Below are 72,089 nucleotides of genomic sequence, written 5' to 3' on the forward strand. Positions count from 1 at the left end.
CAAAGTCGTCTAAAGATGTTTTTTGGTTTAGTAACGTTGACTGCCAAAGACGTCTAAAGATGTTAATTGTGTTTTTTGGCTGGGGTTGCTAGGAGACAGTGTTACGAAGCTCTCGTGTGAATATATAACTTGTACCATGATGTAGTGACCGACTGGATGAGAGATCACCAGTGATGAGCAGAGCTCAGAGGGAGAGGAAAGGAGTTTGCAAGACAGAAAGTAATGCTACGAGAGTTGATGCTGAAGTTCCCAGCAGCACACACTCAACCAGAGCATGTGTGGAACTAAGTGGACTATTGAGAGTGTCGGGATGGTGATGGAAAATGATCAAAAAATGGGGCAAGCGGTGAGACTCGGCATGTCCGGGATGAGGAGGAAGTTACGTGTGTGGAGACTGACGGCGTAGAGACTTGGAAGACGGTCAAAATACAGTAAGAAATCCATTCAATTATGACCCAGATAGCAAAATAATAATGATGTTGCATTCAAAAGCCCGGTCTCAGTGTTGTTTTTGTAGTTTTATAGAAGGAGACCAATGTTGAAAAAGATTTAGCATCTTAGAAGTTTCTACAGCTGTGGTAAAAATTATAACTATGTGTACTCACACAATGAGGAAGAAATTAACTGTTTTTAAAATCTTCAATTATTTTGGGAAACTTTAAATGAATTGTCTTCAGAAAGGGAAATGACTATCTTAGTGTTAACCCTCAATACATTCAGGGTAATGATTCAGAATTTTGGTTTAAACAGAACCCAAATGTTAAGCTTTGATTGCTCAATGTATGGGCTTATTATCTCCTTCTCCAAGGACAGACAATAAAGTCTATGTATTCTATATTTTCAACGGTATCAATTTATTTGTTAACTCCACCAGGTTGCTAACTCAATTATTTGTCAGTGAACAGTCTAACATTTAACTAAAGGACATATTTTTATGACATTTTCGGGAAACATCTGAAATGGGATAAGGAACAAGTGATATTGGCGGTGATCCGGATCAATACTGTATTGCAAATTTGAGTCACTTTAGAAAAATGAAAAATCTCTATGTTTAGCTAGTTTTCCAATACATGTTTTGGTGACTTTACTGCTTATGCTGTAGTCATAAATTCAATTTCACTTCCTGTTTTGAGAATACAACAGCACAGCCATATACTAGAAATTTCTTTCAAGTCTTTAAAGTGTGAATGATCATGGTACCATGGTCAGGATCACTGGTCCAGATAACTACCAATATCTCACAAAGAGGATATTTGGCACTTGGCAGAGGTTTGCACTGAGTGCTCTTGTGTTCTGCTTTTCTTTCACTTCTACTAAGTGTTTATTTAACTTGACATTTCCTGTCCAAATTTGATTCTGTTGTTCTGATTGTTGTGTTGGGCGTGGGTAATGCAACAAGCCTCACTCTGTCACCTCTGATTCAACACATTCAAACAAAAACTGAAACAAAAACTGATAACTTTTGTACATTTGTAGCTAAAAGTCTGAATATTGTTCAGATATAACAAGAACCTAAATTGTTTTTTTTTAATCTGGGTTCAACTGTGCTGAAGATTTTAAAAATAAAACTTACTGAGATGGAGTAGACGAGGGCAGCGATTCCCAGTGGCAGACAGCAACAGAGCATAGTGAAGATGGAGTAGCCCAAGTAGTCATTGACAGGGTTAGCCAGCGGGCCTTGAGTCACGTACACAGTTGGCTGGACAGTGACTGCTGCACCGTAGGGCTGAGGTCCCCCAGGGTAAGGCTGAACTCCCCCAGGGTGAGGCTGCTGTAGGTACGCTCCTGCTCCATACTGCTGTGGGTATCCATAGCCCTGCACAGGGACATGGGACACCGTCAAGTCAAACCGTGTGGTGGTGCAACCTCGGCACAGGAGGTTGTTGAAGCAGCAAGAAGTCAAAAGGTTTCTCCATAGTTTTCTCTTAAAAACAAAAAAAAATCTGGCCTCCTATTATGTTATCCACCCCCCCAAAAAAGAGATTTTGATAAGTGAGCTTTTGATAAAACAGGAAAAGAGATACAGAATCTGAATCACATACACTTTATTTATTTATTTTTTTTTTTTTAAAGATGCTCCAGAATATTGAATGAAAAGAACAAACACTAAAACATAGAACAGAGAGGAAAAAAGGAAGAAAAGAATACATCAATAATTAAATAAACTACTGTTAATTAAATAGAGATTAAGTGCACACCTCCAAGAAAAAATTTTAAATAATAATGATACAAATATACAAATATAATACAGCTAATACAGTATCTGAATTAACTAATAATACACTTTAATTTGGACATCTCTAATTTTTTTTTCTTTTTAATGGTAAAGGAAAGATTTACGAATTAGAGCAACTCGTAATGCTTTGTGTGTTGTCAGTCCCTATGCAGCATTTTCACGCACGCACACACACAAAAAAGAAAAAAAATTCAGGTGCAGAAAACATCTCTGTTTTAGTATATATATATATTTTTTTTATTATTATTATTTATTTATTTTCCATATCGGTAAACCATGTGGGTTGGAATTATTATTATTATTATTATTATTATTATTATTATTATTATTATTATTATTATCACTATGTAGGCCAATGTCCATCCATACTACAAACACTTGCTGATGAAACGGTAAAACACAACTCTGACCTGCGGAGGGTACCCGGGCCCGGGCTGAGGTTGTCCTGGGTAAGGGTTGTCCTGATAGGGCGGAGGGGCCGACTGCCCCCCAGGGTTCTTCTCGTTGCTCCATGTTTCTGGTCCTGGTGGGGCGGTAGCTACAGACTTAGTGGGGTCCATGTTCTATGGTAAGGTCCTGTTATGATCCTCTTCAGTGTTCTCTGGTCGACTGACTCAGCTGTGGGACTGTTAGAGACACGTTTTATAACCACAGACCAGACTGCATTTCATCAGACACAATGACGTCAGCATCACGCCTCTTCTATCAGCTCAGCTCTGAGCTTTCACTACTGTTTAAAAAATATGTAAAAAAATATGTTTAAATTTAAAGTATGTACACACTTGTTAACTGTATGTGATTTTCATTTCGTTAAAATATTTTGAAAAATACATACAATGTAAATTTTCTTCTTCTTCAAAATAAAAATAAAATAAAACAGGTAATATCGTTCATTCATATCTAAAACAAAAAACAAAAAAAAAAATCACATCAAAAGTGAAACAATAGTAAGCAAACATTAACCAAGATGCCATTCATTCAGAACAACAAAAACATAAATAAAAAATAAAATAAAATAAATAACAACAATAATAAGTTGAGGTGTGTGTGTGTGTGTGTGTGTATGGGGGTGGGGGGATGGAATCCACACATCTAGTCCTACACATCTGAACTCCTTTTTTTCCATTGTACATTTTCACACGCTCTGAGTGTCTCTCCACTAAAGCCACTCAACTGAATACATTTTCAGAAAAACAAGTTATCTTTGGTCTCATATGAATAATTTGCATCATTACTTTCTTGATAATGATATCATTACACTCACTGCCTTTCACAATTCATTTACATAATATTTGAAATCCTTTAAAATGCTATAAAATATAATAAAGCAAAAAAGAAAAAGAAAGAAAAAAAAGTTAAACATGATTGAAGAATTTACATTGATGGAAAAACCAAAGCTCCTTTTAAATCTGTTTTCGACTCTACCATTGCATTATTTCCTGTTAAAAGCCTTTACGTATGTATTATTTTTCTATTTTATCATTGTTTGTTCTGCGTGTGTCTTTATTTTGTTCATCTGTACAGATTGAACTTGTGGTATGGATTTTAAAAAGCCATCCTATATATTTATCGTTGTATATGACATTTAAGTGCAGTTATCTGTGTAAACTGTGCACCTTTGTTCAATTAAAAAAATTAAATAAAATAAAAAAGGTTTCATTAGAGGACTGGGTTTCTGGTCAATTGAGTTTGGTTGGATAAAGTTTGGATTAGAAATAAAAAAAAAATACAAATAAAGGTTTTTTGTACAATCTAATTTTAATTTTTGCATGTCAATTATAATTGATAAATTCATAATAAAAAACGGAGCATTGTTTTTGCACATTTTTGAATTTTTTCTAAATAATGCTTGTTAATTTTGGACTTGCTGTTAGGATTTTCCAAATTATTTGCAATTTATCTTTTGAGTGACCTCTGATTTTAAACATTAATTTTAATTTGTAATTTTTTTAATTTGTATTTTTGGCTAAGTTCTTGATTGTCAGTTTTATTTTGTTAATGTGGTTATTTGTTATTGATTCTTTGTCCTTTTTTTACACTGGCACTTATGAAACAAAGTAATTTGATTTCCTAAACGAAGAATAGAATCATTCCACTACTAAAATGTATTCAGAAACAGCTATTCCATAATGTCCCGCTAGATGGCAGCATTAGCTTTCTAAAGATGTAAACAAAGAGGCTCTTTCACTGCAAATGTGCTCAAACTTTCTCCTTCCTCCCATGAGGAAAGTAGATATCCTGTATTTTAATGGGGTTTTTAAGTTGCATAAACATCAGTGCCATCTTATTTCTACATCTGTATAATGCAAATAAAAATGATAATTATTTTGGAATGTAGCTTTAGCAGTGGTTCTCAAACTTTTTTTTGGCTCAAATACCCCTTTTTCTTATTTCTGAATCCAAGTACCCCCTATGTTCGACTACAAAATTTTTGCTTGGAAAACTATATAAAAAAAAAAATCATAGAGCACAATGATGGAATGAACGAGTGATAACACACATTTTAAAAGAATCTCATTTTGTAAATAAGTGGAAAGAAACAGTCTTTAGTGCAGTGGTTCCCAACCTTTTCTGGATCGTGACCCCATTTTAATATCAAGAATTTAATGTTTATGCTCAGATATTTATTTTTTTAAATTTTTTTTAACTGCATTTATATTTCACAATGTGAAAGTATAAAAATACAGTTTTTTTTTTTGAAGATTGTGTGTTGTTTTAATTGAAAAAAAAAAAAAAAAAAGAATAAAAATTAAAAACTTTCAAATACCTATTTTGATTTTTCAGAAATTTCAGGCAACCCCAAGGTTGAAAAACACTGATTTAGTGGCTCCTGAATAGATTTATTGCTATAGTTTTTTTTTTTTTCATCTCATGACCGGGGTGGGACCAACACTTGGTTAATGTTTCACTCTCTCACTCTCAAGTACCCCCTGTAGTGCAATCACTGAATTTGAGAAACACTGGGCTATAGGATCAAAGGTTGCCAGCAGTCCCTTAAAAACTGAATCGTCCCTTATTTGATCACAAAACTGAAAATGTTTGCCATATTGAATACAAATTCTAATAGTTACTAAAAGCTAAGATGCTGCGCCTTGCAGCAAATATTACGTCATTACATTCATTTTACTCAAATGTGTGGGGGAAGCCTTAAAGCAAAGAATGGAGAGAAAATAAACAACAACAGAATTTGTTACTTACTTACTTACCTACTCTGTTGTACATTACTATTACAACAGAGGTTCTCAACATCTGGATCTGGGCCCAAAATTGGGTCACTGTCCTGTAGGAAGACATGTCCTCCCTTCTCTCTCTTACTACCCTGAACAATTGGCCTGCAGGGCCTTTAAAAAACCATATACCTTATTCCCCCCTTTATCTAAGGAGGCTACAGGAATTTATGACTGTTTGCTTTTCCCCTGCTTCTTGAAGCACACGGCAGAATCTTTTCCCTTTGTTTTCTGCTTAATTAACAAAAACAATGACTAAAATTACCTCAAAATTGTTTACAGTTTTTCTCAATTGCTAAAACACTAAACCCTATTGTCTGAACCAAATGCTCAGTTGCCTGAACCCACTGATTGAAACAATCACTCTTTTGGCAAAACCATAAACACTTTTCACCTGTATAGACACAACTTGCCAACACATTTTCATTGTGATGCACCCGTGCTGCATAATGGTGAGCACAGGTGACAAAAGTCAAACACAATTGAAGCACAGGTGTCACCACTTGAACACAACAACTCAAAACTGATCACACTTGTGGCTAATGATGTAAGGGAAGAGCACTGGTTTGTGAGGCCCTACAATGGATAGAAATCTGAGAGGAAGAGTTCGTGTGAGAGGAGGGCGAGGTGGTCGGCGCAGACAAAGAACAGTAATATCTGATGAAATCAGAGCTACTGTGATTGACCATGTTCTTGTCCATGGTATGAGCATGAGGGAGGCTGGACAAAGGGTACAACCAAACATCAGTAGATTCACTGTGTCCACCATAATCCGAAGATTTAGAGACGAGAACAGGTAATTACCTTTTTTTTTGACATTATAGTACAGTATGTAAATGTTGACAGCAATTACTGTATGACATACTATAGAGCTGGTAAGTCCCGCCCATCCGTAAAACCCCACTGGACCTCTAGATTGAAAAACGTCAATCTGGCAAGCCTGGATACGGCATGCCAGGGGTTTTTTCCCCCGTTGCCTGGCCAGACAAAATGTGGCCTGTGATGTGGATGAAGTCCTGTGGCCTGACCCAGTACGGAGACATGATGCTGTGGCTGAGTAATGCACTGTATTTGTATATTTTTGTACTTTTTTACATGGGCTTACTGTACACAAGTGGCAAACGCATAAGATCCGTGTAAATGCATAAGATTTCTGTTTTCTCTTTTTGTACAAGTGCTATGCACAGGTTCTTTGTTTTGCAACATGCATTTAGCCTACAGTGAATAAACATTTATTTCTCCAGTTTCATGTCCTGAGCATTGTGTTTTCTATTTTTCTACGTAGTGTTTATTGACTGTTCAGTAGTGTTTTTAATTCTGATTGACTTGGGGCATGATTTGACAACACAGTTCAGTTTTGAGCACAGATTGAACTGTTTTGAGGTGAAAGTTTGGTTTTGCAAGAAGAGTCTGACGTTTTGTGAATGTAGCTTGGAAATTGTGTTTTGTGTTCACAGTTTAGAGAAAAGGAGAGCAGGTTTCAAGAAATGTGTCTTAGCAATTGAGAAAAACTGTAATGCAATATCGAAATGCAATTTTTAGCATTAACTTTTAACATTTGTCATTAACTCTCTTTATTCACAGGAACTCAAGGAAGACCATTGTCGATCAATCTCCTCCTTGCCGCGATCTCCTCAATGCCTGATCGCTAGCAGTGTGACTCTGAAGTGCTGTATGTTTGCAAGTTTTTTCCCCGACAGGGGCTGGTTTGACAAATTTCAGAAACACTTGGGACTTAAAAGCGTTTCTCTGCACGGAGAGGCCGCCTCTGCGGATACCGCTGGAGCAGAGGCATATGTGAACAACAAATTTAAAGCGATCATCAAGGAAGGGGGAATATAAGCCTGAACAAGTTATGAGATGAGACTATGGATGAGACTGGAAACAAATGCCCTCTCGCACCTTTATAGTGCAGGACGAAGCAAAGGATTTCAGGCCCAAAAAGACTCGTGTGACTCTGGCTATGAGTGGAAATGCTGCAGGCTTTATGATAAAACCAGGGCTTATTTATAGGTCAAAAAATCCTACAGCCCTAAAAAACAATAATAAGAATGCATTGCCTGTTTACTGGATTCACAACGCAAAGGCCTGGATGACAAAAATGCTCAATGTGGATTGGTTCAAACAGTGTTTCATCCCGAAGGTCAAGCACAACACCCTGCAACATCTTGTTGAGGCTATAGACTCAGATCAAGATTTCTCACTGAAGGCCTACTGGCATGAATACACCATTGCATCATGTCTTCAAAATATTCAGAGGGCAGTGTTTTTAAAGAATATATCTCATTTAACTTCACATAAAGCATATCTTGTCTTGTATCAAACTGTTCAGGAAATTATGATCTCGTTTTGAAGGTTATAATCTAACTGTGTTCTGAATTATATGCATATTTCTCTTTCCATTCAAACTCATAAGAACACACCCACCGACAAACCACAACCCATGAACCACCCAAACAATCTAATTGGTCCCTGAAAAAACGTCGATCAATAGAAACGCTTAAACTCCGATAAAACCGAAGCGCAAAATTCAAATTATTTGATCATTTGATTTCGAAGTGTATGTATGTCTCCTTGTATGTTTTTATTTTCTTTGTAACCTCAAAGTGTTTTTGTCATTAGACTTTAAATAAGTTTGCACATCCAGAGAAGAAAAACCTCCTGTTCCAACTCAACCAAGGACCAGACTTCAAGAACCAAGCCTGAAGGAACTGAACACTGAACCACAAGAACAAAGCCTGCACACGCTGAACAAAGAACAGGCCAGTCAGTTCTAACACAAGTCTGAACCAGTGGAAACCTGCTGACGGAACCAGGTCCAAAAACGAACCCTTTCCGACACACTCCAGCGGTCCTGAACCACGCTTTGCTGCTTCAGACTCCTCGGCAGTCCGCTCTGCCCCAAGAGAAGGACTACAGACATCAGAACCAAGGTACTCTGGATCTCAAATTCTAATCAGGCCTAATGTAACTACAGCCACATGGTTTTGATCTCCACACTGATCTTATCATAGCTGTCTCTCACACACGCACGCGCACGTGCACACACACACGCACGCACGCACACACACACACACACAATAAACAGCTCTCTCAGGCCATGGATGGGGAGTCCATCTTTCATACACAAGGCATTTCAATGTGCTTTACATGATCAAAAAATGCCACAGAAAACATTCAACAGCTTAAAATCAATAAGAACATTAAAGTCTGCAACAAAAAAAAAAAACAAATTGAAATTATAAGTAAAAACAAAAGTCATCAACAAACACATATAATCAACAACAACATGACCAAAAATCTCCCTCTCAACCATACGCAGTAGTGAAAAAGAGTGCATTTAACTTTGATTTAAAAATGTTCACATTGGATGCTGACTTCAGCTCTGCTGGCAGTTTGTTCCACTTCTTTGCAGCATAACAACTAAAAGCAGCATCACCATGTTTACTGTGAGCTCTGGGCTCCACTATCTGATCTGTGTCCATAGATCTGAGAGACCTGCTGGGTTCATACATGACTAACATCTCACTGATGTATTCTGGACCAAATCCATTCACAGAACTTTAAAGTCTATTCTGAGGCTGACTGGGAGCCAGTGTAAAGATTTTAAAACTGGAGTAATGTGTTCTGACCTCTTTGTTCTGGTTAAGACCTGAGCTGCAGCGTTCTGAACCAGTTGAAGCTGTTTGATGCTCTTTTGGGGGATTCCTGTCAGAAGACCATTACAATAGTCCAGTCTGTTGGAGATAAAAGCATGGACCAGTTTCTCCTGATCTTTCTGAGTCATTAAACCTTTCACTCTGGGGATGTTTTTCAGGTGGTAGAAGGCTGTTTTTGTGATAGATTTGATCTGACTGCTGAATGTCAGATCTGAGTCTGAATCAGAACACCAAGGTTTTTGACTTGGTCTTTAGATTTTAAAGATCGAGACCCAAGATACTTGTTAATAGCAGTCCTCTTTTCTTTGTTATCTAAGACAATCACCTCCATCTTGTCATGATTTAGTTGAAGGATGTTTTCACTCAATCTGCAGTCCTCCTAGTCCATATTCAGAGTGTCTCTCTGAATTCTTTGAGTTTCTCACTGATCTGGTGCTGAGCACTGATAAAGCTATCATAGTAGGTGACTTGAACATTTACGTTGATAATGGGGCGCACGGTGGCTTAGTGGTTAGCACGTCTGCCCCACAGCAAGAAGGTCCTGGGTTCAAGCCCTGGGGTGGACTTGGGTCCTTTCTGTGTGGAGTTTGCATGTTCTCCCTGTGCTGCGTGGGTTTCCTCCGGGTACTCCGGCTTCCTCCCACAATCCAAAAAACATGACTGTAAGGTTGATAGGAGTCTCTAAATTGCCCATAGGAGTGAATGAGAGTGAATGGTTGTCTGTGTCTGTGTCGCCCTGTGATGGACTGGCGCCCTGTCCAGGGTGTACCCCCGCCCAGCGCCCTGTGAGACCCCCGCGACCCTGTTAAACGGGAATAAGCGGGTATGAAAATGGATGGAATGGATGTTGATAATGAAAACAACAGCTTAAATAAATTATTTACCTCACTATTAGATTCAATAGGCTTTACACAAAATGTAAACAAACCAACTCATTATCTTAATTATGCCCTGGACCTTGTTAACATATGGTTTAGATATTGATCACCACTTAAAAAGAAAACGATATTTCATAAAAAGGTCACTCCCTGGTATAAATCTCAATTGCGTCTCCTACAACAGGCATCGTGGAAATTAGAAAGGAATTGGCTCTCCTCAAACATGGTAGAAGTTCATACTGCCTAGAGAGGAAGTTTGTCAGCTTATAAAAAAGCTCTACGCAAAGCTAAAACTTCTTATTATTCAACAAGAACAATCCTCGGTTCCTATTCAACACTGTAGCCAGCTTCACCAAAAGCCACACCTCTGTTGAACCCTCTTCATCAACTTCTTTACTGATAAAATTCTAAAAATTAGAAACAAAGCTAATGCCCCCCTCCCCCCCCCACCCACCCCCTGCATGCATGCTCAATAATTTCTTAAACAAAGCAGTCCCTGAAATATCCCCAACAAGTAGCTTTTATTTGCAAAGTTTCTCTCCAATTAGAATATCTGAACTGACCTCAAAAGTTAGTGGTTCTAAACGAACAACCTGTCTTTTAGATCCAATCCCAACTCCACAATTTAAAGATGTTATTCCACTAATTAGCACTAATAAGGTGAACTGGATTAACACATCTCTAGTAACAGGTTATGTACCACAGGGCTTTAAAACCGCTGTAATCAAACCTCTCCTTAAAAAAACAACCTTTGATCCAAGTGACTTATCCAATTATAGGCTAATATCCAATCTCCCTTTTGTTTCCAAAATTCCTGAAAAAGTAATTGCAGGTCAACGATGTCATCACCTTCATAGGAACAATTTATACGAGAGCCTACAGTCTGGCTTTAGAGCCCATCACAGCACAGAGACTGCCTTGGTAAAAGTGAGCAAATAGTGTCTCTGGATAGCATTACTCTGTCACCCAGCACCACAGTAAAAAAGTTAGGCATTATCTTTGATACTGACTTATCTTTTAACTCTCATAGTAAACAAATCAGAAGGACAGCCTTCTTCTGTTATATCTCTAAAATTAGGAATATCTTGGCCCAGAGTGATGCTGAAAAAGTAATCCATGCATTTGTTCCATCGAGACTAGTTTATTGTAACTCCCTACTTTCAGGATGTCATAGTAACTCACTAAAAAGTCTCCAGTTAAATCAGAATGCTGCAGCTAGAATACTGACAGGTACTAACAGGAGAGAGCATTTATCCAGTGTTGGCTTCCCTTCATTGGCTTCCTGTAAAATCAAGAATAGAGTTTAAAATCCTCCTGTTAACATACAAAGCTGTACATGATCAAACTCCTGTGTATGAATTGAAGGTTAAAAAAAAAGACACAGAAATGATCAGATAGAGGTAAGTGCATACAACTGACAGTAGTTCAGCAAAATCATCCATTAATTCTCCAGAATATTTTCGGGGTCTATAAACGACTAAAAACAGAACTCTTGAACCACACTTCAGTAAGAACGACATATGCTCAAAGGAGATAAAATCAACAACTGTTATTTCTTTGCACTGAAATATTTATTTAAAGATGGCAGCAACTCCACCACATTTCCTGCAAGTATGACACTTATTGAAATGAATAGTCTTGTGGTGCACTTTCATTGAGAATAGTATTATTGATACCATGTGTCAAAATAATACCATAAATTAACAGTGAACTGTTAATAAGAGATTTAACGTTAAGAAGAGCAAATTTTAAAGACTTTACTGTAGACACTGGTGAACTCATTGGATGACATGTTACAGTAGTCAATTTTTTTTTTTAATCTCTATGAAGTTTTTAGTTTTTCTTTAATTTAACAAATTATCAGGGCAGCACAAGCCGAAGACAAAAATGTATTCAGAGAGTAAATCCTTGAGAATTTCAGATCTCCTTTGCGGACTGGAGGTATCGGGCCACTGATGAACACTTTAGGCTGCAAACAGCTCACAGTTTTTAGCAGATGGGTGAAATCCTGCTTTAACACCTCAGACTCCTCCGCGCCTAAATCATTTAATCCAAAATGAATCACAACATTCTTCAAATATGGTTAGTCTGCAAAAATATGCAAGATTTTGTCAGCCAGGTCTGATACTGTGTCATTAGTTAAGCAGATCACTTTCACACATTGCACTTTCATATGGAATCACAGGAGCACCCAAAATTAAAAGGAAATACAAGTGGAAATATAAAGCGAATCAATAATACAAATTTGTAAATAAAAAGAGAATCAATAATAAAAATGTGGAAATATAAAGAGAATCAATAATGAAAAAATATACAAATGTAGTATTGCACCAATATCCCTCACCCTGAAGTGTGACTCTAATCAGAAATTACCCTCTCTATGGCGCTTTAATACTTCATTACTTAATGACAGTGAATTTGGAAAAATGATAAGAAAAGAATGAGAGGACTTTCTATTAACAAACGATTCTCTGGAAGTGTCACCGTCCTTACTCTGGGAAACCGGCAAGTCTGTCATCAGAGGAAAGATAACATCATACTCTTCTTACAAGAAAAAACAGGAACAGATAGCAGGAAAATACGATTGAAGAAAAAATTAAGAAACTTATGGAAGAATACACAGCTAACCCGTCTGAACTTTTATGGAAAAAACTCCAAAATTTGGTTGGCTTGTCTGGGGGCCTGGGGTAGTGGGGTTCATGGCTCTGAAACGGGGGGGTCCAAGGTGAGTGTGGCGCTGGGGGTGGCTACTCCCGGGGGCAGCGCTTGCATCCTGGATTGTTGGGTGGCGGGGTGTTGCTGTGGGTTGCTCCGCCGGCCGGTCTGGGTGCCTTGGCCTGGTTCCCTGGGGCGCGCCTTTGCTGAGGGTGCCGCTTGGCGGGGTGCCTGGGCTCTGCTGGCGGTGTTGGTGTGGGGTTGCGGTGCCTGGTGGGGGTGCTTGGGTTCGCCTGCCTATCGATCCGTGGCTGGCTTGGTGGCCCTGCTTGGGCAATTGGTGGAGTCCTCTCTCGTCGGGGGGGCCGGGGCCGCCTCCCCGTGGAGGGTGAATGCTGTGGTGTCGTGTGGGCCTGTGCTGGCCCTGGTGTGGGCGCTGGCCTCTCTCCTGCTTGGCCCCCACCTGCTTTGGCGGGAGGGGCTGCTCTGGACCGCTGGGGGATGTGGTTGGTGCCTGGCTGCACCTGGGGGGTCTCGCCGTGCTTTGTGTGGCCGGCATGGCTCGGGGGGTGCCGCGGGGTGGGTCTCCGGCTGTGCTGCTCGGCGCATCCCGGGGTCCCGTGATGCCCCGTACACATCTGCGCCATCTACCCTCTCCGGGGGGCTAGGGGTGGAGGGGGCCACCGCCTGTGCTACTAAGTAGTGGCGCGGGGGCGGCACTCCCACCTCTGGCTGCCCTACTAATCCCTCCAATTTTAATTGCACCTCAACACACCACCCCCCAGAGGATGGGACCACCACTTCCACCCTCTGGAGCTATTGCACCACATACACATTTTTTTAATAGCACTTCATCTAGGGCTTGTTGCGCGGGTGGCATAAAGGAAAGGCGATCTGGCATGCTCTGGGTGGTCGGTCGGTGCGCCTGGGGGCCGGCGGGGTGACTAGCAGCGTCCCCTTGGTGTCCTAGGCGGCTATGGGCGTGGTCGTCGTCCCTGGGGGGGCTGCGCTCAGTGCTGCTTCCGTTACGGGTCCTTCTGGCCTGGGGTCCGGTCCCTGCTGGCTCTGCGCCCGCCGGCTGCCCGTTCGGCGCGGCTCTGGCCGTCTGCTGGGTGTGGGCCTTGGCTCCTCTGCTGGGGTCTCACTGGATGGGGGGGCGGGATGCTGGCGGGGGGCCTTGGGGTTGGGGTCAGTGGTGGGATGCGCTGGGTGCTTGGCTGCTTGGGGCTTCCTCGGATGTGTGTGTGGGGGCGGAGGCTGCTTCTCGGCCTGGGATCTCGGGGGCGTCTGCTCGGCCATGGGGGGTGGCCTGGGGCTCCTTGGCCCCCACTCTTTCTGATGGCCTGGCTGCATCTACGGGCCGGGGCAGTTCCTGGGTTTGCAGTAGCGGCTTTTGCACATATACTGGTATACGATGCACTGGCATGCCTTGGGATGAGGGATAAAACTCATACTCGACTTAACTTTAGACACGTTAATCTCAAATACCTGCTTTAGGTACTATCACTCACTCCTTCCCTCTGTCCACAGCCACCATCATTATAGCTAAGCTTCACACTTGTCACCATACTGGGTTGATTACAAAACATAATAAGCACAATATGTTCTACAACTTCACATCTCACTCTCACTGTAAAATTATCTATTCTTCCCCACCCTTTCTATTTCCTATATTGAGTCTCTTTTCATCCCAAACCTTAAAAGATCTCATACAATCATTTACTGAAAATTAAATAAATGAAGCCTTTCACCACTGTGTGAATGAGTGAGGCTGGGCAAATGAGGTGAATCAAAATGCAGGATACATTTTTCTAAGTGCCACGACAAACATTTTACAAATAAACCAGAGAGCAATAAAGGTTTTTCTTTTTGTAACATTTAATTCATAAAGTCATCTGGTATACAAAGCTCTTTATTCTTTAGCGTTGGATACCACACAGTAAGAATTATAAAGGTTTCTTTTTTAAAAGCAGTGCATTAGATTGCATAGTTTGTTGAACAATGTGAGTCATATAAATGTAAAGAACAAAAGGTGAAAACTATAAATAATTTGAAGACAAGCTGACTGATCTTCTCCAGGTGGGTATTTCACAAAACATAGATAATTAATTAAGCCAGGCTTATTCCAACCAGGCTAACAGAATGGCTAATCTTATCCTGCTGCTAAATCAGAAGTGTTTTCAAATCTTATATCAAAGAGACTCTTAACATTTTTATTGTTTTTATATGGGGCACCGATTGTAAAATATTGTATGCTAAAATAAACAGCAACTTTTTGCAACATTTAGCAACAAACCACGTTTAAAAAAATGTAAGTGAATTTTTTTGTTACTTTTGACCATATTTACAACAATATGTGTGAAATTTGTGATAATAATTTTACTAATGTCAATGTTAAATCTAAATATTAAATCTAAATCTAATATTAAATCAAAATGTTGAATGTTAAATCTAAATGTAAATGTTACAATTAGATATAAATGTTAAAGTTAAATATAAATGCTAAACGTTGAATGTAAATCTTAAATGTAAAATCTAAATGTTATATCTAAAGTGCTTGTTCTGTAAATGAACTTTTTGTTTGGTACTTCCGGTGAATTTGCATACTAGCAAAATATTTAGTTTCACCCGCGACATTTATATTTATTATTTAACATTTATATTTAACATTTAAAATTTCCATATACATATACATACCGGTGACCGTTGCTCAGGTGGTCGAGAGGTTGGGGGTTTTATCCCAGTCTATGCATTGAAGTGTCCTTGGGTCAGACACTGAACCCTAAGTTGCTCCCAGTGGTTGACTAGCGCCTTGCATGGCAGCTCAGTTCCATTGGTGTGAATGTGAATGGGTGAATGAGCTGATATCGTAAAGCGCTCTGAGACTATTTCAGTAGGGATAACGCGCTATATAAATAAAGAACAATTAACACTGACATATTTTTACGAGGAAGAAATATCATATCCCAAATTTCATAACATAAAACATAACGAAAAAAATACACATTCGTTTTTTAAATGTGATTTTTTGCTAAATAATGCAAAATGTTACTGTTTATTTTAGCATGTGCAACATTACAATCGGCACCCCATATTTTTTCATTTTTTTTCTGTTAATGTTTAAGCCAATAAGTGCTGTATAAGGATTACATTTTGCTCATTATTTGATCATTTCTAACAATACAGCCCAGTCTCACGAGGTTCGTGACACTGACGTAATGTTTACGTGCTGAGTGACACAAAATGTAGTGGCGTCAATGTAGTGCAGCATTTTAATGGGACTTAGCACCTTAACCATAACCTTTACCCTCCTGTTCATGCAATACAAGTGAAACTATTAAATTTGTGACTGGGTTACATTTTGCCAGGAAAAATTATCATAAATAATCAGGGATTGGATGTAGGAACACAGCGGAACATTCTTTGACACCTTTCAAGTCCATGGTGGGGGGATTCATTATTACATGGGGCTGTTGATAAAGTATTTCATGAATGTGTGATGTCTCAGAGAGGTAGTGAGTAGATATAAAAAGTTAATTCAGTGAAAAATACCCAAAAATTCCTGATCATCAAAACATACAGAGCTCCCCCAGTGCACATTCAGGGATTTCATTTTTAGCAAAGAAATGTTTTATCCAATGGCTTAAAAGTTTAATAAATCATGGGTTATTTACTATTAACATGTTGCATTGTCATTTTTCTGTGAAGGTATATATATATAGTTATAGTTTTTAAATGTGGAAATGATATGAGATTTTTTTTTTTACTCTTTTGTGAAATACCTCGCAAGTCATCATCGGCTTTACAATGATGCATGTTTCTGTGAATGTGTTGTCAGATTTTAAAGCACAAATATACAAAATCGAATTTAATTGCAGAAATAATTTTTTAAAAAGCAACAACCCCACTGAGCAAACCGACGTTGAAACAACGTGATGGCCCGAGGTTGAGAAGACGTCTCTGGTAGGTGCAGACTGAAAGTTTTTACAACATCTTTTTCGGACGTCGTCTGGATGTCCAAAAATGACGTCTTCTAGATGGCCCAAGAAAGACGACCCAGGTTGTAATCGAACCCCAGACCCGATTCGTTACCCATGTTCTCATCCTAATAAAGGATTTCTACCATTGACAGCTCAGACTTACCGATTCAGGGCTTGAACAGAATTACGTTGTGACAAAATGTGAGAAATGTGAAATGTTCCGCTGGTGTCAGATTAGCTTAAGATTGAAATGTTAATGGCTATTAAGGTGATGCAGAGGATGATGATGACAAGCCCAAACCCCAGAGCCACATGGTTTAGAATCCTGGCCGTCCTGCTGCTGCGCTCTGCTGTGGCCTGGTTCCCTGTGTGGTTGGCGTCACGAGCCTAGAGAGAAAAACACATACAATACGCACATTTTAAAAAATACAAAGAGCCACTTAAAAAAAAAAAAAGATTTAGTTAAAGGCACACCGTGGTTGTGATGAGGATTGGCTCTCAGGGCTGGGCTCGGTTACAGTCTATGGGCTGGAGGAGCAGCCGCCACTGTCACACTCTTCTCCCCGCCGCCGGAGACCTGGTGCTCGGCCCGCGTCGGTGGCGCTGCTCCTCCAGCCCATAAACTGTTGCCGCGGTGCGAGCCCAGCTCCACTTCGCACCCCAGCCCTTAAAGCCAATTCTTATCCCGAAGTTACAGGTCAACTACTGTCTGCATACACAATGAAAAGACAAGAGAGACTGGCCCCACTGACCGTGACAGTGCTGCGGCGTTTGTGACCACTAGGGGGCGCTTACGTAAAAGTTATCGGTCAAGCGCCCCTAATGGCCAAATGTTACACAGTGTGCCTTCAACGAGATGGACTGTCTTTTTGTTTTTCAATGAGAGGACTATTAATTCCAGTATTTTCAGAGCAACGTTGGCATGTTCTCCTAGCTCACCAATAGGACTGTGGTGAATCAAGCATCCACTGCCAAAGCTGAGTGTACTTGCAGAAACTTAAGGAGGTAGATGTGTGTCTTTATTATTCAATAAAAAAAAAAAAAACACATATATATATATATATATATATATATATAAACTCTTTACTTCAATCAATCAAATTAAAAAGTCAAATGAAGTGAACTTTTTTTATTGAAAAGTTGTATTTTTTATTGAAGTCATCTTAATTTTTCTTTCTTTGATTATTTTTTTGTTTTTTTCATTGAAGTTATTTTTTGAACACACAGACGAGCAGTTGTGACAGAGCTCGTAAACTTAGCTTGAATTCAGCATCTGACTGCATGGGTTGGGTTTAGCAGCGACTGATTGGGTTTAGCTTCAGATGAAATGATTCCTACTAACAAAAGAACAAGTCTGACTGTAAAACACCAGCAATTCTGCACAGCAGGAGCTTCTTCCTAAACCACGGCAATAAAAACCAGTAAAAGAGGTCACATTTTCCCATAAGAGGAAGTGGACGCCTGACTTTACTGAACAGATCCCAGGCAGATACTGCAGTTGTCTTTTCATTATCACTATTATCTTATCTTCAGCTGTGTCTGACAATCTTCAGTCGCAGTTTAGTTAAATAAAAAGACGACATGGTCTCAGTTGTGACACACTTTGATTTAACAATATTTGCTAGTCATCTGGAAGCTGTCCCAGTCCCAGTTTCTTTATTATCACGTCCTCCTTGATCAGATAATTCAAAATAAGTCTGCTTTCCTGAAAAGTATTTATTTTCAGGCTTCTTTGTGAACAGCTGTCTGTCACACACAGGCAGACAGAGTGTAGACACTAATACATGTGAAAAAACATCCTAAAGAATCTGTGTACTGTTCTTACCGTTCTTTGAGTATTCTGTTTTAAAACCAAATCAAAATAACAAATAAACAGTGTGGCTATTTTGTTTTACTGACTTAAAACCAAAACAGAAATGCAGAAAATACAGAACAAGATTGAAAAAAACAAAACAAAAAAAAAAAAACAGAAAATCGTACCCTTTTGGCGTCACTATGTGACAGTAAGGGTCTGTAAGCTTTTTTTACTGCAACTTTTCAAAATAAGATTTCTAACCCTAAACCAAACCCTAACCATAAGTTATTGGTACATTTCCCACTAGAAATGTCATAAAAGTGACTATTTTTTGGTGATGTTCTGGCAGCCAAAAGAAAACATCTAGATATCACTCATTCATTTCCCCACTATCTACGCACACCGTTGTGCGTAGGATATAACGTGCACGCACGCACAAACACACACACACGCACGCACAAACACACACACACACACACACGCACACGCACACACACGCACACACCTTGCTTTTATAGAGATGCGTCATGTATCCAACACTGCACTGTTAATGTACTTCAAACATTCATATTTTCATTTTAAACATACATGGTTATTTGGTTGTGTTATTAAACAATCTTGACAGTAAAGTTGAATCTTTACCGATTGAAATATTCCTCTTAGCAGCCTGTTCACTTGGATGATGTGCTAGGCTTATGGTAGTTATTAAGAGTTTGAAGAGCTAAGAGCTAAGTAAATGCTAATTAATTATAGCAGCTTTCAGTTGTATTCCAGAAAAATTAGTTATGGTTCAACCCAACTGTCATTCATAATCATAGCACCACAGATTGGTAAAAGGCAATCATAGACATTATATTTGCACAGAACGTTGCAGGAAAGTTTGTGATATAATCCTTGAAAATGGTCAGCTACGTCTCAACACCTCAAAATTTCTGCCACACCCCGACATGCAACACACCTCAACGTACGCCACGTCCCAACATACGTGTGGTTGCGAGGGCCCGTAATTATTATTATTATTATTATTATTATTATTATTATTATCCCATTCTTTTGCGTCTTCATTTTCTCACAGTAAAGTGTGATGTCTTCACTAGTTCTGGTAATTCAACATGATGCAGTGAGTGAACAGAATCATGTGCTGATCTTACGTCAGACTCCAGTCTTACTTCAGCTGATTCCTGGAACATTTATCATCATCTTTACTCTACATCACTGCCTTTCCTCCCCCTCCCTCACTCTCACATACATGAGCTCTGTTAATGGACACAGATTCAGTGTGCACCAGTGGTGTGTAACTAGGTAACTCGTGTATTTACACAGTGTGTGGTTGTTGGCTTCAAAGGTTGCCAGAAGACACAGAAGGAAGCACATGATGCATGATTTACAATCTGAGAGAAACTGTGTTGTTCATGTGTTCGTGTGTGTGGTGGAAACAGATTATAAGAGTTCTACTAGTTCTAGGGATGTTAAATATTACCCTTTTGCCTGTATATGATAATATCAAACACTAAATTTCCAATTTCTTATATTAGACCGAAGAGCCCCACCCAGTCCGCCTCCTTTGCTTCAGACCACCTTCACTGACAGATTACAAGCTTTACATATCTGTGGTCACGCTTGATTTGTGCGGTGCTGACGTGTCTTTAGATAAAGATGTTGCCACGTAGAAAACATCCTTGTTAATATCTTGCTTAAGCATAATAAATGTAGTTAATGATTCAACTTGATATTAGAACAGACCATCACTTGTACCTTTCTATCAAGGCAATAAAAGAGAGTCGCCTAAAGTGTTTTTCTTAAGACTAATGATCATAACACTGATTTAACATGTGTGTGTGCAGGATATAGCAATATCATGTGGTAAGCATATCATTTCCATAACATTTGGTTTCATTTAAACTGCAGGAAATTATGTTTACCAAGCATTACTGAGGTCAAAGTCTGTTCTTCATCCCCCGATGAGTGTTATAAAGATTCAAGTTATATAATAAAAGCTAATAAAAAGGTGATATATTAACCTAAGTAATCTGTGCAGAGGAATCATTTTGCAATAATGAAGCCGCCTTAAATTTGGTTAAATCTGGATTTGTGCAAAAGAAGAAGGACCTTTCACAATTTCTGGCTGAATGTTTTTTGCTGACAATAACCGGCTGATCTGGGAGGGTCTTTAGAGAAACAAAGCTCCAGTTGATGGGAACTTCTTCAAAACTGGAGAAAGGATGTGTCTGTCTCTGGTTTTCCAGTGTCTGCTGCTATGAAATGTCAAATATCAGGGTTAGGGTTAGGGTTAGCCAGTCAGACGGCAACACAAGTTTCATGTCCCTTGAAGAAAAAAAACTGCATTTGATGTTGCTTTGGACCATAAACATATAGTAATCATTAACTTGAACCCTTAAGTAGCTAACAGTAATATAATTACAGCAGTATAGTGCTAACAGGTCATTGATACAATAAAATTTGTCTGACCCACCCTCCCAACCAAGCTCCAGTATCCCTTATATTTTAAGACAAGTGTACAGGAAATCTGAAATAGCCACTAGTCAAACACTTTCTAAATATAATTATGTGATTAGAATCTGGTAGGCCTACCTTTGTTGACATTGAAATGCTGTGAACATTCCTACTAGGGCTGGGTGATATGGACCAAAACTCATATCTCAATATATTTTCTCAAAATTCTGATGTACGACATAAATCTAGATAATTTTATTTCAAATGAAATCTGAGCAGAAAAACAATTCTGGGTTAAATTTGCTGATGCAAAATGCTACACAGGGACATTTATTAACAAACAGCTGCACAATATGTGACACTTTTGATTTTTTCACCTGTAAGGGACAGCATGTGTGAGTGAGTTCTGTAGTGTAGCTTGTTATGGGGAAGGTCTGGGTTAGGACACACTCATTAATTCATTTAACTGAGCTTTACATGTTTGTTCTGAGAGCTAAAAGCAGCAACTCCTAAAACTAGTATTTTTATACAAAATACGATATATATCGATATATGAGATACTGTAGTTTTCTATATTGCCAAAATAGAAAACTTGATACATCTTGAATATCGATATATTGCCCAGCTCTAATTCCTAAATTATAATACAGCCTAAATGAAAACATAAATGTGTATATGAAGCACATTTGTTTATTTAATATTTACAGTTCATATACAAGTCAAGACATTACATATTTACTATTAATTTCACATTGCTTGTCTTTAAGTTAGACATTAACATTTTATTTTCATTACATATTTTCTTATAATTTCTCATGCTCTGGTATTCACTAATGACTTATTAGACACATTTGTTGCAAACTTTACATTCTCTAACACTTTTTGAAAGCAGTGTATATTTGTGACGCTTGTGATTGGCTGATTTTTTATGCTGACTTACGTCGTTCCTTCCCCCGTGGGTAAACGGTAAAGTCCTAAAAACTCTCTGTCCTATTTTCCAAAGTATTTACACGAGTTCTTTGTTTTTTTTCTCGGCAGAATGTCCTCTTACATTCATCCATCTCTCTACTGAGTTGTTTCCGGGTTTGTTGCTGCTGTCGGCACTAATCTCGCGAAACTGCCACTCAGGCCATTTCAGGTGGCAATTCACGCGAGGCTAGTGACAGTATTCAGTTTAGAGAGGCATTTATTTATCTTTTAATTATTATTTCATTAAAACACGAGATATTTAGGGGAAAATAAAAAAAAACGGGACGGTGGCGGGAAAGAGGGGTAAAATAAGGGAGTTTCCTGGCCAAAGCGCGATACTTGACAGGTATGTTTACTCCTCCTTTCTTTTTCTCTTGGCCCGACCCAGGAGTCCACCGGCCCACCGGGGGAAATCCCCGGTGTCCCCATACACCAGTCTGCCCTTGAGCCCAACATTAGAGTCAAGTTTAATAAAGATTGGTCAAATAAAAACCGAGATTAGAAATTTAGAAATTTCACCACTGATGAGAGATTGGGATTTTTTTTTTTTTTTAAACCGATCCAGTATATTGATCTTGATTCAATCTAAATTTTTAATGGTGGTCTACCTTTGGTTGGAATATTGTCAAAAACTTTTGATGTAATTCTGCTAAAACTCAAACAAATAAATACATATATGCTGGTGAAAATAACTAAAAAAAAATGTTTCTATCGTTTTAGAAGTTTCTACAGCTGTGGTAAGAATGTACTATGTGTACTACTCACAATGAGGAAGAAATGATTAACTGTATTTAAAATCTTCAATTATTTGGGGAAACTTTAAATGAATTGTATTCAAAAAGGGAGAAGACTTGACCTTAGTGTCAACCCTCACTACATTCAGGGTAATGATTCAGAACTTTGGTTTAAACAGAACCCAAATGTGAAGCTTTGATTGCTCAATGTATGGGCTTATTATCACCTCCAATGATCTATTCTATTCGATTCTATATTTGCAATGGCATCTATTAATTTGCTAACTCCACTAGGTTGCTATCTCAATTATTTGTCTGTGAACAGTCTAACACTTAACTAAAGGACAGATGTCTATGATATTTTCGGGAATCATCTGAAATGGGATAAGGAATGAGTATTTTGGCAGCGATCTGGATCAATATAGGAAAATGAAAAATTCCTATGTTTAGCTAGTTTTACAGTTCATGTTCCGGTGACTTTACGCATAACATGCTGTAGTCATGAGTTTCATTTCACTTTCTGTTTTAAGCATACAACAGCACAGCCACGTACAAGAAATTTCTTCCAAGAGTAACTAAACTCCTGCTTTCTCCTGACCTGCCACTAAGGGTAAATTAAAAAAAATGTCTTGATTATGGAGCAGTTAAGACACGCCCAGTCTATACTATAAAATCTCCAATGAACAATCTATGCTATGCTAACTAGCTTCTCATTACTTAATATACCTCTCTATTCACTCTTCTCTTAATCCAACCTACTTACCACAGATTATAGAGCCCGCAGATGCAAGTTTTTATCAAAGGGGCGGGGCTAACAGTGCTTGTTTGTGACACAAGATGGTCCCAAAACCTCATATGATCTTGTTCTCAGCCAATAGAAAAAATCATTTGTGATAGCCTGGTTTCAACCCATAGAGTGCAGTCACTCTGACATTTTACAACTAAATATGCTACATTGAAATACTTCGACTAAAATGTTGAGAGTTGGTCCAGAATCAATCAACAGCAACACTTCGTACCCAAATACATTTGAATTCAGCAGATAAAAAGTGATTTTGGGGTTTATTTACTCTTTAATGTGTAAATGATCATGGTACCATGGTCAGGAAAACTGGTGCAAATAACTTCCAATATCTGGCAAAGAGGATACAGTATTTGGCGCTTGGCAGAGGTTTGCACTGAGTGCTCTTGTGTTCTACTTTTCTTTCACTTCTACTAAGTGTTTGTTTACTTGACTTTTCCTGTCCAAATTTGATTCTTGCATTGTTCTGATTGTTGTGTTGGGCGTTGGTAATGCAACAAGCCTCACTCTGTCACCTCTGATTCAACACATTCAAACAAAAACTGAAACAAAAACTGATAACCATTGTACTGTAGTGAGGATGAGCAGTGAATAAGGATTACTGAAGCCTTGTCAGAAGTTGCTTTTAATTGCTGGTTTCAGAGCAGCAGGACAATCACACACAGTGCTGTCACACAAGCATCCACACTAGAATATGAACTAACTCTCCTCTTCCTCCCGCCAACACTTACTAACTCTCATTCTACTCCCGCCAACCACGAATTAACGCAAGAGTGAGGACACAGCCCATAACAGGAGGAAACGTTACAATCACATCCACTAGCTCAGGGTGGCAAGTACACACAAGAACACCCAACATGGCAACCCAGACATGGCAACACAGAACAAACATGCCCGCTAGATTCACCGGCATCACATAGCCCCCTTCCAAAGGGTCAGCCGTCCCAGCAACCCCATTAGTCCACATAATCTGTTAGGAAACCAGGGCGCCTCAACCGAGACAGCGGGAATTAGTCCACCTTCCCCCTGAGTGCCTGTGGAGCCTGTGGGTGGTATGGTGCAAGTCTGTCCCGATGCAACACCATGACTTGTCCCCTGATCGGCATGCGTACCCGGTACACCACATCATTCAGTCTGTCCATCACTTCACCGGGCCCCTGCCACTGGCTGCTCAGTTTAGGGCAAACTCTTTTCTTTCGAGCGGGACAGTATACCCACACCTTGTCTCCCGCAGCAAACACCTGTCCCCTGCACTGTGTGTCATACGCCCTCTTTTGACGCACTGCAGCACTGGTCTGAGCCTGGCTGGTGAAATTATGTATCTCGTGAAGGCGATCCCTCAGCCGCCGATAATAATCCATTTCTTTTCCGCCAGCAATCTCCGGTTCAGGTGGGGCACCGAACACTAAATGCACCGGTGTCCGGAACCGGAACATAAGAGCTGCCGGTGTGCACTGACTGGACTCCTGGATTGCAGTGCGGTACACCCAGAGAACCAGCGGCAATTACCGGTCCCAGTCCCGCTGATGATGACTGGTCCGAATAGCAAGCTGGGTAGTAGGAGTGCGGTTAAACAGCTCCACCAACCCGTCGCTTTGGGGGTGAAGAGGTGTGGTTCTGGTCTTGTGTACCCTGAGCCGCCGACAGACCTCGCTAAATTTGTGGAGCTCCGCCGGGACCCCGAAACGACTGAATATCTCCTCAACCAGCTTTTCTGAGATGGTGATGGCGCTCTGGTCTGGCACCGCATATGCCTCAGGCCACTTCGTGAAATAATCCACCAGAACATAGCGGTGCCCGGCATCAGTCATGGGAAATGGGCCGAGGATATCCACTCCCACTCACTCTATCGGGGCTCCCACCAGGTACTGCTGCAGCTGTGCTCGGGACCGCTGGGAAAGGCCCTTCCGAGCAGTGCAGCTGTCACAGCAGTGAACGTGCAGCTCCACATCTCTGCGACAGCTGGGCCAGTAAAACTGTTCTTGAAGACGACGAAGAGTCTTAGCATTCCCATAATGGCCCGCTGCTGTTGAGCCGTGGGTCAGCTGGAGGACTTGTTTGCCCTGTGCTCAAGGAAACAGCAATTGGAGGATTTTGCCTCCTCGCTCTGAAGCCGTGAATTTCAACGCTGTTCCACCGGGAGTAGTAGGACTTCAGCTCCGGATTTTGCGCAGACATGGCAGCCCACTCCGGTCGCTGTCCAGCCTTCAGTCAGCTCCTCACCGCAGGAGGAGGCATGACCTTTATTTGTCAGATGGTGAAGCAGGCTGGCTATGGTGGCAAAACCTCAAATGAAACGCTGATAAAAGGACGCCAGTCCCAGGAAGTTCCGCACCTCGCTGACATTTGTGGAAACAGGCCAGTCTCTGACAGTGGCGGCCTTGGCGGGGTCATTGGCTACCCCGTCAACGCTCACCTCATGACCCAGGAACTCAGTCTCTTTAGCCAAAAGGCTGCACTTGGCTGGTATTCAATCTCAGTCCGGCTTGGTGAATGGCGGGCACCCTCAATACTTCCAGCGTGCACCAGCAGGTCATCCAGGTAAATGACGCACTGGAACGCAGCTGAACCAACTGGAAATAGCAATCCAATCCAGCTGCTGAAATTGCGGGGTGGGCGACTTGGCTTGGCATACCTCTTCGACCTCCTCGATGTCATAATCAGCCATCCTGATGCAGGGTTGAATGCTTGGTGCCGACCGTGCTGTGGTGAGAATGGCTTCAGCACGTTCTGACTCCCGGAGCGCCTCCTCCAGGGTCTGAGGTGTCCCTAGGCAAACAGGCGGAGCCGTTCAGGGGCGAGCCCTTGCAGGAACGCATGGAGAGCTAACTCTTCCTGTGTAATGTGGGGGAAACGAGGGTAACCCCAGCGATCGTGTAGCTGAATGTCCGCCGCAAAGGCGCCTAGGCTTTCTCCTTCCCAGCGGCAGCGACTGTTGAACTTTTCTCTTTCTACTGTCTCTCATGAGCGCTGTCCGAACTGCCGTTCTAATACCATAGACAGTGCGAGCAAGTTCTGCTCCTCTGCAGGGGCCATGTGCAGAAGCACCACACATCTGGCCTTCCAGTGCGAGGGCCATATGTGTGGCGGTGTCCCCCTCACTCCATCTGTTGTGTGCCGCTGCGATCCAAACCTGTTTGAGGTACAACTCCAGCTGGTTCGTTCGTTCGTATTTCGGCAACTTGACAGCAGCCTTGGATGTGACTGTGGTGGCGGCGGGCTGTTGCAGCTCGGGGACGTAGCTCTGTCGTTCTGCAGGGTTTTGGTCTCAAACTGCAGCGGGCCTTAGTGACTCAGGGTGGTGTGGCCGCTTGTCGCTGGAGCCGTTGGGGAGACTTGGGGTTCTCCACTTCTCCGTGACCCAGCCTGCTCTCTCTCGGTGGCAGCGGGCATCTTCCCGCAGTTCTGCTGGGCTTCCGTCACGTTCCATAGTCACACTTCTGACACCAATGTAGTGAAGATGAGCAGTGAAATAAGGATTACTGAAGCCTTGTCAGAAGTCGCTTTTAATTGCTGGTTTCAGGGCAGCAGGACAATCATACACAGTGCTGTCACACAAGCATCCACACTAGAACATGGACTAACTCTCCTCTTAGTCCCGCCAACACTTACTAACACTTGTTCAACTACCGCCAACCACGAACGAACGCGAGAATGAGGACACAGCCCATAACAGGAGGAAACATTACAATCACATCCACTAGGTCAGGGTGGCAAATAAACACGTAACACCCAACGAGGCAACACAGAACAAACATGCCCGCTAGATTCACCGGCATCACAGTACATTTGTAGGTAAAAGTCTGGATATTGTTCAGATATAACAATTTGATTTTTTTTAAATCTGAGTTCACTCGGTAACTGTGCTAAAGATTTTAAAAATAAAACTTACTGAGATGGAGTAGACGAGGGCAGCAATTCCCAGAGGAAGACAGCAAAAGAGCATGGTGAAGATGGAGTAGCACAAGTAGTCACTGACAGGGTTAGCCAGCGGGCCTTGAGTCTCATACACAGTTGGCTGGACAGTGACTGCTGCACCGTAGGGCTGAGGTCCCCCGGGGTAAGGCTGAACTCCCCCGGGGTAAGGCTGCTGTACGTACGCTCCTGCTCCATACTGCAGTGGGTATCCATAGCCCTGCACAGGGAAATGGGACACGCAAGTCAAACCGTGTGGTGGTGCAACCTCGACACAGGAGGTTGTTGAAGCAGCAAAAAGTCAAAAGGTTTCTTCCTACACTAAAACATAAAAAAGGAAGAAAATAAAAGAAAATGTACAAATCAAATAAAAGCATGTTAATTAAATGGGGATTAAATACGAGTGCACACCTCCAGGAAAACAATTTTGACATAGCTAATAGTTTTTTTTTTTCTTTGTAATGGCACAAATAATAATAATAATAATAATAATAATAATAATAATAATAATAATAATAATTAAAAAAAAAAAAAAAACACTTCCAGTGCAGAAAGCTATCTTTGTTTTAAAATATATCATTTTTCTATCAGTAAACCATGTGGGTTGGAATTATTATTATTATCACTATGTCGGCCAATGTCCATCCATACTACAAACACTTGCTGACAAAACTGTGAAAACTTTACGGTAAAACACAACTCTGACCTGCGGAGGGTACCCGGGCCCGGGCTGAGGGTGTCCTGGGTAAAGGCTGTCCTGATAGGGCGGAGGGACCGACTGCCCCCCAGGGTACTTCTCGTTACTCCATGTTTCTGGTCCTGGTGGGGCGGTAGCTACAGACTTACTGGGGTCCATGTTCTATGGTAAGGTCCTGTTATGGTCTTCTTCAGTGTTCTCTGGTCGACTGACTGAGCTGTGGGACTGTTAGAGACACCTTTTATAACCACAGACCAGACTGCACTTTATCAGACACTATGACGTCAGCATCTGCTTAATTATCAGCCCAGCTCTGAGCTTTCACTGCTCTTTTAAAGTACGTATAAACTTTTTTAACTTAATTTTATTTTCAGCAGGATAGTTAGTTTAATTATTTACATGTACTCTGCCTACATCAGGGGTCTGCAACCTTTACTCTCAAAGGAGCCATTTAACCTCATCTCACCCTGAATAAAGTCCTCCTGGAGCCGGAAAAATACCGCCTCAATGTATACAATACAGTGTATTAAATTCTATACAGTTAAAATTATATAGAATAATGTTTGATTTAATTTGATTTGATCAAGTAAATGGCAACTTAAAAACAGTTTAAAATAAAATAAAATGAATTGACATAAAAAAAATAACAACAAAACCGTGTCTTGCATCTTCAAATTCTTACGCATTTCCATTTACATGAACACAATTTATATAAATAATATTTTTTATGTTAATGTATTTAAGTATTAATGCATGATCATGTGGTCAACACATGCTAATTGCTAATTTCTTGCCACACATAAAGCATGCATATTTAACCGGCACATTGGTAGTTAAAAGAATCTGTTCCCACACAATTAAAATCTCTGTTTTCTTCCAGAATAGTGTTTTTGTTGGTTTAGTTATCTTACCAGGGATTTAAAACTTAAACTTAAGTTAACAAATTGTTATATCATGATTTTATTTGTCATTAATCATTAATAGCCTCTGTAAGAAAATAACTCTTTATTTCAGTATTTTTTTTAAAGCTATATGGAGCCATGGCAAAGGACTCAAAGAGCCACATGAGGCTCCAGAGCCACAGGTTGCGGACCTATGGCCTACACGGAGAAGCTTCTTCTTCTTCTATCCTGCTGCATATATCCAGCATACTTCACATCAAAAAGTCATTAAAAAAACCCAACTAGATTAATTTTAACTATAAATGGGGAAGCATAGTACATTATATAAAGAATATCAAAACGGTGGTCTTTTTTTTTTTTTATAAATGGTACATTAAAAATCAACTGGGTTTTCATTTGATACCTGTAAGTATCAAATTCTGTCGTTGTTTAGTTTCTCTCCATTCTTCGCTTTAGGGCTTCCCCCACACGTGAGTAAAATTACCGTAATGACGTCACATTTGCTGCAAGGGGCACCACCTTAGCTTAGCTTAGCTTTTAGTAACTATTAGACTTTTTATTCAATATGGCAAATATTTTCATAAAAACATGATGGCGCTGATCTTTATGTAATAAAACAATAAGATGAGGGAACTTAAAACTCCCTTGAAATACAAGATATGTACTTTCCTCAGGGGAGGAGGTGAAAGTTTGAGCACATTTGCAGCGAAAGCTAATGTCGCCATCTAGCGGGACATTATGGGACTGCTGTTTCTGTATACATTGTAGTAGTGGGATGATTCTGTGTTAAACCCTAAAGGAAATCTGATTTGTTCAGTAAATCTGTGTCAAAGTCCCTTTGTTTCAAAAGTGCTTGTGGTGCCAAGGTGTCAATGGTCGTCTTTTGAACAACTGTCAAGTCAGCAGTATTCCCCATGATTGTGTAGCCTACAGAACTAGACTGGAGACCATTTAAAGGCCTTTGCAGGTGTTTGGAGTGAATTCACTGATTAGAATGGGGCACCAGGTGTCTTCAATATTCAACCTCTCCACAATATTCTCATTTTTCGAGATACTGCGTTTTGGGTTTTCATTAGTTGTCAGTTTTAAATCATCAACATTAAAAGAAATGAACACTTGAAATATGTCAGTCTGTGTGAAATGAATGTATACATTATACAAGGTTCACTTTTTGAACGGAAATAAAGCAACTTTTTCATATTTTAATTTTATGACAAGCAGCTGTATACTTACAACTACATTTTATTTTTCTATTACAACAGAGGTTCTCAACATCTGGGCCCAAAAATTGGGTCACAGACCCATTTTTAGCGGGTCACATGCAAAAAGGAATAAAAAACCTTTTGCTCTTTTTGTGACTTCTCTCAGTCCAGTTTGGTTTTATTTACCATTATTTTTTTTAGTTGATTCATAAATTTATTGTTTCATTTCTTATAAACTCAGGAGAATGAGTGTTGATTGTTATTATAGTGTAACTATTGTTGTTATATTCTGTAGTATCTCATATTTTCATTTAATGGGATTGAAGTTGAAAATTTTCCTCACTTTGGCTCGTGTGTCTCATTATTTGGAGGTGATGTTAGTTGATAATCACTGAATTCTAAAATATATTTATGTAAATGTCCAGCACTTTTACCTTTATATTCTTGGGGCTCCCTATGTTGTTTGCAAACTGAATTGTTACTTTTTTTGTGTTCATCCTGGATCTTAATAAATCACCACCATTATGTTATGTTCTCCTAAATGCCTTAAGTCGAGTCATGTCTTCTTGTTCAAAAAAGTATCGAATCACAGGATCAAACCAACTCCTTGTTTATTCCTGTATTTAATATATTAGTGTTAGTGATGTTAGTGAAATGTTTTACCATTTGTTAATTATGTTACAAAAAAAAAAAGTCTACAATATGTGTCTGAAAGCCAGTGGTGTGTTTGGCCTCCTCACATGTGAGACCAGGACGTGACAGATACCTCAGCAGAGCTCTAGAAAGAGGTCACATGTCTATGTTGACTCCTTAAACCGTTGACAGATGCAGTGCATTTTAAAAACAAATACACATCTGTCCTTTAGAGGTCAAGTGATACTGCTCTGCACATAGTGAAGGTCAGGCCTGACATGCAACGTGATATTTGGCTTCTGTCGGATACTTTGCAGACATCTGTGTGTAGTTTCTACTTGGAAATCAACTTTTATATTTGAGTTTATCCATTAAGTCAGCTGACACTAGGTTTCCAGCACAATACATATTGTTCACAATTAAGGAGAACATTCAAACTCTTAAAAAAATACAAGCTTGCAAAGGAAACTACGTTGTTAGTCCCTAAAGGTCATCACCTGCTAATCACCCGTGATATAAGTTTGTTTTTATCATCTAACGCAGTGTTTCCCAAACTTTTCACAATCCTGTACCCCTTCAGACATTTAGCCTGAAGCCATGTACCCCTACTCCTGCACACTTAAAAAACATAATAATGTAATGTCATATAAAATGTAGCCCTAAAGTGAATTTTCCCTATCCTGTTGAGGAATAATATATAATAATAATAACGAGAATATTTGCAATAGCATTAACCTAGAAATTGCATTAACCTAGCATTAACATAGCAATAGAATTAGCCTAGTATTAGCCTAGCAATAACAATAACCAAGCAGGGCTGCCAAGTTTCAGAAAATGAAAAGAGTGAGACTTTAGTGACCTGATGCTTTCCAGTGAAAAAAATGTGGCCTTTTTTTTAACATGTCTTTAGCCTGTTTTAACGTTGATTTATACCTTAAGACTGATGTCCTCACCTCCATGCCAGCAGCTCTCCCTGCACTGTGGCCTCCTAATGCTAGTTTTAATCAACCAGAAATTAGAGATGACAATAATTTTGAGAAAATAAATGTATTTGTCAATATATCATTTCAACCAACTCTCCATAATTTAGCTGAGGACATGTCTCATGTTGTAGGTGTTTGTCTCAGAAGCACTTAAAACACTGTGGCCCAAGGCAGTGCTACCTTTACCTCAGCTCTCCTTGTCTGCAACAGAAAGGAGGTCATTAAAAAGCTAATCATGTAAAAAAACATTAAAACATCAAGTGATTTTTGACTGAATTAATGCCTTAGCAGCAGACTCTATAGAAATACACTATTACATACAGAAATAATCAAATACAAACAGTTCAAATGAACATTAGATTAGAAAAGGCATTTGTTTCATTTACTATGTATTTATGCTGATAAAACCTACAAGTGCAATTCAGCTACTGTCAGTGTTCATAACAATGGCACACACACACACACACACACACACGATTGGTTTATTATTGCCTGCCGTGGTTGGTTAGATTTAGGCACAAGGAGACATGGTTATCTCAGTCAGCCAATCAGAGTTACTCGAACTACGGCAAGCTATAAGAACCAAAGCTCATTATCAAGAAAAAAGTAAATAGAGTATTGAATGGGGAAATATAAGCGTGAGAAATGTGGCGTGAGAATGGGTCAAATTGCGTCACATTCAAAGGTTGAGGCTTGACAGCTCTGACCTAGCATTAGCATTAACATTCACCTAGCATTAGCATCAACATTAACTGCTCTATTTATTTTCTACTTTCAAATGTTGTCATTATTACTATGACAATTCAAGTACCCCTGGGGCTACCCGTACCCCACTTTGGGAACCTAAGACCTATAATTTACATAAACTTCAATACATCACAGCACTCTGTAACATACAGAGGTATGCATGAATGGAATTAATTACCAAGTGCCATTAAACAACATAATCTTTACAATTTGAAATAATCCCTAAATAAACATTAAGAAGAAACTTTAGTGACAAACACTAATTCTAAATAGCATTTATGTCTGTTATTAGTTTTGTTGGTGTAATGTGATTATTATTTTCATTGTATACATCATATTTTCATTGTAATCTGTGGACCCCAGGAAGAATATCTGATACCTTATGCTTAAGCTAATGGGGATCATAATAAATAAACAAACCTATTCTGTTTAATTAATCACTTTTATTTCAACTTCCAAGATGTCATCTATGTGCAATCTTTTCCTTCTTTACCCTTTTCCCCTCAAAACCATGTTTGTCCAACCTTTAGTCTACATCAGTTTGTGTATGTGAGTAAAACATAAGAAGGAATCCTGTTGTGGAGTTAAAAAAAAGTCCAGAGTTCAGGTTTAATTTAAAGGGTCTTTTATAGAAACAGGATCAAAGAACAGTGAAATCCTCTAAACTCCATCATAAGGCTAAACATAGAAACCACACATTATACTCTAATTACTAATGAGTACATGGATAATATCATCAATAATATATCAAACACAAAATCTAGGGTAATGTGTTAGGGAGGTGGTAAAAGCAACTAAAAATCCACGTCATTGTTTCACCTGACACATACAGTACATGCAACAGAAATGGGCTGAAAGAGGGCAGACATAACATTTTTTTTGGTTTGTCTTTGTATTGCTGGATGACGATTACATTGTGTGTGTGTGTGTGTGTCTCTGTTATCAGACAGAAAGCGTCGCACCTCGAGTCCGGTGCACGCAGACTAATTTCTGTTGGTGACTACATAAACAATAAAAAAGTGTTGGTTGTCATAAACTCCAGCTGCTGCTCTGTTATCTGCTCACTGCAGGGTTAGGAAGGTGTGGTCAGCGGAACATCTAGCAGTCACACGCACGACCTGCACACACACACACACACACACGCAAAACAAAGCCATTATTAGTCAAATGGATCTTCAATCTTAGTTATTTTATTTTGAAATATTTATACACAACTCTCCCCTTAAAATTGAGGGGATAGGGTTAGAATTTCTCACACATATAGACCGACACATCCAACTCATTCTGGTCAACATGTTTTTTTGTTTTTACACCAATAAAGTGAGTACACTAGGGCTGGGCAATTTTCACACAAAAATTAGATTTACGATTTTAAAAAAAAACTTTTTTAAAGAAAACAAAAAGTACAAATGACAAATGTCTCAAAACCACCATTTTATTTTATAAAAATTAAGAGAATTATTCCCTATTTACCTTCTGGAATTAAAGTGCAAGCTGTTCTTTTATTAAAAAATAAAATAATAATAATTTGTAATTTGAAGGGAAACAAAACTGTTCACGTTCACATTAATAGCTCCACCGTTTTCAAACACATTCAGAAATAATTCTCTGAATACTTACACCTGAAGAAAAATGTAAAATAATGGAATTTTTCAAACAATTCCACAATTTACAGGCTACATGGCATGAATGTACAGTGCACTGCATCTTACTCTTAGCTAAACTCTAAATCTTTATAGTTCTCTATAGCTATATGTTGCACTTTGTTTAGAATTTTTTTTCAAAAATATAAATAAAGTGCCTCCTCAGGGAGACAAAACCTCTTTCTTTAATAAAATACTTCTGTAAATAAAAAGGTAGCATAACACATTGTATGCAAATAAATAAATATTCAACTCCCAACACGGAGATTAATAAAGTGCAAACTTAACACCTTTGTTAAACTTTATTTTAAAACATGAACAGTGCCACTTACATCCCTGAAAACACGAACAAGCATCACATTTCAGTTGGGGTGCAGAATATGACGGTCTGTTCTTGATGTTTAGAATTTTTATTAGGTAACAAAGGTCTCATGGCAATCAAACATGATCTTATGACAGTCATGAGACGATCACTTTGATTGTAACATGTGAGCAATGGTTTAAGAAAAAAATAAATAAATAAACCCAACTCATTAAAACACTGCTGCTGATGTGAAAGTGTGAAGCACAACAAGGAAGAGTTGGAAAGTGTGACTAAATGAGCTGCATGTGTGTTCTTTGTGTGCCGACCATCATGAATTCTTTCATTGTGTGTCATTAAAGGCAATATACACTGTAGAGCTAATAATGAGTGACATTAGAGGTGGGGGTGGGAGAGGGAGGAGCAACAGCAATTAAAACTTTAGATTCAGGCATGAATAGAGATTAAATTAGAATATGTGCTGGGCTTAGATTTGATGTTTGCTGCAGGCCAATGTAAGTGCTTTTTGTTTTTTCAGTATATAGAACAAGTCAGGTTTATTTAGTTGTGTGCCTCTCTACACCAAACCCCAATGACTTTCAAAATACTGTTTGTGCACTAGATCAGGGCTTCTCAACCTCAACCCAACCACTTATGCCACATACGTTGACCCAATATTTCATGCTTATTTTTGACAATTTTACCACATTCACCATTTGCCACGCCCATTCTTTTTTCTGCCACTTTTAAGACAATATTGACATTTTGACCCCTTTTAAGCACTTTTTCTGTCTGTCTTTGGCCACTCTTTTTTGCAACTTTGAACCAATTTCTGTGGTTTTTAAAATCCCATTTCACCATTTTTGATTACTTTTAACCCATTTCATTTCTGATTAAAACAAAGATTTACATCTTTAAGAGGACTACTGTATATACTACGGCCCTAATAATAGTAAACTTCCTGGATAACAGTGGATATTATTGAGATAAATAAATAAATGTGGTTATCATACATTCATAGAACAATAGACCATCATTTTGCTGACTTTATGGATACAGATACAGTGAAGATTCCCGTTCTCTGGAACCTTTATTTTGGGGGCCACGGGCTGAAAAGGACAAGAACTCCCATACTAGATTACTAATGCCTTCTACTCTCAGGCTGGAAATAGGTCGACTACGCATCTACCTCTCAATACTTAATACATTGTCATATTTGTCTTTTTTAAAACCATTTTGAAAATAATAACTAAACAAAAAATACTTAGTTACATAATCTGTTGAACTCTTTATATTACGGACAATATTTTGTTCCTACAGAAAAAGCTTAAGGAATTTCCAGTGAATAATCTATACCCCAACTACTATGATACACCAGCTGTAAGGACATATGGCACACTCAGCAATATTATTCTCATGGTGCAGAATGTAGGACTTCTTCCTTCTCCATAACCCAAGTTCTCCTCTAAATCAACAGTTTTTTATAGTTGTTTTTTTTAATAGAAGTTTTAGAAGTTAATTTTATAGAAGACAGTGATTATTTTTGCATGCTGTTTGACATTGATTGTAAAAACAAAGCATATTCTTTTTGCAGTGAACAAAACTTCACCAGTCTGACCAAAGAAAAGAGGAGGTGGCATTTCCTGTAAGCTATGTAGTCACTAAGCTGGATGTCTGACTCATTGTTACTGCACTTTTACAGATTCAACTAAAAAGAATATTCCTAAAACAATGTTTTCAATAATATATTTTTGTTGAAGTAGATCATCTTTGTGGGTTGAGTTCCATTCAATAAGCTGAAAATGGTTTATTAAAAATGTTTCATTTCCTTTACCTGAAATGCCTGACTCTAAAAACAAACAAAAAAAACCCTCCAAAGGACATCTTACACATAACTACAATGAACAAAAATATAAACGCAACGCATTTTTTTTCGCTCCAATTTTTCATGAGCTGAACTCAAAGATCTAAAACATTTTCTATAAACACAAAAGACCTATTTCTCACAAATATTGTTCACAAATGTGTCTAAATCTGTTAGTGAGCACTTCTCCTTTGCAGAAATTATTGCTCCCACCTTACAGGTGTGGCATATAAAGATGCTGATTAGACAGCATGATTATTGCACAGGCGTGCCTTAGGCTGGCCACAACAAAAGGCCACTCTAAAAATGTTCAGTTTAATCACACAGCACAATGCCACAGATGTCGCAAGTTCTGAGGGAGCATGCAATTGGCATGCTGACTGCAGGAATGTCCACAAGAGCTGTCGCCCTTGAATTAAATGTTCATTGCTCTACCATAAGATGTCTCCAAAGGTGTTTCAGAGAATTTCGCAGTATATTCAACCGGCCTCACAACAGCAGACCACGTGTAACCACACCAGCCCAGGACCTCCACATCCAGCATGTTCACCTCCATGATCATCTGAGACCAGCCACCAGGACAGCTGCTGCAACAATCGGTTTGCATAACCAAATAATTTCTGCACAAACTGTCAGAAACCGTCTCAGGGAAGCTCATCTGCATGCTCGTCATCCTCATCAGGGTCTTGACCTGAATGCAGTTCGTCGTCGTAACCGACTTGAGTGGACAAATGCTCATATTTGATGGCGTCTGGCACATTGGAGAGATGTTTTCTTTACGGATGAATCCCGGATTTCACTGTTCAGGGCAGGTGGCAGACAGCGTGTGTGGCGTCGTGTGGGTGAGCCGTTTGCTGATGTCAACGTTGTGGATAGAGTTTGAATGCACAGAGATACTGTGATGAGATCCCGTGGCCCATTGTTGTGCCATTCATCAGCGACCATCACCTCATGTTGCAGCATGATAATGCACGGCCCCATGTTGCTAGGATCTGTACACAAATCCTGGAAGCTGAAAACATCTCAGTTCTTGAATGGCCAGCATACTCCCCGGACATGTCACCCATTGAGCATGTTTGGGATGCTCTGAGAGACTAGTGACAAATGTAGGGAATGCATCTTGTGTTGATAGAAAATTTTCTGATGTTTTAAAGACTTTGACATTATACACTTATCAATCTGTAGTTACTGCCCTGAGCAGCGGGTGCTGCCATAAGCTTCTCCTACACCACACAGTGATCCCTGCTGCAGGTCAGAGCAGACCCACAGCACTCCACGTTCAGACTGCAAATGAATTGTGCATGTTCCCTCCACCTTGGATAAGCTTCTCTTAAGTTTACACACAATTTATTCCTTCTGTTATCACTCTCCCTCAGACACCAGTGCGTGGGGTGGACTCTGCGGCCACGTCCGCTTTGAGTCCGCGTCAGAGTATGTTTGGGACTTTAGACCGTCACTTCACTACGTCGGTCTTCTTTTTCCTGCTTGCTTTTATGTGTAACCGTTGGGCCTAACTCCTGCTGAAATGTACAGCATTGCACTTTAACTACAGAGAACGTGAACACATTGACTAGTCGAGCAGCCAATAGTAACGCCCTAAACAGCCTATAGAGCCCTCTGTAAAATCAAAGACAGAGCTATGCATGTAATCGCATGTTTAAAACAAACAACAATGCACTTAAGTTAAGTTTATCAATTGAAATTCATACAAAAATGAGGTCGCAATCCATTTTCAAACAGTCACAGGCATAAAGCAATTAAAACCTGAAATATTTTTACTCTTCTTGTGTCTCATCTCTTCTCACTTTTGACAGCAGAAAGGTTGACTCTAGGGTTGCACATCTCCCTGTGATAAACGATTCAATATGTATCTCGATACACAGGTTACGATTCGATTAAAAAACGATATCCTTTTATCACTGACCGATTCGATACAAATCGATTCAATACAGTGTAGGAACTAATTTGTATCTACGGTAAATATTTGTTGTAGATATTTTATAAAATAAAGAAGCCAATTCTAAAGTGACAGTACAATATTTTCTTTTCAAAAATGTAAAATACCACATATCACCAAGAATTGTGGCTTTATGGCACTGGAAAAACAAAAACAGAACAACAAAATCACATGTCAATGTATTTATTTTTAGACATGGATTAAAAAAAAAAAGTAAGTCTGGCTGACTCATTAGATGGGAACTTCAGAGGTAAAAAAAAAAAAAAAAAAAAAGAACAAAATACTAACAACTAAGTGAAACATTTCAGCCTGAGCATTGTGTTTTGAGCATGAGAGGTAGGCAACAAAGATACAACATTTCAATGTAAAAAAGTTACACACCTATGAACAAACCGTGTAACAATAACCTTATAATGATGACCCCTGGTGGTCATCTCAAAATGTGGCCTCAGGCCTGGGGAGCTTGGTTGGAAGGACAAAGCAGCAACCACATTCTCAAATAAATGCTTAAAATACTCATCACATAATTTTTTCCCCAAACCTAAACTCTGCTGTGATCATTAGTTATTATCACTCTACATTGTGTTCAAGTGCTCATTTTTCTGTGAAGTTTGTTTTAAATAAGTTATTTGAGGTTGAAAAACATATATGTCGATGATTGACAGCTGCGGGTCTTGCGTAGCTCTCTTTGTGAATAGCAGTTACGCCTTGAAAGGAAAGCTGGAATGCCATTAAACTTTTCCGTTCAGTTTTTTCATCTTTTTTGAGCTACTAGTACTAGTACTAACCTCAATGATCTGATCATCTGAACTAGACGTTAGTAGAATTTCCAGTGGGAAGGATACTTAAGTTTGTGGCGTTGCTGGGATGCGTAACTCATCAGGGGCGTGTTACCAGGGCTCCAGATTCTGGCTCCAAATGATGTCAAATTTGCAAGACGGGAGCGCCCCTAATATATAGGGCTATATTTTGGCTTCAAGAACTTTGAGTGGGAACAGCTACAGTGCACGCACGCGATACCCGATTCATGATTCTATAACCAATTCATTTTGGAATTCAGGGCTAATTCCTATTGATTGAGGAGGCTGCTACCGATGCGCATGGGTTTATCGTTCACAACCTTAGTTGACTCATATGATTCTTATATCATTTTTTTCTTTTCAAACTACACTTTTTGATTAACTTAACATTTTTTTTTCTTCCTTTCTTTCTTTATTTTAGTCACAAAATCAAGAAAATCAGTTTAACACATTAATCGATTAGAAATTAAAAAGAAAAAACAACTTGCTGAATTTAAAATGTAATTCTACTTCCTAGTGTTATGTTGAATTAGTATGATAACAATGCATCCTGCTTATATCAGAAATTAAAGATGACCATTACCTTGGTCAGTGAGCTTCTGCTGTGCATTGCTTCCTGTTCTCCTTCTGCAAAGGTAACAGAAAAGACGTTAAAGTCTTACAACCACTTTAATCTACACCTAATGTAATTACATATATGTGTTTTATCGATCTCATATCAAGACTCACCTCTTGTTCTGGTTAAACTTGCACCTGCAGTGTCCACCTAGAACATACGTAAAAGGTCATTTTGACGTTGCTGTATCTGCACATGTTGAAAACGACTGTGCAATGATGCGTGTCTTACTGAAGAGGATGGTGATGCCAATCAGGCACAGGACGGCTGCTAAAATCAGTCCACCAACACGCAGCCTGTGGTAGTCTGTGCAGACACAACATGGCTATTATTACATGCCACGTACACAAATCACAGTGACACAGTAGTTAAAGCAGAACAAAGTAACTTTTTCACCTTAATAAGTCATTCTCGTAATCCCTGTGAGAGTAATACGAGTGTTTATGGGGTGATCAGGGGGTCTTTCATCTACCCCTGCTGTCTCCGGCCAGAAAACTGCACTTGCAACTTTCCCTGCCTCTGACCCGGTGGCAGTCTCGCAGCTCCGTTCTCTTAACAAGACGTACTGCTTTACGACAGCCCAATAAACTCTAATACTAGACTATCACCAGCCTCACAAAGGCAAAATGGTCGGTCGCTGATTGGACAGAATACTTCAGCCTCCATAGACTTCTGTCAGAAAAATGCATTTTTCGGAGTGTGTGTGTGTGTGTGTGTGTGTGTGTGCGCATGTCACCACTGACAGTCACGCCGTCACATCCTATATTGGGTCTCTCTTCCTATGTTTTCCAAAGGAAATCCTAAAACAATCCCAGCAGAAAAATCATTAATAATAATTAAAAATAACTTAGAATCACACAATGCCACAACCTGTGCTAATGTTCTTCTACATAAACACAGAGATGACTCCATCTGTCAGCGCTCAGAGCCGTCATGACACCAGCAACTTACCGGTAAGAATGTGTAATGTGTGATGATACGAGAATATATACGTAGATAAAACAGAGCAGTCAGGTGTGCAGCCATTGCTGATCATGTGAACAGTTTGGGGAAACAGTGTTTACAACAGTGACCTTTAGGGGGAGCGCTAAGCGAAAGTTACTTAGTTCTGCTTTAAAGGAAGAGACTAAAAATGACAAGTTAACATGCAGTGCATTACCAAAAGTGAAGGGGTCGTCTTCAGCTGTAGGGATTGAAACACAGCACTGTTAGGAGCAGACACCAACATGCCTACCAGTGATATCATAAAGTAAACAGCACATCATGGGACAGCGTTCACTCAGTACTACCACCTTAGAAGAAAATGGTAAAACAGAAGGACATGAACACGTGTGGATCATAGAGCAAAGATAAATGGAAATGATCAGAGTGAAATGAACAGACACTAATATTTGGATTTTATTTATTTATTTCAAAAAAGAAAATCAAGGGGAGAAAAATGCTGATATAAACCTCTGGTGAAAAAGTTCCACATTTCCAGGCATGATGGGGGGACGATCCAGATACCTTTTAATGGCCACGTTTAAATGGGAGTTTTAATTTCCCTTTAATTCAGAATAAAAGTTAAATCCTCTTTAAACTGACCTTGTAAACACTTAATTCCGAATGCAAATGTAATTCCAAATTAAATCTAAATCTGAATTAGGTGGCTGGTTGATTCTAATTTTAATTCTGAATTAAATAATTCCTCTATCTTGTAAATGTTTAATTCCGCTTTAAATTAATCACGGTCGTTCTGAGCATGCTCGGCGAGTCGCGATGACGCACTGGTGACGACATAATCCAAGATGGGGGCTGCGACTATAGAGCAGAGAAAATTTATTCAATAGGAGTCTTTGAAGATATGGATATAACCCCCAGACCTAAAGCAGAATTAAAAAGAAACCGAATTTGGAATTACTATTTCCATGGAAACACGAAGCAGCACACTTTAACTATGAATAATTTAATTCAGAATAACTAATTCCAAATTGAAAAAAACATCACGTAATTGTGGCCAATGTCATTTTATTCATAGCATTACATTTACAATGTATCTATTACCTGTATTTGTTTATAATTTAAAAAACATGTGATCTTAATGATCACCTGATATAGTTTCCCCAGCCCAGGTATAACATGTAATAACTCAAATAACTAATTTCACTCTGATAACATTTAAAGAGCTTAGAACAATATCTCTACATTATGTTACTATGATATTACGGTAAAATGGTCTACTTACGATTCTGTTCTTCTGCAAACACAAGTGACACGACTGGAAAAGAAGATAAAAAGAGACATGAAACAAAAACTCAAGAATTAAAAAAGATCAATAAAAAACTAAATAGTTATTAAGTTGCAAAGATTTTCAATCATTTTTTAAAAAGCTATAGAAGTTTTTAGTTTTTAGATGGTACTTACGTGTCATCAACACCAATGCACTGATCTTTGACATGTTGAAACGGTCTGAAAAAAGAAACATGGTTCAGTCAGTATGTTCGTGTGTGTGTGTGTGTGTGTGTGTGTGTGTGTGTGTGTGTGTGTGTGTGTGCGCGTGCGTGTGTGTGTGTGCTGCTACAGTATGAGCTGGATCATTCCAGCCTCCAAAGCAAACAGGGTTGTGATGCAACGCTGAGCATTTCTAGGAGACTGAGAGGACTTTAAACACACAAAGACGTCCTCATCGCTCAGACATCTGCTACATCTGAAGCACCCACATGAAAACCTGATCAAACTCAAATGGGCTCAAAGTGCCTCTACATCACCCTGTAGCACACACTGACACACATGCAGACAAACACACACACACACTTAGAAACATGATCCTGTTGTCGATGGGCACAAAGTGTTCCAATGGAGCCTAAACAGGAGAATTAGATCTGTGTCTTTGTAACAGCGTCATGTTGTTGAGTCCAAGTTTAAAGGGCCCATGTTAAGCTAAATGGACTTTTCTGTGCTTTAAACATGATAATGTGCTACTTGGGTTTCATACACATGCCCAAAGTGTTTTTTTCATTGATTATCTCAATCGTTAGTTAGAGGGTGATTTGCTCCTTTCTTACTGCAGGGTGAGCCCAAAAACCTCACTCCAATTTAATGACGCGTTCCCACTTTGATGACGAATTTGACGTGGCACTGAGCTGGAGAAGCCACGCCTGCAGGAAGCTCTCTGCCGTGATTGACACGCCCACGAAGGTGAGTATTTCAGCGTCCTTCGCAGTGCTATGTATGTATTTTCTACAGTCTATGTATGTACCGGTGAACGCCCCACCCCATCGCTCTGTATCGTGTTTATAAATCAGCATGAGCTCGGCTACGGAGTGGGTGGGAGGAGGGCGGGCCGTCCTCTGGCTCTACGTCACCGTGTGGGGAGGAGGAAGTCAGTGTCCCGTCTATACACTCATGAATATTCGTAAGTAGGATGCAAATCAGCCTGTTTGTGTAGAGTTGCTCAGAAAATGACTTTTCAGAGGCTAAAACTCTGGAAAACAGGCGAGTTTGGCAAAATAAACCTCAAATACTATGTTTGTGAGGTTCTTAGAACTAATGGCGATGGGTGAAAAATAGCATGATATGAGACTTTAAACATTCAGGCTCTCACTCTTCAATGGCAGCTTCACATTTTGTCACAGTTTACAATCGTTGCCATGCATAAACACTTTTACCGCTACCTAACAACTTCAAAAACCTCATGAGAGCTGCATTAAAATAAACTCCCCCATCCACAGCTATACCCGAACATGATCTTACCCCCAAAATAAAACTATTTTAAACATAGTTCTTTGCATTTTCCCAACATGGTGTCTGGCAATTAAACATGTCTTCTAAATGAAAAGGATTTTCCTCCTCAGAGATCCTCCACACCTTAAAAAACCCCAGCAGTGATTTTCCACTTTCTGTTCTTTTCCACTCAGAGAGCTTAACGGTGAAAAGCAAACACACCCCACACTGTTCCTGATCAAACACATGGGACTAGCAGGGCTCCAATGCAACGTTTAGATTAGGGTTTCTCAACTGCTTTGGCTTGGTGACCCATTAACAAAATAGAAAATTCTAATTGGAAATAAAACAGTCATAATGCTAGAGAGGGAAATATTCAGACAGACAAGCGTGGAGCCAACACGCCAAACCGTAAAAACGGCGGTTTACCAGTCAGTATTGAACCGTGAAAGCCGTATCAAACGGTTCAATATATTATTGAGAATTGTGGGATGCCTAGAGCACTCCACACACATTAGGGGTAATTTTAGAAAGTCTAGGCTTAAAATAGAGGACACTGTGAAACAAAGTGTCACCCTGTTGTGTTGGTGGTATATAACATTTGGCAGTGATAGAAATGGAGAAGAGCAGAGCTTGTGCTTCTCTCCTGGTGCCTCTCCACAGCAACGCACAACGATGCAGAGGGAATGCAGAGGAAGGGAAACGAGCCAACGAACCCGAGAGAGTAGTTTACCTCATAACAAACAAACAGAGAAGGAAAGAGAGAATACTGGCAGAACCAAGAGAGAAGGTCACAGGCAGCAGAGAAAAGGACACAGTGGATAAACTGAAGGTCAAATCCTTCCAGAGCCAAAGAGGTGGAACTGCCCTGTTCCTGTTTGAAGATCACACTCTAAAGCAAATGTTAGAGCAAGGTGGAGCTACACAGTGTGCTGTACATGCACACTGTGTAGCTCATGTTTGGCAGATTATAAAGTTGCATGTGCTAAAATAAACAGCAACTTTTTGCAACAAACCATATGAATTAATTTCATTATGTGGCTTTTGACTAGATTTACAGCAATACTTGTGAAATTTGTGATTTCTTTCTCTTAAAAATTAAAATGTAAACGTTAAATTTGAATGTTATATCTAAATCTAAATGTTACATCAAAATATTAAATGTAAATCTTTAATCTTAATGTTAGATCTAAATGTTAAATGTATTTTTTTTAATTCAAATGTTAAATCTAAATCTAAATGTTAAATCTAAATGCCACGGTGAAACTAAATATTTAGCTAATATGCAAATTCACCAAAATGAGCTTTAATGTTGGTACTCATATTAGCTAAATATTTAGTTTCACTCGTGACATTTAGATTTATTTTTAGATTTAACATTATGTTATATTTAATATTTAACCTTTATATTTAAATTTAACATTGACATTATATTTTTACGAGGAAAAAAATTGCACAAATACTGCTGTAAATCTGGTCAGAAGTAACGTAAAAAAAATTCACAAAGGTTTTGTTTTTACGTGGTTTGTTGCTAAATGTTGCAAAAAGTTGCTGTTTATTTTAGCGTGCACAATTTTACAATCTGCGCCCCACAAGTAGCTGCAGCCCTTTAGCCTAGCATGCTAACACATCCTAAAAATAGCTGAGCAAACATGCTTCAAAGAGCCAAGGTGCTTTGAATCCTTGAGTCCTTGCTTGTATAGGAAAGTGGTAGAGAAATATTCAACCACTGTCAAGTTAATTGCATTAACACAGTATGCTATTATCATGTTGACTATAATTTATGCACAACTCCCGTAGAGTCACAGGAGAGAGGGAAAATAAAATACATGTAATGTTAAAACAGCAACAGTAGCCATATCACGGTAGGCTCCCTGTTTCACTCGAGAAGATATAAAAACAGTTTAACATCAATACTTGTTCAAATTATATTATTTGAAAACTAAAATACAGATAAAAAATTTTTTTGTATATCCCCACGACCCTGAAATAAGACAAAGTGGGTCAGAAAATGGATGGATTTTTGTATATAAAAAACAGCTAATATTAACTAAAGTATTGACTATAAGAAGTAGGTTATTAGTTTGACAATGAAAGAGGATATAGTTCTAAGAGAAGGGCTGTGATAAATGATCGGCCCACAAAATGAGTGACTAAACATGGCCTTCCATCCATCAATAAATCATAGATATCATGACTTAATAGTTTATTTTAGGTTTGCCTGTTAAGTATTAGTTTATCTCTGGTTTTTGTTTATAACTTCAGTCAGGCTTTTGTTATGTCCTGCCTGACTTGTTCTGTTTTTTTCATACAGCTTTTCTTGTGTTTGCTTTAATTCCAGGGTTTCTCTTTAATTCTCTTAGTGTTAAATTCAGTTTATCTTTACTTCATTCTAGTTTATTCCCTCCTGTCTGTCTGCAGGTCTGTTCTGCCATGTGTTTCTGTCACTCCTTTGATTTCTGCGTGCGTGTAATATGGGAGAAAAAGTGAAGTTTCTTTAAAGCGTGCCTGGCCACTGAGTGTATACTGGTACAGTATGTCTGTGCTCCTGGGCTGTTCTAAACATCAGTGCCACAAATACTTGACAGTTTATGTTGAGTGTGAGTTATTCATGGCTCAAAATAAAGACATAAGTATTACACTCATAGGTTGACAGTTTATTTTAATTTATTTTTTAAATACATAACCACAGCTTTAGTAGTAGTAGTAGTAGTTTATTCGGTCATTTCATTCCATTAAACATTAAACAAAATATTTCCATTATTTTGTGTACAGCACGACTGAAAGGGTTTAGGCTGAAGTTAATACTTATTATGCCTAACCCTGTTTACAGACCTCCATGAGACAAAAACACAAAGATTTATAATAAACAATTTTGAAATGTCAAACAGAAAAGAAACACATGTATTTAGAATTGTTATTTTAACATAAATCTAATTTTGTTTTATGTTATTTTTTTTTTTAACTAAATCATGTCATTATTTAATCCGTTATGGATCTATTACAGTCTTTTCATTAGTTACTTAATTTATTCATCCTGAGCTTACATATTATTGATGATGGTAGATTTATACATCTTTTTGAAAGCTTTGACTGTTCCGGACTGTTTTAATTGATCTTTCAAGTCGTTCCACAGATTAACACCTCTTACAGAAAAACATCGACTTTTTTTTTTAATTGTTCTAGCTTTGAGTATTTTTTCCAGTTCCTCAGAGGTTATACTGACTTTTCCTGTGTTCAAAAAGCTCCTGGATGTGAGGAGAGCATATTATTATGTGCTTTGTACACCATTACTAATGTGTTAAGGTCAACAAGATCATGACCTTTCAATAAATTTAGTTCTACAAATAAGGTTTGTTGGGGCATTGAAATCTGCTGTAGTGATAAATCGTATGGCCTTTTTTTGGAGTAGGAACATAGGATGAGAATAGGGTTTGTAGTTGTTTCCCCATATTTATAAGCCATAATTTATGTAAGGAAGAATGAGGGAGTTATATCGTAATAGAAGACATTTTTTTGTAAAGCGCAGTTTTCATTTTGCCAATTACAGCAATGGTTTTTGCTAATTTTGTTTTTAATATACTTGTATGTGATTTCCAATCAAGTTTTCCATCAATAGTAACTCCTAAAAATGTATTTGCAGAAACTCGTTCTATTTCTATATCATTAATTTTTAAAGTTGTATGATCACTGATTTTTCTATTTCCAAAAATAATGTATTTTGTTTTGCTGAACATTATTTATAGTGTTTAGGGCCAATAAGTCATTCTTTTGTTCATCATGGGGTTTTTGTTGTTGTTGCTAAATTCAATATAGGCTGGATCATAAATCAAAGTCTTTTTTTATTTCACTTGCTGTAATGTGTGTTATTATTCAGAAGTGTTCCACTCTTTTCTAAAGAGCATTTTTTCCTCCTGGTTCCACTTCACCAACTCTAGTTCATGAATGAAGAGTTTTTTGTTCTGCCTCATCACTGACTATTTGTTTTCAGCTCCAGCACCATTTCTTTCCTCCCTCTTTGTCACTATTATTCTATTTTTTCCCAACCGGCTGATGGTCTACACTCAATCGCCTGCTTGTTTTCAAATATTTTCACACTCAGCCTCTGTTTTGGTTCAGACTCAGTCCCATTCTGTTTCTTTAGAAAACTCCTCCACTGTTTCCATTTTTCTGACATACTTTTGCTCATACTTTCACCAACATCTTTTGAACTCTTCAACTAATTCCTTCCATTCTCTGGATGTACGCTCTGGGTTTTTTTAAATTAAAGTTTAACATATTTATATCCAAGTGTTCTTTATTTTTTTAACGTTAAATTCAGTTATAGTCAGATGTGTTTCATTTCATCACACCAGCATTTTCAAGAATAAAACTTAAATAAACTAACCCAAAAAGTTTATTAGAGATCCTCCTGTCTGCCTCGTAAACCCATCAGTTTTAACTCTCCTATTTTCCTCAAATATTACAAACACATTTTACCCTTGGGGTCAATCTAACCCCAGGGATATCTGCCTCCAGAAAATTATTTTCAGAAAATTGTTGACCAAGTGTTTGTGTCAAGCACTTTGTTTATTTGTTGAATACATAAATAACCCCTTGATAATGAAACCATGACTTGTTCTTTAGCGCGACCATCAGGCCAAATGTTTAAATCAGATTTTACTGACAACATTAATGACCACAAGAGTACAAACCCTATTGGTTGTAGTGATGATATGACCTTTCCTGCAGCGCCACCATCAGGTCAAACTTTCAGTTTTAGAGTTAGTGTATCTTGACTTTTTTTATCCAAATCTTTTCTAATTTGGGGTGTGCTTTTGCCAAGAAGTCTACCCTGCTGTTAAAGTGGAGAAAGGATCCGTGTCACGTCACTTTCACTGTGAAAGAGCTGTTCCAAAACCTCATTGACAATAAACCTATTTCTAAATGACATTTTCCATAGAGTGAGTGAGAGAGAGAGAGTGCAGACTGCAATACACACAGAGCACAATGAAGAATGATTTGGATAAAGGGCTGCCATGTAAGCTTTTACACATTTGCTCCTTCCTTAGTTTGCATGAACCAGCAATGTCCTAATGGGAATACCCTGCCCTCCATAGCACAGGGAATATCAGTTCTACTTGTCTTTGGCAGGTACGAGTAGTAGGTCACACATACACACAGATAAACACACATTCATGACCATAGTGTGGGAAAGTTCTCATGAAGATATTGCCTGTCTCTCTTCACACACAGACAGACAAATATTGACCACAAAGAAACACCAGAGCGTGCAATATGTGTTCAGCACATTGAAAAAACAAGATATTCTTATGCTTAATCAATTGTAGTCATCAAATAAGAAAAAGTAAACTATAATTTTTTGAATGATAAACATTAAATGGGGTGAAATTGACCCAAAGGATAATAGGAAGGTTAACTTCCCTTTTTTAACAAAATATTATGTTATGTGATTGTTAAAGAATGTTGCAGTGTTTTAAAATAACTATGTCCATATTTTTCCTATTGATGCTAAATGGAATAACACATCCTAAATATTGTAATAGCCAACAATGACAGATGTTGGGGGGGAAGTGAAAATTGCAATATTTAATAAAGATCACGGACAAACCGAGCATCGTTTGAAACACAAATTTAGAACCAGAAAGTCAGAGGCCCTGATCAAGTGTTGAGTAGTTTTTGTAGCTTTTTTCTAAACTTGGTTTAAAACATAATTGTTAAACAATAACCAATTCTAATCTCAACTAAGTCATTACTGAAAGTTTTGATTATGTCGAGTCACAGCAACAAACATTGAATGGTTCGGTTAAAGGTCCAGTATTATGCTATTTTTCCCCAACAACATAATATTTGAGGTTTATTTTCCCAAATTGCCTATTTTCCAGAGTTTTAGCCCTCAGAAAAGTTACTTTCTGAGCAGTTCTAAAAATGGGTTGTTTTGGGGCCTACTTATGCATATTCATGAGTAGGCGTGTCTGTAGACGCTGACTCCAGTTTGCTATCCACACACTATTATTGTTTTCAGCCAAAATACTGCACATTACAGTAAAACACATGGCTATTTAAGCGGCTATTGTGATTGTGAGTCAGACAAACACTGCTCCACGGTGTTTGTGTGGCCCAGCAGCAGATTTAGTGAGTTAGTCAGCTGATGCTTCAAACACCCACTGAAGCTACTACGTCACTTTCTTCTCCTCCTCTCCACTACCCATCACTGGTATAGTACGTTCAAGGTGGTAGTCCACTGTTTAGTCCAACCGCTGCGTCGCATTGGGTCACAAACACGTCAGATCAAGTCGAAGGCGATACGAGGCGATATAACTAAAATGGCTCCGGGTGCTACAACGTGGCTGCCCACTGCTCCTCAAGGAGGGGCTAAATGCAGAGAACACATTTTGCGTATGTAGCTTTACATGTATGACAATCAAGTATAATGTATATTCTATATTAAACCGCAGTGTTTGTTTTACCTGTGAGGTAGTTTGAGAGGGAGAAGCTCACATTCTTATATAAGGAAGGAGGAGCCAGGATTGTCAGGAGGAGGAGTTTCCGCTCGCTGACGTCACCGAGCAGAGAAAATCCAACTCGCCCATTTGGAGCTGCCTTTTTACAAAATGTGGAATAACAAGAGAGGGGGGAAACATAACTTTTTCAACTTTGGCCCTCTGAATGAGGCTAAAGAGATGTATAATACTGTAGCAAAACCATTATAAAGAGAATTTTTCATAATACCGCCCCCCTTAAGAGCCAACTTGCAACGATCTAATATCAATTCTTCCTCCCAGAGATCAGATTTCTGTCTTTACTTTGTATGTGGGTTAGGGCTGGGAGATATATCGAGATTCAAGATATGTTGAGTTTTCTATTTTGGAGATATATATCGATATATATACAGTGGTGCAAAAAAGTATTTAGTCAGCCACCAATTGTGCAAGTTCTCCCACTTAAAATGATGACAGAGGTCTGTAATATTCATCATAGGTTCACTTCAACTGTGAGAGACAGAATGTGAAAAGAAAATCCAGGAATTCACATTGTAGGATTTTTAAAGAATTTATTTGTAAATTATGGTGGAAAATAAGTATTTGGTCACTTCAAACAAGAAAGATCTCTGGCTCTCACAGACCTGTAACTTCTTCTTTAAGAAGCTCTTCTGTCCTCCACTTGTTACCTGTATTAATGGCACCTGTTTGAACTGGTTATCTGTATAAAAGACACCTGTCCACAACCTCAAACAGTCAGACTCCAAACTCCACTATGGCCAAGACCAAAGAGCTGTTGAAGGACACCAGGAAAAGAATTGTAGACCTGCACCAGACTGGGAAGAGTGAATCTACAATAGGCAAGCAGCTTGGTGTAAAAAAATCAACTGTGGGAGCAATTATCAGAAAATGGAAGACATACAAGACCACTGATAATCTCCCTCGATCTGGGGCTCCACGCAAGATCTCATCCCGTGGGGTCAAAATGATCATGAGAACGGTGAGCATAAATCCCAGAATCACACGGGGGGACCTGGTGAATGACCTGCAGAGAGCTGGGACCAAAGTAACAAAGGTTACCATCAGTAACACACTACACCAACAGGGAATCAAATCCTGCAGTGCCAGACGTGTCCCCCTGCTTAAGCCAGTGCATGTCCAGGCCCGTCTGAAGTTTGCCAGGGAGCACATGGATGATACAGCAGAGGATTGGGAGAATGTCATGTGGTCAGATGAAACCAAAATAGAACTTTTTGGTATAAACTCAACTCGTCGTGTTTGGAGGAAGAAGAATACTGAGTTGCATCCCAAGAACACCATGCCTACTGTGAAGCATGGGGGTGGAAACATCATGCTTTGGGGCTGTTTTTCTGCTAAGGGGACAGGACGACTGATCCGTGTTAAGGAAAGAATGAATGGGGCCATGTATCGTGAGATTTTGAGCCAAAACCTCCTTCCATCAGTGAGAGCTTTGAAGATGAAACGTGGCTGGGTCTTCCAGCATGACAATGATCCCAAACACACCGCCCGGGCAACGAAGGAGTGGCTCCGTAAGAAGCATTTGAAAGTCCTGGAGTGGCCTAGCCAGTCTCCAGACCTCAACCCCATAGAAAATCTGTGGAGGGAGTTGAAAGTCTGTGTTGCTCGGCGACAGCCCCAAAACATCACTGCTCTCGAGAAGATCTGCATGGAGGAATGGGCCAAAATACCAGCTACTGTGTGTGCAAACCTGCTAAAGACCTATAGTAATCGTTTGACCTCTGTTATTGCCAACAAAGGTTATATTACAAAGTATTGAGTTGAATTTTTGTTATTGACCAAATACTTATTTTCCACCATAATTTACAAATAAATTCTTTAAAAATCCTACAATGTGAATTCCTGGATTTTTTTTTCACATTCTGTCTCTCACAGTTGAAGTGAACCTATGATGAAAATTACAGACCTCTGTCATCATTTTAAGTGGGAGAACTTGCACAATTGGTGGCTGACTAAATACTTTTTTGCCCCACTGTATATATAGGGAACGTGAGCTGGGTTTAGACCGTCGTGAGACAGGTTAGTTTTACCCTACTGATGATGTGTTGTTGCAATAGTAATCCTATATATATATATATATATATATATATATTTTTTTTTTTTTTATAGCTTATTTTGTATCAAAATACTTGTTTTAGGAGTGGCTGCTTTTGCTACTTCTCAAAAAAGCTTGAAAAGCTCAGTTAGATGATTTCTGAGTGCATTCTAACACGGACCTTCCTCTAAAAAAGCCACACTACAGAGTTCACTCACACGTGCTGTCCCTTAGAGGAGAAAAAGACTTGTGCAGCTGTTTGTTAATAAATGTGTCTGTGTGGCATTTAGCATCAGCAAATTTAACCCAGAATTGTCTTTCTTTTCATTAAAATTATCGAGATGTATATCATATATCGCCATTTTGAGAAAAGAATATTGAGATATGAGTTATGGTCAATATCGCCCAGCCCCAATGTGGGTTAAAGCTCCTCCCTGTTTCAAATACACCATCATCTTCATGAATTCCTGTCTGTGGATGTATTTGTAGTTACTTTGTCCCTAAATCTGGCGACTTTCCAACTACTCTTACTGACTTTTTTCGCAAAAGTGAAATGGAGAGTTTTCTGATGTTTAAGAGACTCTGACATGAAAGCACGTGTCACAATGTAGTTACAAGCAGCAATTATTGCTGTGAGCCCCTCCCCCGTCCCAAAGCGCTCACAGGCAGTCAGGTTCCCAGGAGCCCCCAGTCGCAGCACTTGAGAGACCCACATCACTCCGCATCCAGACTGCAACGAAAATGCGCATGTTCTCTCCAATTTGAATATGCTTGTCCCAGCTTAACAAGTGATTTTTTTTTATTTGTTATCACTCTCCCTCTGACACCAGACATACGTAGTGCGGACTCCCTGACATGATAAGACGTGAATGCGCATTGACCTTTGTCGAGCAGCCAATAGTAAGGCCCAAAGTGTTCATGGAGCACAGAGGTCCAGTGTCCTCTCAGAACACTTCGAATTATAATATAATAACAAGCTCTTATGGAGTTTTGACCAAATGACGCCAAAGAAAAAACGTACATACTGCAGCTTTAAGGCAACATATTCTTTGTTTCTATTTTTGAACAACCCCCTTCACCTGTTTAAAGCTACGTTTATGTGTTTGTGTTCCTGTACCGCACAACAAAGACAGCTGCCTGTTCTCAGTGGGATTTATGCCAAAATTAGAAGCAAAGCATTCCTGGGTGCGACACATCCTTTATGGAAGCAAATGGGATCACAGAGTAAAGACTCACTGCAGTCTGAAATAGTTCACAGTGATACTTAGTAAGAATTTGTAGTTTAATGAAAGTAGCATGTACATTTTCTTTGAAACACAATGCCTGATAACCAAGCAGATGACCTGGGATGTCCTCAAAGAACCCTTGAATAAGTGACATTTCTAACCCTGGCAGCTGCAATCAGAGTGTTTCCAAATAAAAAAGAAGACAACGGCAACAGCAAACAGACAGAGAAAGCTCATGTTAAGCAACCACTCCATTGATGAGATTTAAACTCATCAATGAGTTGGGGAACTTTCCAACATGTGAGTAGTTGTAGGAGGAGGAAGAGCAGAGACCTCGAGCATTGAAAGAAGGAGGGAAAGACGAGGGAGACTGTGCAGTTGGGAAAGACAGGGAATGACGAAGGCCTTCAGACACAGAGAGAGGGGAAAAAGGCGTGCAGCATAGTAGAGCCATGAGTCACACATAGTAACCACAAGTCTAGCAACAGACACCATGGAGGCTCCACGCTCTGCACTCATGATCAGAGAAGACAAAGGACAGAGTGTCCTGAACAATGTTATATGCTTATTCTACATACATTTAAATTACTAAATAACATTATACACTAAATAACACCAAGAAGTGAAATGAAAAGGGAAATTAAGAAGATTTGTCAAAATGAATTATTTTAGATTGGTTAGTTAGAGCTGGGCAATATATCGAGATTTAAGAGTTTTCTATTTTGGTGATGTTGAAAAAAAAAAAGTATATTCCGTAGCTTATTATGTAAATACTTGTTTTAGTAGACGTTTCTTTCACTACTTCTCAGAACATGTAAAGCTCAGTTAGATAATCACTGAATACGGACCTTCCCCTAAAAAAGCCACACTACAGTACTCACTCACACGTGCTGTCCCTTAGAGGAGAAAAAGACTAAAGTGGCACATTTTGTACCACTTTTTGTTAATAAATTACCCTGTGTAGTATTTTGTATCGGTAAATTTAACCCATAATCGTCTTTCTGGTCAGACTTTATTTGAATTAAAATGATCGAGATTTATGTCGTTAAAAAAGAGTTTTGGCCCATCCCCAGTTAGAGTCTGACTTTTTGATTTGCTTTTAAAACATTAGAGTAAACCCTATTTAAAAAAACAAAACAAATAAATACAGTAAACTAATAAGTAACATTTAGGGTTAGTAAAAAATGCATATTAAATGTGTACAATTGTTTGACTGCACTATATTCAATTAACTTGGACTAAAAAACTTTCAAACTGACACTCAAGAGGCTATAAAATGTGAGTTTTAATATGAGTCCTGGGTAAATACTCTCAGATAAACTAAAGTGGCCCCTGAATTAAAAATACCCATCTCTGTCTGTGAGTAGGAGCTAAAATAAAGCTCTATGCTTTCACAGGCAATGCTCTGAAGGTCACAGTGACATCACTGATATAAAATCAATGTCCTCACAATGACATTTCTAAAAGCCTGTTAACTCTTGTGATCTGGTGAGGGGTGTGTTGCCACCTGCAGGCACACTAACTAAAAACTGCAGCTGTTTAGTCTGTGTTGTCTTTTTTAAGATCCGAGGTCATGTGAGAGGAGGTGTGAGGCACAGAGCTAAGTCTGTCTCACCTGAGGCAGAGGAAAGACAAGTCTGTAGGTCAAAACCTCTTTGATGTCCGTTCATCTCTGTCTCTGAACCCTTTAGCCTCAAAAGTCCCTCACTTCTTTTTCTAATGCTGTGGCAAAGTGAGAGGATTTAACATGCTTTGCAGAAGGCTGCTGTGCTGGAGTCCTCTACTGCAGACAAAATATAGACTAACAAATATAGACAAGTAACTTTACATGTTGAAAATATTGCCAGATTAAGACATAACAATCACTAATAAAATCAACAAATATTAAATGACTATTTCTGAGCTGTGCTCCAAACTCTCAGCCAACTATGGTCACATCTGTTTCCTTACGCCAGAATAAATTTGTTGGAATATGGAATTCACTTCCTGAATCAGCAATGTTGTTATAATATAAACTAGTCAGAGAGACAGAAATGTCAATTCTCCATGACGGACTTCCTTTTCTGAAATGAAAATAGCTCAATGACACAGACTAAGCCCTCACCGACATGTTTTGGGACAATATCGCATGTTTACACCATATTTTTTGCTGTCAAATGGGTGGTTTAATGACTAGCATTAGCAACTAGCAAACGGCTGGACATGAAATCCTTGTTTCAGCGCTTTTCTACTGTGTATAAATTAATAACAATAGTTAGTTGCATTAACTGTATTAACCATGTTTAGAACGATTTCAGAAAGTTCAATTATCTGTAATGTTTTAATTAGAAATGACTGAAGAAAATAGGGAAATTTTAAATGGAAAACTTCTACTCAAGCTCTACTTTCTATATACTTCTTTGACAATTTAAATCAAATATCTTAATTCTTCCTGCAGGAGATTTTGTTAGAAAAAGGATATAAACAGAGTGGATTACGTGCAGACACTATATTGATCTATATTTTGTTGCTTCCCTCACAGTACTGTATATAATACAACCTCTGACTGCATCGCTTCTTGAAATGGATGGGTTCAATTTTCAATTACTAACACTTCCATCACCAACCAAAGATTTGTGGATGCCAAGAGGTCCCTGTACCCCACTTTGAATATTGTAAATAAAACCTACCACACAGATTTTTGTCCACAAATAAATTAAATCCATGATTGGATTTAAAACAAGATCTGCAGGTGCTCGATTGGATGAAAATTTGGTGATTGATTATGAACTGAAGGCCATTACAAGTAAGAAACATGAGGATCCCTCTCTCCCCACTGCTTTCTTGCCCTGCCTCCAAACTTTCCAAAGTCCCTCCCTCAGAGGAGCTTACAAGCTAATGTCAGTCCAACAGCAACATCACAGTAATATAACATGCTCTGTAAAAAGCATATTACTCTATCTCTATGTGAACATACCTCAGCAGCAGCAACAACACAGTGTCACTTACAACACCCAAACAGAGACTGCTGCGCGCACATGAACACATGCACCACAGAGTTCTAGTGTAACAATTACAAATCAAACATAACGTAAATCAAGTAGGAGTAATTACTATGGTTAGTGCATTCGCAAGAAGGTCCTGGGTTCAAGCCCTGGGGTGGACACTTGTGTGAGGTTCCTCCGGCTTCCTCCCACAATCCAAAAACAGAACTGTTAGGTTGATTGGAGTCTCTAGATCAGTGGTCACCAGCACACCAACACCAGGTACCCCACATGGACCACAAGAGGTGCCCTCAGGCCTGGAACACTGGTAACCAAAGAGTTTTGTCCAAGATCTGATTCACTTGCCAGGATTCAAACTCACAAAGGTAAATGCAGGTGACAAAAGTAGTCAAAGCCTTAGTAGAGTTACATACTGCTGTGGAAGTTTTTGTATTAATTAACCATCTTTTAATGTTTATTTTCACTAAAACATTGGAACAAATTTCTTTAAGAATTGTAAGATAGGATTTTGTTTGGGTTTAAAAAATAAAAATAAAAAATACAAAGTTGATTTTTGTAAAATATTACAAAATGGTGAAATTGTACAAATGTTACATGTTTTCCGATTAGTTAGAAAGTCGTTAGTTAGTGGCTCATAAAATAGGACATAAAGATTCCCTATGAAATTCAACAATTGCATGAATTATGAAAGAAAGTGTTGCATGTTAAAAAGTTTCTAAGTGCTAGTTTTTAGATTGGCTAGTATCGACATGCATCAACACTGACTGAGTTAAGAGGTTTTCGTTTATGCACAGTTTAACAAGAGTACCTAAGATTTGTGGCTGAGTAGACCTTTCAGTGCTCTTTCAGGCCCCTAAAAATATTAAAATAAAAATGTCAATAATATCTGTGCCCTTTGTTTTCTTTACTTCACTGAAAGATTCATTCAGTACTGTAGACATTTGTTTAGCAAATGATGGAGTTTGTAGAAAGGTGAAGTAATCAGATCAAACTCTACCACCTAGAGGGTCGTCTTCTGATCGAGAGGTTGGGGGTTCGATCCCAGTACCTGACTATGTGTCGAAGTGTCCTTGGGCAAGACACTGAACCCTAATTTGCTCCCAGTGGTCGACTAGCGCCTTGCATGGCAGTCCTGTCCCATTGGTGTGTGAATGTGAGAGTGATTGGGTGAATGAGCTGATATGTAAAGCGCTTTGAGACTGCTTCAGTGTGGTGATAAAGCGCGATATAAAATCAAGTCCATTTACCATTATTATTATTGCAACATTTGTTTTCATAACAGCAATGAATTCAATCTGGTTGACAGAGAAATATTTGTGCAAAAATGCCCAAGTAATGGCACATTTTAAATACTAAGTGTCTATAGCTCTGGACCTCAGACAAACTATGATTGACTATTGTTCCGGCACTTCCTGTGCGCATGTGCAGTTCCGTCACTGCCAGACCTTTTCTACGTAAGCATAATGTGCCTGTGTAATAATGTTCCGCTGACGTGGGATCGAATCCCACATTTTCCACTTCAAATTCCACCTTTAAAAATACATATACGAATAGAAGAAACATTTTAGGGTATTTCCTGGGTTAGGTATTTTTTTATTTTTATTTTAACATATTCACCATGACAAATTCCACTTTTAAAAATACAGATATGGAAAAAAAAGTGTTATAGTGGTATTTCTTGGGTTAGGGATAGAGTTAGGGTTAGGGCTAAAAAAACTGATGAAACTATAGCGAGAAGGATACAGGTCCAGCAGTGACGGAACTACCGACATTCGGCTTACTGCGCATAATGACGCATGCGCACAGGAAGTGCCGGAACTATAGCCAGGACTATCTGAGGTCCGGATCCGGACCAATAGCAACAGCCTTTTAAATAAGAAAAGTTTCAGAGGAGAATCAGTTGGCAGCTCCTGCCCTTGTGCCTGTCACTGGACCAGTGGACCACACAGCATTATCACAAAACTCTTATCACTCTCACACAGCTCACTAACTGAAGGCTGGAATCCAGTCAGCCTACATTTTACACCAAGTGTTTGGCATTTACATCCAGAGTTTAAGACATGCTGCAGTTTCTCTCTGTCAAAGCTTTGCAACTATTTTCTTGGACAATGTATTTAATTGAAATGTTAATCCTTTAACAAGATGTCTACCATTATTCTATGGACCGAGAGCGAGAAGCCATCCCGCTCTGTTACCTGATTGAAATTGTACTCAAGTACAAGAAAGTCATACATAAAATACTCAATTACAATAAAAGGTAGCTCAATTAAATAGTACTCAAAGTAAAAGTTATTAGTTACTTTTATCCCCCAACGTTTAATTTTGGTAATAAATCTTGCCACGGTTCCCTTGCATACAGTAAACATCTCATGTATAAACTCAAAGAGGAAGAGTTAAATCTTGCACAATTGCAACTTAATTTATTTTCACAAAGGCATCAGTAAAAAATAAAAAAGGTTTTTCAAAAAGCACAATTATTTTTAAAATAAAACAACACCATGGAATTCAATTCAAAATAAATACATGATCAGGCTCTAAGTATAGCTCCATGTATGAACTTCAAAACTGAGAAACTAACCTCCATTCAATGCTGTGCATTCTGTTTAATCCATCATGTGATGCATATGATTGTTGTCTGGTCATTTCATTTTTATTTATTTATTTATTTATTTATTGTAGTTTCACAATGTCTATTGATCATTTTAAAACAAAAATAAAAAATTACCCAGTACCGTTTGGGTGTAGAAATGTAACGAATTACTTTACCTTTTTTAAAAAGTACTTAAGTACAAGTCATGACTGATTTAGAAATATACTCAAAAAAAGTACAAGTACCCATAAAAGCAACTGAATTACAGTAACGTGAGTACTTGTAATCCGTTACTTTAACATCTAGCTACATGTCATATCCTCACATATGTTTCACGCTCGCTGTGGATTTCTCAGCCTGATGTTGAGTAAAAACAGGTTCTCTGATGTCCTCAAACTACACCAAACTCAAGTAAAAACGGACAACATGAGCTCCTCTGTCCGTGTAGAGCAATAGCACACATTAAAAGTGTTTTTAAATCACTTACCTGGCAGCACAGCAGTGACACAGGAACAAATGGGAGTGAAGCAGCAGCAGCAGCAGCGTGTGTGTGCGCGTGTGCGTGCGGACCAACAGGTCGGCTGGGTTTGGTTCTCCCACAGCAGCGCCCAGCGTCAGTGTGTGAAACTGACCTCAGGTCGGTTTCTGGCTCTCTTTCAAACGAGGAGAGGAAACAGAGGCTGGTCTGAAGTCAGCAGCAGCTCCAGGAGGAGGAGGAGCGATAAGGTCTGTTTGTCCACGGTGATGTCGATGTGTTTCGAGCTCCGAATAGTCAAAAACAACCGTTAAAGTATCGTCAAAGTGCAAAAGTCATTATTTCTGTCGCGACGTTTAAGTTTGAAGAAAGAGAGGCACCGCCCTTCGTGTTTTGTTTTTTCAAAGTAAAGGAGTCATGGACGTCCTCGGTGCAGATGTTAACTGTTACATCAGCTTTCTGAGAAGAAAATGTCACAAATCTTAAGATAATTTCTTAAATAACACTAATTTTACGAATACAAACATAGCAATTAAGATTTGTGTCATGAGATTTATCGAGTTATAGCCGTAAATATGTGATTTTTTTAAATGTTTTTTTTAAATAAATAAAGATTTAGGAAGGAAACTATGAAATCGTGTAAGCGACAAAAAAATAAATGAATACATGAATAAATAAATGAATGCTGTATGCCCTGATTCCCAACACGTTTCTCCTTATTTTGAAAATATTAGGAAAACGTTCATAGCTATTTTTTATTTTGAAAATAATAGGAAAACGTTCATAGCTATTTTTTATTTTGAAAATAATAGGAACACATTCATTTTTTGGGACACATTTACCAAAAAACTAACTATAGTAATGCTAAAAAAAAATACTATCTTGTCTTGTCATTTATTGAAACAGTATTAATCTATGCTGTAGAGGCCATTTAATCACACTTCTGACAATAGGAGACAATAATTAGTTAGCTATATTTTACAAAAGAGTACAATAGTATTTACTATTCAAGGTATCACCTTAAAGTTGCATTTGTTATTTTTCTTTAAAAAACACTTTTCATTTTGAGTTTGTAGATTAAACCTTAAAGGGAACCAATTTTCAAAAGACACAGTGTAGTTTGCTTTAAAAACTATATATCAGAATATAGAAAATATCTTAATAAATAATAAACTAAAGAGAAAATGCAGTTTAATCTACAAATTAAAAAGAAAAAAAATATTAAAAAAGTGGAATTCATAAGGACAAAAATTGAAGTATATAAAGTCAATGCCTCAGTATTAGTTTGAGTTATTAGTTAATTTAAAACTGTACTTCTATTGTCAGATGTGTGAAGAGCTCGGTCCCAATAATAGCAAAAGGGTTTAAGGTTTTTGTTGTTTTTACCTGCGACCCATTGTAAATGAATGTGCGACCAAATTCTGAGACTATTTAAATCACAGGATACAATATATTAGATGCAGCTATCCTGTGTAAGCTTTCAAAACAATTTTTTTTTTTGTGGTAATTTTTTCAAATTGAAAACCTGCTGTTATTTGCTCTCTTTTCTTTACTCTGCTGTGTATTTTATTCTTCTCTGTTTCCTTTCTGACGCTGTCGTCAAAAAGTAAGAAAAAAGTGGCTGCTTCAACACTGCAATGACACCATTAGCTTTAAGTATCTATCATTTTTTTCCCCAAAAGGGCTAATAATGCCAGATATACTTTTAATGCTGTATTTTGAATTTCACTGAAATAGGGGACAAAGTGGTTATAATAAGGGACTTACAGTTCCGTAATCAAATATGGGACAACTCTGGACGGTTGGCACCCCCTAACCTAGGAGAACTGCTAACTTTTATTTTAAATATGAGGGTAAGAATGTGTTCATATTAGCGCTGAACAAGTAAATGCATTTGCGATATTATCGCGATATCATAAAACGTGATTTTCTAATCGCAAATACTGCATTTTTTTTTAAAAAAAATTTCTTGTCCTGTCTTGTACTGTCCTGTTAAGTTCAGGGAGCGTTTAAGAAGTGCAGTCCACATGTTTACATGTTTCATGAAACGTCAAGTTACTGTTATTAAATATGTTGAAGAGGTAAAGCCACAGATTTGTTTGCTTTATTGTTGTAATCTGTGCTTTAAAATTTATAATTCATATTTATTTGAAGTTTAAATAAATCTAAAATTGTTTATTATGAAACAGATTGATTTATTGCTTGTGTTCATTGAAAAATACATGACAAAGGGGCCCTTGAAAAAATAATCCCATATTAAATTGCAATCGCAATATTGAGGAAAAAAAATCACAATTAGATTACTTTCCGAAATTGTTCAGCTCTAGTTCATATGTTATTTCAGTTATTGGATACACACTATCTGCATTTAAATTAGCTTTAAATTATATTATACAGCACAATCACAGCTGCAGTAAGGGAACAGAGTGTCATTTGGTAGTAGTTATATCACAGAATAGTCATTATATTGATATGAAAATTGCTAAAATAAAAAGGATGTGTAAAATGAAAATAATTATAAGCGTTTGTTTGAAAGTAAACCGAATGGCTGTAGCTACAAGCAACACACTGAAATGTGACATGACTTTTGGGTTGGGTTTTATTCGAACCTTCCACCGCTCTGTGAATAATATAATTTCATTTATTTTACACTTTCCCTCACACTTCTTTTATACCTCTGCTGTTAGATATCTGCCATGTAATGATCTGAGGGTAGTGATGACAAATATTATATGATTTAGTGCTGCGTCAACATATACAAATACAGTAACTGACCATATTTTACACATTCTGTAACTGTGAGTCTGCATAGGCTCAATGTATTTTTATCATCAGTTGTGAAGTGTGTTTGTGTGTGCGTGTAGAAGGGATTAAATGAGCTTTTTGGTGTTTTTACATCACACTTTTACTGGATGATGCCAGATTTCAGCAGCCACAGAATTGAAAGCAGCCCTATATTAAAACACTTTCTTTTTTTTTTTTTTGCACAAGTCTGTACAAGCGTTGATTATCCCAGCAGGTGTGTCTCCTCTCCCCATCACCCACCCAACCGCTCCAGCCCTTCCCTGGCAACTCTTCTTCCTGCCGAAACCGGTTTTGTAGCAGTGTCAGATTTCACTGTTGTCATCTTCCACTTTTCTACAAGGTGAGAGATGAGGGAGGGGTGACAGGATGAGGGAAGCACAGAGTTAGTAACGGGCGGGGGGTCCATGTAATCTACGATTCCTGGAAAAATACGCGTCTTACTTGTTCTCTCTGTGGCACTTGTGGTCTGTGAAGAGAAACCAAGTTGATTTCAATAAGAGGGTTGTTTTTTTTTTTTTTACACACACAGTGGATGGGGTTGATTTTTCACTTACAAAGTATAACGCTGACTCCACCAGCCATGAGCAGAAAGGCACAAATCAGACCTCCAATCCTTAGCCTTTCATAGTCTGTTAAACACAAAACACACACACACACACACACACACATCACAATTTCAAGCTATACAAGTCTTTTTCTGCTTTTTAAAATTTGCAGAAAGCGAAAGAACTATTTGGGCTAGGGGTGTTGAAAAACATCAATTCGGCAATATATCACATACTGTATATTCGCGATATTACGTTGCGCGATTCTCAGATCGATTCTAAATGCATCCAAATCATTTTTTTTTTTTTTTTTTTAATAAAAAAAAATTGATTTTTTTTTTTGCAACCTTTATTTAACAAGGAAAGTGTTTTCCACTGCAGGAGACGTTGTAACTGCACTAAGACGTGCACTCAAACCTGGCCATGTTGATCAGCTTGTGTTTTTTCAATAAAATCTAAAAAGAAAGTTCTAACTTTTCACATTTATTTGTTATTCTAGGTATAAACCTCAGTTAAGTTGCACTAAAGTCAAAGTTGGTTTAAAAAGCACAAGCAGATTGTGTTATTTTTTTATTTTAAGTTGTTGGCACATGGTATGTTAAAGCCAATGTTGTGAGTGTAAAATATGCCAATAAAATATATTTCATACATAACGTTCTCATGAAGGTGTACACATTTACAGATTAGTTGTTTTTTAAGTCATATATATATATATATATATATATATATATATATATATACTGTATATATATAAAAAAAATCGCAATAATCGCCTCATACTTTAATATCGAGATACGAATCGTATCGCCAGATGCCAGGCAATACACACCTCTAATTTGGGTGTATTTAATGCATTGACGTGATAATTGCATATTTGTTGGCTATAAGAAAAACAAAAAAATAGAATGTTTGTACTTACTGTAAACAAATGGATCTGCATCCGCAAAAGAAGAAGAAGGGAATAAAAAAAAAGATGAGAAGAATTGTGGAAGAAGTACAATCAAGAGATTACATTGTGATGCTAAATTGCTAAAAATGCCAAAAGAAAATTTGAACAAATGTATCGTTTTAGGCCAGTGGTTCTCAACTGGTCTGGCTTTGGCTCACCATCATCGTGTGAATAAATGACAATATGCTGAGTCATTGAATAAATCTCCTTTGACCCATAAGTTGAGAAAGTCTGCTTTAATGGATGCGTTAAATGACATTGTTTTTAATACAACAGAATACCATGCTCTTATGTGTTTGATACAGGTCAAATATTCCTGAAAGCTGCAAGTGAGTTTCTGTTTGTAGTGAGAAAAGCAGTTAACAGTTTAGATTTATTCAGAAACCAGTCCCTCAACAAACCAGTGTCTAATCAAATGCAGGTTTTGGTCTTACTTGCTTCCGTTTCCACAAAGAGGTTGAACAGCACTGCAAGCACAACAAATGAAACCAATTTTATAAAGATATTAACATTGAGAATGGTGTTTTATTACATAATAACATGTATTACATACATATATTTATATGCTTGTTTACCTGCCACAAAAGCCAAAAGAATGAGACGACCCATCTTCAGTAGGACAAATTTTTGCCTATTGAAACAAGGTGAAAGAACGTAAGTAAGTAAGAGTTAGACTTTTTCCGATGACTTTCTCACACTCGTGCCCACACACACAAACAGCACAGCAGACACTCCGCCCTCTCCTCAGGAAGACCGTCCTTGGGGTGTGAGGGGTCAGAGTTTTGTCAGCAGGGATGCATTCGGAGTGTTTGGAGAATAAACAGTGGATCATGTATTGTTGTGGGGCAAAGCCCAGCACGTCTCCAGGCCACTTTCTTACAAGTTGTGCATATCTGCAGGAATCTGCACCGCACGCAGTCAAACACTATCACATCTTCATTTTACGCTGACCATTGTAGAAGTAGAGTCTAATGAAACTTTCAAAAACATGTTTGAAAATTGAAAATGATGCTCAGTTTTATCAAAGCTAACTGTAAATTAAATAAAAGGACTTCTGTAAAACTTTTAAAAATCACATATTCTTAATTTTAATAGATTTAAGAAAAACTGCATTATTTGCTTTTGCAAATTAACTCTTCATATAAGTAAATAGAAATAAATAGTGTTTGATGCATAGTTTAGCTACACATACCTTTGCTATGACCTCTAACAAACCTTGACTTCTTCATACTTCTTTTCCGTCACTGATTAAACGTTTTAAGAATGCTGCCTGCTATTTACAACTTTGTTAATCTGTTCTGGCTTTGTAAAAAAAAAAAAAAAAAAAAAAAACATCTGTTCTGGAGGTCGTTTATGTCACCCTGCCCTGAATGTGATACGGAAGATTGCTTCTGTTTTGAGCATCAGTTGAGCTCAGCCATGCGAAGCAAACTTCAAGTGAACTTAGTCAAAGATTAATCTTGTATTTGGTTAATGAGATCAGATATGAACCTAATGCATGTACTCTTTAAATAGTAAACATGTTGTAGTGAATGTAATACAATGTGCTTTACATGAAAAATACAAATGCCAATGCTAAAATCCCATCTGTATTATCATGCTTCCAATACAGATAACACAGAGATGTATAAGAATGGAATAGTAATGGTGAAATTATAAATATGTTCATAGAAAAATGGCTGATTATATGATCATATAGACCAGTTATAGTGTCTGCATGCTTTTCAGGAAGCAGGCATTAAATGGAAGGCCAAATGTTGATGAGATCTAATCCACCCATGTTTTGCACCACACACACACACACACACGCACACTCACTCAATGCAATAACAGTCAGCCTACCATTAGTCAAGGTCAAACAGGCCTTTGCCTTTCAAACGTCACATCAAAAATACCTCCAACTTCTCAGATAACACAAATGCAACAGACAAACAAAAGGAGTGTCATTTATTGTCTTTCTATCCTTGTTCAGAGACTATCACTGATTCAAATCAAAAACGCTATAGCAGATTTATCTGCTCGTAGATTTTGTCCTCGCTTTGCCCAAAGCTTTGAAACTTCTGTAAATCAAATATGGTACACTTCAATGACTGAATTGTGTCGTATTTGTTTTACATTAGGTCCATGTAAACATCCAAATAAAATGATGTATTATAAAAAACAAAAATCTGTACAAAGTTCATACTTGACTGGATATTTTTCTTCAAACTAAAACCACGAAAATAAATAATTGCAATTATTGCTTTTGGTATATATATAGTAAAAGTATCTATGCAATCGGTTATAGATGTTGATTGTGGGTTTTTTTTTGTCATAAGTATATTAATAAATAATACCACCAAAAACACTAATCCTACTCAAAGTTACTAGTATATAAGATGAATAGTCACCCTGGTAAGGAAACGTCTTCCTGTGCTTACCTGAGCTGATGCTCGATGAGACGAGTGAGTGAAAGTTACAGAAGCAGAACTGCCTGAATAAAATGGTTTTCTTTTCTGTTTTACCAGTAGAAGTGTGGCCTGCTCCTCCTCTTTATTTTGGATGTAAACATATGTGAGTACATGTGGCTGCGCTGACTCTAAGATGGATGCCATCTGTGGTTTATGCACCGAAAACGTGTTAATATTCCATCAGCATTAGGATTAGCATTCTTATATTAAGAATATACTACATTATAGATGTATACATATTGTATTACATATGTATATATTTATAATATATATTATATATATAGTACATGATATTTTCTATTCTTATGTTTTGATGATTTCTTTTTAACCTCGTCTGCATTTTCCTCTTTATTTGTCCACAGGAAAGAAGTGAAAGGTTTTTCAAGGATAGGATTTATGCTATTTTACTTTCACTGACAAAAATATCATTTTATTCACGTACGCACGCACGCACGCACACACACAGGCGCACGCAGACACATACACACACAGGGGGGGACAGCAGGAGAAACTCTCCTCCTGTCTTTTGGATTTCAGCAGAGCACAAAGTGTTGTTTCAGCTGCTTTAATTGAAGATCAGGCTCTGCCATTGATCTGTTTTGAGTCCATGGTGACAAAATGAATTTAATAATCCATCCTTACACTTTTTGTCAGTTGCTTTAACATGATTTGTAAAGTGTGGCTGAGAGTGCCAAAATTTTACACGCAACCACACTACACACAACAAGATAGACCACTGGCTTTTATCCTGAACTTTGTCAAAATGCTATTTTGGTGTCAAAATATATAGAAAAAAAGAGGCAACAAAAATAAATAGGCAACATCTTGCCGCACAACTAGGTCAGGCCACAAGGCCTCGTCCACATCAGAGGCATTATCTTTCCTTGCCAGACAACTAGGAAAGTAGGCATGCGCACAAAGGGCTGTCCGGTCGTATACCTTCCACTGCCATGCTGAAAAGAACTCTCCTATGGGATTCAGAAATAGTGAGTATGGTGGGAGTTATTGCATGAGAAATGGTGGGCAAACCAGTTTTGGACGGGGGCATAATGAATGCTCACGTTGTCCCACATTACAAAGTACCATTTCTTTGATGGTCTGAATCATTCATACGCTCTGTGGTATGAGAATGTTGTGGAGTTTCATCAGAAATGTGAGAACATGGGCTGGATTGTATGGTCCAATGTTGGCATGACGGTGGAGGACACCATGTGTATTTGAAATGGCAGCGCACCATGTGATGTTCTCACCACATTGGCCAGGATCATCTATAATGGCTCTGTGACCAATAAAACTCATGTGGGATTGCATGACCATACATTTCCAGTACTGCCTGAAAAGAAAAAACAGTTGATATGGTGTTGTCCAGTAGCCTACACTGGGAAACAATGTTGTGTGTAGTGTACTGCAGTCAATGTTGTACTTTCTGTACATCCACATATGCTCGCTGAGCTCTTTGATTCTTTGACATTCTCTCAAAAGGCACCTTAAAGTTGTTTCATTGTGATTTGGCTTTGCTTGAGAATACATGCCGATGTGGACAGACTGACTTGTTGAATGTTGAATATGGTGTTGTCTTGGATGACATGGCTTTACATTTCTCATAATCTGATTTAATCTTTTTCAAAACTAAATTTAAAATGGCAGCTTCCTGTACCTCTGTGAAGATTTGTCTTTTTCCTCATTCATGGTTGCGTCTCTCAGTCTTTGACAATACAACCTTAATGTACTGTATTTCTCCCACAATAGAGTCAGTTGTACAGGTTGTACAGAGAGTGTTTGACGTCAGCCATTCATGAAGTAAACAGATATCACCCAACTAATACACTATGACATGGGGTGTACTACATAGAGTGACATATATTTCGGTCACTTACACCAGACTGAATGTCGGGATGACAGAGACATCAGTAAATCGACTGTCCAGCCTCTTGCATTGTCAGCCCATGGTTGATGACACAATTAACTCAGAGGTTGCTCAGATTTCATTTGATTGTTGTTGTTTTATTTGGCCATGAACTCCTCTACCAGCTCTATCCCTACATTTCCAACCCCCCTCCCCCTCATTCTCACCCTCCCTCTTACTTCCTGATTGAAGTGGTAATTATTAACTATTGAGGTGTTTGGCCAGGGGACTAATTGGCCAATTACCGTAGCTCATGTAGTGTCATCTTGAATGGCAGTGTTTCAAAATGGCAAACACGACTTTTATATCAGATGGTTTTGTCTTATGCAGAGGAGCATGTTCAGTGCTTTTGAAAGGTGTCATCTTGAATTGCAAAATGTGTGCAAAGCAGAAAATGTGTCGAGAGTTTTAACGGTGTGTGTGTGTGTGTTAGCAATTGGAAAAAAACTGCAATAACTCTTTTCAACATGTGTTGCTTTAAGGACTTTTATGTACTGATTGGTTTCATTCAGTGCTATGTAGCCCAACCTCTTCCAAGACCTTCAACTCCACTGTTTATGGACAAACACTCTGAAATATATAACAAAGACGTGTGTGTGTGTCTGCGCGTGCGTGTTAGGTGTTAACCTACATTGTTCAGTGTGTGTTCTTAAGATGACCTTCCACAGTCTCAATGAGCTTTGGGTACAAGGTAAACCTCTCCTAACAAAGGTTAAAAAGTAAAGACCTTACTATCCAAACTTGATTTTATAACTTCACATGCTCTTCGCCTGACCTTTTAAGTACATTAAGAGAATAAAGGTTCTTATATTAATTACTTTAATTGTAATTAAAACTGTAGAAACTACAATTCTCAATATTTAAAGAAACAGTATTATAAAAAATTCACTTTGTAATGGTTTTACTACAGTGATATACATCCTTTAGCCTCATTCAGAGGGTCAATGGTGAAAAAGTTGTTTCCTCCCTCCCTTCCTATTCCTCATTTTGTAAAAAGTTAGCTCCAAATGGATGAATTGGATTTTTCTCGCCACATGACATCATCTGGCGGAAACTCCTCCTCCTTGACAATCCTATAAGAATGTGAGCTCCTCCCTCTCAAACTACCTCACAGCTAAAACAAACACTGTAGTTTAATATAGAATATACATTATACTTTATTGTCATATATGTAAAGCTACATACACAAAATGTGTTCTCTGCATTTAATCCCTCCCTGAGGAGCAGTGGGCAGCCACGGAGTAGCGCCCTGGGAGCAGTTATAATCAGTTCCATTTTTAGTAACCGTTATACCGTCTCGTATCTCCTTTGAGATGAGCTGACGTGTTTGTGACCCAAAGCGATGCAGCGGTTTGACAAAACAGTGGACTATCGTCTTGAATTGACTATTCCTGTAATCAGTAGTGGAGAGGATGACAATAAAGCGACGTAGCAGCTCTGGTGAGTGTTTGAAGCAGCTGAAACAGCTGACTGATCTGCTGCTGCTTCACAAACACCATGGAGCAGTCTTTTTCTGACTCACAATCATAATAGCTGCTTAAAAAGCCATGTGTTTTACAGTAATGTACAGTTTTTTCGCTGAAAACAATAAGTGTGTTTGCATAGCAAAAGAAAATTGCTATGGTACTAAAGTTGTGGCATGGAGTCTGCGTCTACAGACGCGCCCACTCATGAATATGTATGAAGGCCCAAAAACCCGCCCTTGTTTAGAAGCGTCATTAAACTGACTTTTCAGAGGGCTAAAACTCTGGAAAACAGGTGAGTTTGGGAAAATAAACCTCAAAAACGATGTTTTTGAAGTTTATGGAGATGAGTGAAAAATAGCATAATACTGGACTTGATGGGTTGATTAGCATATAGATTGTGAGACCCAGACTAGTCACACTCGTTCACGCCTACAGACAATTCTGAAACACCAAAAAACACTGTACTTGCATGTTTATCTGATTCTAAGAGCAAAGATGGCCCTCTGAAAACCTAAAAAATGTCACCAACCTCATATTAACATCAAAACTGAGGAATCATTTCACCAACTCTGGGATACGCAGCATTTCACAGGAACTGAAATGTGATTTGTTCAGTTTGTCTGACCCAAAGCAGGGCAATGGTGACACTAAGTTTTAATGACACACGCACAGGATGTGATTTTGTGCTAGCATGCAGTTTTAGAGTAGTAGACCCTCGTGACCCTAAAAAGGAGCAAGTTACTTGGTCAAAAGATGGATGATGGGAAAAAAAATAGTTTACCTACGACTCACATTGTTGTGGTGAGATGTCATTCTATCGTCATTGGTGATATGGCTTCCAAATGGTAAATGGTAAATGGACTTGATTTTATATAGCGCTTTATCACCACACTGAAGCAGTCTCAAAGCGCTTTACATATCAGCTCATTCACCCAATCACTCTCACATTCACACACCAGTGGGACAGGACTGCCATGCAAGGCGCTAGTCGACCACTGGGAGCAACTTAGGGTTCAGTGTCTTGCCCAAGGACACTTCGACACATAGTCAGGTACTGGGATCGAACCCCCCAACCTCTCGATCAGAAGACGACCCTCTACCACCTGAGCCACGGTCGCAAATGTACTCCTCTGTGTTAGGAAATGTAACGAAAGTGCTCACAGTAAAAGATGAAAACAAAAAGAAAGAAAGCACATCTGCGTCTTGGGTTCGAGCCCTGGGGTGGACACTTAGGACCTTTTTGTGTGGAGTTTGGGTTTCCTCCAGGTACGCCGGTTCTTCTCATTAAAGGCTGCCACCAGCCCTCTGTCTGGTAAAAATATAGATCTTTAAGAACCCGTTTGCACAGATGAAAATTAGCGTTAAATAGCGAATCGTTTTGTAGTGGTGATCATTGGAAGGAATTAAAAACAATACACATCAGCCACAAATTCTTTTGTGATGTACAGTGTAATCTATTATAATAAACATTGGAGATGTTTACACAGCATTAATCTTATTACGTTTTCTGCCTTTCACTTGCCATTATGTGTCCCATTGCACCAAAGTGGATACATATTCTGCCAAAATAGGATATAAAAAGTGTTTATTTAGAGTTAGATTTACTAACTTCAAATGCGACTGGATTAATAGGCACACATTTTCACACAAATCTTTGAAGAATTTACTTTCTACTGAAAGAGCTAAATCTGATTTAAAGCATGTTATGTATAAAGATGAGCAAATTAATTCATCCATCCATTCATTCCTTTGCTTAGTTGACAATTAGCAACAAATTATTATTTTTATTATACCTTTTTAATATTCTTTAATAATACAGTTTAATTAAAATTCACAGTTCAAACACAAAAAACAGTAATGTATTTTCCCACATGGTATTTAAAGCAACCACCACCAGTATAGAGTTTGTTTCTCCTTTAAGTTATAAGTTCAGCAACTGGTCAGCGTTTTCAAGGCATTTTGCTGTTCATGATGACTTTCTCAGCACAGTAAGATAGTGTCGTCCAAAGCTTAACCCACCAATAACATTGTAGAAACAGTGTTCAATTTTTTGGAGTATTTTAAGAGTATCAAACTGTTCTTAAAAAAGTGTGCTTCGTGCAGTCTGGCAGCTCATTTCTGCATGTTTAATTTTATGAAGAGAACCAATCCAGTGATAAGTTGAGTGCATACACTACCATATAAAGGTGCAAAAGTAGAAGTTGGGGCCTGGTTTCTTCACATGTAGTTTTGTGTGCAAATTAAAGTGGACGGATATATTTATCTTGGTCAAAGAACATAAAATTACCTAGACAGGCTTAATTCATACACATTAGTGCATCATGACTTTAAATCTTCTTTTCCTCCTTTGTTACAATTTCAGTCTTGTCATCTTCTGCTTCTCCTCCTCCTAAAGGTTTAGAGACATTCATTACTTCATCTAACATTCAGTTTAAACACCGTAAAATAGTAGCAAGAGACAATATAATCTGCTTAGCTGCAAAATATTGAATAAAAAAAAAACCTCTTTGTTTCAATAATTGTTATTTTTCACATTCAAAACAGTTTTTTTCTGCACAAATTTACTCCTAAACCACCAGCTGTTTCCAGGCAGAGAACCCTTGCAGGTACATCTTCATACATTTGCAAAGATTAATAATTTTTTTTTTTTTTTTTTTGTTTTGAATACAGCTAATCAACATTAGCTCAGGTATAGCCTGTGCTACTAAAACTATTACAATAGAGTACCGGTACTCATTTAGCATTTACAGAGTAAATAAATAGCAACCTCTGTCTTCTCTGTCTGT

The 72,089-nt window shown here is 38.4% G+C and overlaps 4 protein-coding genes across 5 annotated transcripts in view; all 4 read right to left on the reverse strand.

Moving 5' to 3' along the window:
* The window catches only part of LOC114477412 (proline-rich transmembrane protein 1-like), a 17,275-nt gene extending 14,277 nt beyond the window's left edge, over window positions 1-2,998 (reverse strand). Inside the window, exons 1-2 of the mRNA XM_028469671.1 lie at window positions 2,647-2,998; window positions 1,574-1,816 (exon numbers count right to left, since the gene is read on the reverse strand). Coding sequence (XP_028325472.1) covers window positions 1,574-1,816; window positions 2,647-2,796 — 393 coding nt within the window. The 5' untranslated portion in view covers window positions 2,797-2,998. The remainder of the gene's footprint in view (window positions 1-1,573; window positions 1,817-2,646) is intronic.
* Window positions 2,999-15,909: 12,911 nt separating this feature from the next.
* LOC114478250 (proline-rich transmembrane protein 1-like) lies at window positions 15,910-28,281 on the reverse strand. Its single transcript, XM_028471203.1, has 3 exons — window positions 28,011-28,281; window positions 27,282-27,524; window positions 15,910-17,022 (listed from the first exon to the last, which is right to left on the reverse strand). Exons 1-3 carry the CDS (start codon window positions 28,158-28,160, stop codon window positions 16,870-16,872), a joined length of 546 nt encoding a protein of 181 aa, XP_028327004.1. The 5' UTR covers window positions 28,161-28,281; the 3' UTR covers window positions 15,910-16,869.
* Window positions 28,282-33,076: 4,795 nt separating this feature from the next.
* On the reverse strand, window positions 33,077-59,518 carry fxyd3 (FXYD domain containing ion transport regulator 3). 2 transcript variants are annotated; one of them, XM_028471206.1, is made up of 8 exons: window positions 59,340-59,518; window positions 42,053-42,097; window positions 41,874-41,906; window positions 40,809-40,832; window positions 39,881-39,955; window positions 39,763-39,799; window positions 39,617-39,660; window positions 33,077-33,586 (listed from the first exon to the last, which is right to left on the reverse strand). In XM_028471206.1, the coding sequence occupies exons 2-8, from the start codon at window positions 42,084-42,086 to the stop codon at window positions 33,567-33,569; spliced, it is 267 nt and encodes an 88-aa protein (XP_028327007.1). In that variant the 5' UTR covers window positions 42,087-42,097; window positions 59,340-59,518; the 3' UTR covers window positions 33,077-33,566. The 2 variants fall into 2 exon arrangements, with proteins under 2 accessions (XP_028327007.1, XP_028327006.1); XM_028471205.1 differs by lacking the exon at window positions 59,340-59,518 and adding an exon at window positions 59,195-59,314.
* Window positions 59,519-71,081: 11,563 nt separating this feature from the next.
* LOC114478248 (uncharacterized) overlaps window positions 71,082-72,089 on the reverse strand; it is a 4,341-nt gene continuing 3,333 nt past the window's right edge. The window contains exon 7 of the mRNA XM_028471201.1: window positions 71,082-71,692. Within this exon, the coding sequence (XP_028327002.1) occupies window positions 71,631-71,692 (62 nt within the window). The 3' untranslated portion in view covers window positions 71,082-71,630. The remainder of the gene's footprint in view (window positions 71,693-72,089) is intronic.

The sequence above is a fragment of the Gouania willdenowi genome, chromosome 16, assembly GCF_900634775.1.
Source record: "Gouania willdenowi chromosome 16, fGouWil2.1, whole genome shotgun sequence".
Lineage (NCBI taxonomy): Eukaryota > Metazoa > Chordata > Actinopteri > Blenniiformes > Gobiesocidae > Gouania > Gouania willdenowi.

Coding starts and splice junctions, on each gene's coding strand:
- LOC114478250 (XM_028471203.1), bottom strand. CDS start 28,160: ATGGACCCCAGTAAGTCTGTAGCTACCGCCCCACCAGGACCAGAAACA. Junction 27,525..28,010: donor GGCCCGGGTACCCTCCGCAG/GTCAGAGTTGTG, acceptor TTCCCTGTGCAG/GGCTATGGATACCCACTGCA. Junction 17,023..27,281: donor CCCTCGTCTACTCCATCTCA/GTAAGTTTTATT, acceptor TTTTCTCTCTAG/GCTCGTGACGCCAACCACAC.
- fxyd3 (XM_028471206.1), bottom strand. CDS start 42,086: ATGTCAAAGATCAGTGCATTGGTGTTGATGACAC. Junction 41,907..42,052: donor TGCATTGGTGTTGATGACAC/GTAAGTACCATC, acceptor CTTCTTTTCCAG/TCGTGTCACTTGTGTTTGCA. Junction 39,661..39,762: donor AAGTTTAACCAGAACAAGAG/GTGAGTCTTGAT, acceptor TTACCTTTGCAG/AAGGAGAACAGGAAGCAATG.